General features: G+C 46.9%; 1 protein-coding gene across 3 annotated transcripts; it reads right to left on the bottom strand.

Annotated features, from left to right (window-relative positions):
* Positions 1-24437: 24437 nt before the first annotated feature.
* GJA5 (gap junction protein alpha 5) lies at positions 24438-54265 on the bottom strand. Of its 3 annotated transcripts, none has more exons than XM_084755874.1 (2): positions 54040-54265; positions 24438-27557 (listed from the first exon to the last, which is right to left on the bottom strand). In XM_084755874.1, the coding sequence occupies exon 2, from the start codon at positions 27522-27524 to the stop codon at positions 26466-26468; it is 1059 nt and encodes a 352-aa protein (XP_084612000.1). In that variant the 5' UTR covers positions 27525-27557; positions 54040-54265; the 3' UTR covers positions 24438-26465. The 3 variants fall into 3 exon arrangements, with proteins under 3 accessions (XP_084612000.1, XP_084611999.1, XP_084612001.1); XM_084755873.1 differs by lacking the exon at positions 54040-54265 and adding an exon at positions 46468-46566; XM_084755875.1 differs by lacking the exon at positions 54040-54265 and adding an exon at positions 28028-28050.
* Positions 54266-71607: the final 17342 nt, after the last annotated feature.

Here is a 71607-nt window from a genome sequence, read left to right as displayed (position 1 = left end):
TTTCTGAGTTTGTTTCATTCTTACCTGAATGTGACATACCGTTAGCGCCCGGGGACTGGGTAATACATAGACACAATAGTAGAATGGGATGGTGCTGAGAGAGGCACAGTCTTGAGGTCCCAACTCAGACAATTTCCTATTGAGTGATTTTCAGTCTGTTTCAGCTCTGTCAACACACCAGGGGCACTGGGGACAGCCACTTGACTCCTGGACCCGGGCTGAGGGTGTGGCTGCTGAGGCAGCTGCTTCCAGAGTGAGACTGGATGGGGCACAGTCTCAGCTGCAGTTGTGGTGACAGGCGACTGCTGTGGCCCCACCCACTTTCCTAGTCACTGCTCAAGCTGGCAAAAGACCCCACATTGTGTGGCCTCCTGGAGACGACGGTGAGAGAGAAGGGAGGGGTTGCGGTACTGTCACGTGTGCTCCAGTGTCCATGGCTGTCTTGGCTTGGTATTCACTGGCAGAGGCATCCATGAGGAAGATACAGGGGTCAGTGGGGGTAGAATGGTGCTGGCTGGAACCTTCCTATTAATTCTTTACATCCCCTCTGTTCTAAGTAATAAGCCCCTGAGCAGGGATCCGGTGGCGCCTCGGGGCAGTACCCCATACAGCCTACAGAGAGGATTGTGCAATCGTCAGAACTCAGCGACCATCTGTGGGCTGCTACACGCACATCGTCATCTCTGGATCAAAGGACGTGTGTCTGATCACAGTAAATGCCCCCAAGGCCTGAAACAAGAGTTAGGAGGAATTTTCCATTTTATTCACTCCAGAGCACTTATCACAGACTATGCAGTTAAGTGTGCATTTATTTTAAGTTCATTTTTGGTGAACTTCACACACAGGTCTGTTGTGCCTGATAAGTACTACTGTACCCCACATCCTTTACCTGCTAACAGTGGGACCTCAGGCATATTACCTAAATGACAGTTTCCTCACCTGTGAAGTATATAAATGGGTTGTTGAGAGAGATCGTTCCAATGTTGTGTTCAGCACTGGGCGAATTAGCTCCTCTTAGGATTTTTGCCTAAGAGAGTTTGTAACACATGATATACTTGCATGACTTTACTGTCAAAGAAGTACTCATTGTCTACGTTCTTTAAAAGTGAATATTTTGCTATTTATAATTATGTGTATCCATATGCGTCTGTGTGTGAGTATGTGAGTGCAAGCACCTGTGGAATTCAAAAAATGAGGTCAGAGTTTCTGCAGCTGGAGCCACAGGTGGCTGTGAACTGCGCAGTGTTGGTGCTGGGAACTGAACTTGGGCCCTCTGTAAGAACTGTGCCTCCTGCTCTTAGCTGCTGAGCCACCTTTCCAGCCTCCACTGTCTATATTCTTATAAAAATGATATACAGTAATGTCAAACCAACAGTAATGGGATCCTAAAGAAAACTGTCATTAAGAACTCAACAAGGTCTTTCTCCTGAGCTGTTTGCACCCAGACATAGTTCATACCAGATAGCAAAACCCAACAAGCGAGTAGAGGTAAGAGATTAAACACATCTGAAGGTGGCATCAAGTGACTTAAAAACAAATAGGTCATCAGTGACCCAGATTTTTGCCATTCCCACCAGGTATGGCTGTGCTGCAGCATAATGTTTTGCCTAATGTAATAGTGTCTTCAAGTGGGACAGCAATGTGGGCAAATAGGCTAACCAGGAAGGACAAGTGCAGCCACTGGAGGTACACAGCTTACTTCCCGAGTGCTTCCAGGATGACCCTTTGCTCTGCACAGCTTCCTATGCGTGAGGAAAATGAGCTTCCAGTTCCACTCTGACAGACACCTGAGGGCCTCCTGGTGCTGTCCCATGCAAGCAATCATCTTCCTTGAAGCTCAGAAACCCCCCCACCCCCAGGAGATTGGTTCCCCTCTTGCCTGTCCAGACATGCCACAAAAGGTAGGAAAACAGAGGATCAAGCGTCAACCCAACGTAGAGACTGTGATCAAAGACCAAGGAGGATACGAACTCTCATCCTTTCTGCTGATACGCATCGGAACTCAGTTTAAACAGTGGGAACCTCAGGAACCCTCCCAGCCACTTATACTGGTGGAGGGAACAAGGGCTTTGGTGTACTTCTGCTGTGGCAGCATCCTGTGGGGTGAAGTGGCCTCATGTCTGGGGCTGGGGCAGGTGCCCAACTTGGAGGGGATGGAATGTCACGCCACATTGGGATGCAGAATGCCTTTTCTTCCTGGAGCCTGGTTTTAAAGGCTGAGTCTTGTAAGGTCGAGGTTCTGCAGTTATGGTATTCTCTGTTGAATGGGCTTCAATGGGGCAGCCTTGCTCTCTGTCTTAGTTTCCAATCCTGCAATGAAACACCATGACCAAAAAAGCAAGTTGGAGAGGAAAGGGTTTATTCATCTCTTACCCTTCCACATTCCTGGTCATCACCAAAGGAAGTCAAGACAGGAAGTCAAACAGGGCAGGAACCTGGAGGCAGGAGTTGATGCAGAGACCAAGGAGGAGTGCTGCTTACTGGCTTGCTTCCCCTGGCTTGCTCAGCCTGCTTTCTTATATAGCCCAGGGCCACCAGCCCAGGATGGCCCCACCCACAATGGGCTGGGCCCTCCCCCAGTGATCACTGACTGAGAAAATACCTTGTAGCTGGATCTCATGGAAGCACTTCCTCAACTGAGGCTCCTTCCTCTGTGATGCCTCTAGCTCTGGCCAAGTTGACATACAAACCCAGCCAATGCACTCTTGGTTCCTCTGAAGGAGGAGTTTTAAGGTTCATCAGATGTAAGTTAAAGTGCACAAGCTTAATTAGGCTGCAGACTGTTCCACCTTGTACTTAGCCATCATTCTTAACCTTTTGATCGTATGTCTTTAGCCCAGAGGCTGGCTATAGCCATGCTCAGCCAGTGAGTGCAGGTAGCTGCTCTTCGGACTTGTTTTCATGGCTGAGCGCATGTTTCTCTGAGGTCTTCACAGGCTAAGCAGGGTCAGCCTCCAGGAACAGACCCAGCGTGGCAGCAAAGGATGTAAAGCATTGGTTGTGGTGAATTAAGTTTTGATGTTGACGCCAGGCCTTTACTCAATCTGCCAACCTGGCTCCAGTGTTAGACACAACACTGGCCGGGGAGGGGTGTGGGAGAATCTGGCTGCTCGGGGTGGTATTTCTTATCTAGTGCTGACCTCACTTATAGAACGAGGGGGAACTGTGTGGCACTTGAAAGATCAGCACACCCTGAGCTCTGGATGGCTGTTCATGGTTTTGAACATTTGCAGAACTATTTAAGGAAAAAAGGTCCATAAACTCAGCTATCAAGTGCAGGAATCTCACTATGTTCTTATTTTGTTAATTCTGTGTTTGCTTTCTGTGAGCATACAGCATGCTGGGAGAAACAGGCATTTATAAATAGCTTGTATAGTAGGCTGACAGATAATCACTAGAGGAGATACCCCGCAATACAAATGTGGCGCCTCGAGAGACAGGCTTATTGGGAGGGTCCTCAGAGCATTTTGGAAGGGGCATGAGGTTAGAACTGGGTTTTTAAAGGCATAGGTCTCCCACACAGGCTCAGAGGAAGAGGGGGAAAGAGAGCGGGCATGGGTGCAGCTGGGGTCAGCCAGAGGTGTGAGCAGTAGAAGCATTTGACCACAGCGTTCTTCATTGCTGTAGTCAAGTGCCTGACAAAAGTGACTCGACGGAGGGTTGCTTTTGGCGCATACTCTGAGAAGATGCAGTTCACCATGGCAGGGAGAATGAGGCAGTTGGCCGCTGTGCATCCTATGAGAGGAAGCAGAACATGGATTTCTCCTACTTATTCTTTCTGGGACCTCAGGGTGGGGCCATCCTGGGCTGGTGGCCCTGGGCTCTATAAGAAAGCAGGGTGAGCAAGCCAGGGGAAGCAAGCCCGTAAGCAGCACTCCTCCTGAGTCCCCAGGAGGACTCAGGCCATTGACATTCAAGGTGCATCTTCCATCATAGAAAAACCCAAGGGCTTGTCTCCTAGGTGATCTTAGATCTTGTTAAGTTGGCGATGAAGAACGGAGTTTGGGTGAAATCCATAGTGTAATGTCGGGAAAGTAAGCTTAGTCTGCCTTTCCTTCATCCCTTAGTCCTTTCTCTTTTAGACAGGCTCTCGGTACCCCAAGCTGGCCTTGACCTCCTCATGGAGCTAAGGGTGATCTTGAACTTTTGTTCGCCTTGCCTTTCCCTCCAGAGTGCAGATATACAGGAATGCGCTCCAGAGCTAGGGAGTAAACTCAGAGCTTCCTACAAGTTAGGCACAAACTGTACCAACTGAGCTACCTTCTCAGCCCCCACGGAATAAAGTCTTGATCCAGTGACGGAGTTGGAGGAGAAGGTGTCGCAGTATGGCAGGTTTGTGTTTCAAGAGGCTCACGGAGGCATCAGGGTGTTGGGTGGATTCATTTTGAATGGTGGGGGTAGGGATGCATGCAAAAGCATATTGGCACATTCTAGGCAGAGTGCTCAGGCACCAAGACTGAGATGGGAGGAAGGGAAGCGACCAGGAGCCAGCATGAAGTGCCTGCTAAAAGTTTTTATAGTTCAGACACACAGCTCCTCAGAGCAGGGTGTATATTAGCACAGGCATTAGGCTTTTGGCTGCGCTTGCAGGACAGAGTTGTAGTTTCTCCCCATGGCCTATTGGAGCACGCCCAAGCCTCCTGGGCTGTCTTTCAAGGATCCATTATCTGGCTCCTTTATGGTTGTCTCTACTGCAGTCTGCAGATGCTCACAATGGAAACATTTAGGTCTTTTTTAGGCCAAGTCAAATTTTAGGCCAAGTCTCTGGCCTTGCCTCGGTTCCTGGCCCCCAAGGCCCCTCAGCTGATGGGTCAGCCACTCACCTACTCATGTTCAAGAAAACATAGATTTGAATGCTCACCTGAGCCTCGTCCCTTTGAGTTCAATAATGTTCCATCCAGCTAGGGCTCTGTGGGCCTCACATGGCTCTGAGCTATGACAGATACTGTTACAGCACATGCAGGCTCCCAAGGGAGAGACCAAGATGAAACAAAGTGGGCGAGGCTCAGCCACACACACCTCTCTGCATCTAATTCTACCAATGTGTGCTCAGCTTCAGGGGCTCTGTCTGTGAGTTTATGGGAGAATGCATTTGAAGAATTTCAATGCTGCATAAAGGGCTTTGAACACAGTCACCTCCAGCAACTTCCTTCTGATGCAAAAATGAACAAAAGAGGAAGAAGGCATTTTCCATACATACTACTTGCTTTCTAAGCGGGAACCCTCAGGGTCACAGGGACACAGCGGCAGTGGCCTAAGTAACACATGAGGAATAGGAACTTTCCCCTAGGGCCTGGGAATTTTACTGCCTGTTCCCTGGTACAACAGTTGCTCAGTGTTATTTATTTTGAGAAACTCAGTGATCCTTGAGTCAGAAGGTGGTGGCCCTAGGAATCTGTGCTGGACAGGAAGTGGTGAAGAAAACCAAGAAAGCCACAGTGGGCATGTGCTGGGTGTGAGGGTAAGCACACTATAGGTTTGGCCGCGATGCCTTCAAGGAGCCAGGACAGGAAAGTAACCTCCGTGGCTGTCTCCCATACCCAATCTCCTCTTGAAAAAGTCTGATGGAGCTTTTGTTTTTTGTTTTTCCAGAAGTTGAACAGTGCTTCTAAGACACCAACCAAGTGTGTTCAGTCAGTTAGCTCTACCTCATGATCTCATTGCCCGAGCCACATTGTATGACCCCTCCTTCTCCCAACCCTAGGCTGGCATCATGACCGCTCAGTTTTTCCATGTGCCAACCCATAAGGGTAATGACATGAAGACTGGCTGTGGCAGAATGTCTGTCAGGGGCAACAATACAGCTTCATCGTATTCAAGTGTTTATTTGTGTCCATTCCATTGATTCATTTGGTGGGCGTTTATTTAGTGCCTTAAATTATTACTTTCTAAGTGCTGATCTCACTGGTGGGGGACAGTAATAAGAATAGTAATAAGTAAGAGTAGTAGTAGTAATAATAGCAGCAGCAGTGTAGTAATAGTAGTAGTGGTAGTAATACTAGTAATAAAACTGTCAAAACCTTTGACACCATAGGATTTATATACTAGCAGGGAGATACACAGTACATAACAATCATAGATGTTCCTTACAGTACTGCTGAGATGTCAAGGGCACAGTGCTCTGTTAATAAAGTGAAAGGTGGTGGGGACAATGAAGAAATAGGTAATATTGTGGAGTTGGAAGAATGATGACAGTTAAGATGTAAATTATATTTATGCAGTTGCAGCCTATTAGAATTTCAGCTATGGGACTGGAAAGATGGCTCAGCAGTTAAGAGCCATTGCTGCTCTTGCAGAGGGCTTGAGTTCTAGTCCCAAAGCCTACATTGGGTGGCTCACAACTCTAGCTCCAGTGTATCTGACACCTTCTTCTGGCCCCTGTTGGTACCTGAATGCATGTGTGCATGCTTAACACACACACACACACACACACACACACACACACACACACACACACACCACACCTAAAACCAAAAATAAATCTAAGAAACCAGATTCCAGTCACATGCAAAGATACCAGCTATGAAAAAGATCAACTTTAGTTATTGCTTTCACATTCAAACCTGTGGTTTCTGGTGGTCTTGGGGCAGCCTCCAGTAAGTTGAGAGGAGCATATGAGAGAGAGAGAGGGAGAGAGGGCAAGGGGGTGGGAAGGGGAGAGAAAACTGATGTCTAAGAAACCTTGTGGGCTACTGATCATGAACCAGGCATCTATTAAGCCTACATGTGAGGATCTTCACAGAGAAGGCAAATCTGTAACAAAATGGACATCTCCACTTATTAACCTATGTCCTCTGTGATAAAGGATCCAACACAAGCAGTCTGCCGGGCGCATGTTAGGAGTGGTACCTTTAGGCTATAGTACCATATTGAAGATTTAAAGTTAGTTACTGCTCCAAGGATGCTGTGTTCTCAGAGATGTGATTAGCTCAACCTGAATATAGGAATGCCCATGTCACTGAACCTGTCAGTCTTAATCCCAGTGATGCACATAATCTCATGGAGAAACTATTATGGCAGGTAGGGAAAAGGCCACAAGACACCTTGCTCACCGCTTGAGGACCACCAACACCGTGGACACTTTTAAGAGAGCATTCTCATGGAGCAAGCAGGTTTTTTACATCCTGGACCCATTATGAGTATTCATATACCATTTCCCCAAAAACCCTTTATCACAAACTCTTCAATTATTCTTTCAATTCCCAATTGTCCAAAACCACTAGCCATTGTCAACAAATTGGCTTAGCTCCAGTTCTCAAGTCATTCTCTTTCTAAATAAAATGCATTGGACAAGTCCAGTCCAAGCTCTGACAATGGAAGGATTTCCCTTCCCCATAGTCCCCCAGGGCTGCCCCTTGGGTCAGTCAGTGACAGCAGTTTGGTAACCGCTGCTGTCTGCATACTGCTCTGCTTGGTCTGCGGCCAGGGTTTTTAAGCCAGACCGAGGGCAGGAGGTCTGCACTTGAAACATCTCATTGGGTCTAGACACAATAACAGTGCATAGCCACCAGAGGCAGAGTGGGCACCGTTACCACGAAGGGCATCAGGGCCAGGGACATAACCAAGTCTGACCCTGGGGCTGGAGATATGGCTCAGTGGTTAAGAGCATTAGGTGCTCTTCTAGAGGACCTGGCTTCAATTCCTAGACATGGTACATGGCAGCTCATAAAAGTCAACGAATGGTTCAACTCACTATGGGTCCCCGCAGAACAACCTGTAAGAGTAGCTTCCCACATTGCACTCTCCACTCCCTGTCCCCTCCCTCACTGGTTCCCTTCTCCCTTCCCAAGTCTGTCTACTCTCATGTCTTATATACGGAAAGAAAACATGTAACAGTTGTCTTTCTGAGTCTGGCTTATTTCACTTAATATAGTGATTGCCAGCTCCGTCCATTTTCCTGAAAAATGACAGAATTACTCTCTTTTTAAAGGTTGAATTAAGTCTTATTATGTTTTATATCACCTTTTCTTTATCAGCTCACCTGTTAATGGCTATCTTGGCTGATTCCACGGTATCGTGAACATTGTCATAAACAGGGATGCCCCGGCATCTTCTATAGTGAGCTGACTTAGATTCCTTTAGGTATATACTCCGTTGGTAGGTACCTGGGTCACATGGTAATTCTATTTCTAGCTTTTTGAGGAACCTTTACGCTGACTTCCATGGTGAGTGCTCCAGTCGTGTTGAGACGTCTTTCTCCACATCTGCACCGGCCTCTGTATCATTTGGTTTCTCTGATGATGGCTGTATTACTCAGGGTTCTCTAAAGGAACAGAACTGATCGTGTACAGGTAGGGGTACATGCATGTGGATACTTGTGTGCGTGCATGTGTGTCTTATTGTCTGGTTGACAGGATGTGGTCCAAGTAGCCCAACAATGCCTGACTTAAGATAGGCAAGCCAAAGATCAATAACTCAACTGACACCGCATGCTTGCGAGGGTGTGGAGAAAGAGGAACACTTCTTCATTGCTGGTGGGAATGCAAACTAGTACAACCACTTTGGAAAGCTATCTGGCGCTTTCTCAGAAAAATGGGAATAGGGCTTCCTCAAGACCCAGCTATCCCACTCCTTGGAATATACCCAGAAGATGCACTACCACACAACAGGGATATATGTTCAACCATGTTCATAGCTGCCTTATTTATAATAGCCAGAACATGGAAACAACCTACGTGTCCCTCAGTAGAAGAATGGATAAAGAAACTGTGGTACATCTACACTGTGGAATACTACTCAGCTATTAAAAACAAGGAATTTCCAAAATTTGTGGACAAATGGATTGAACTGGAAATTGTCATAATGAGTGAGTTCACACAGAAGCAAAAAGAGCTAAATGGTATATACTCACTTATATCGAGACACTAGTCCAAAGTGTATGTCCCCATGAAAAACTGTACCTACCAGGAAAGTGAGTAAGAGGGGAGGACATCCTATTGAGACTTTAGGCGTGAGAAGCCTGGGAGAATGAGGAAATAGAAGGATCCAGCGGGTCCTGGAAAACTACAGGCGAGTCTGGGCCCTGGGGTCCTCCGCAAACTATGGCAACAGCCAAGGAAAATATAGGCAGTAAACCTTGAACCCCTACCCAGACTAGCTGATGGACAGGACATTCTCCACTGTTGAGTGGAGGAGATCTGACTTTCACACAAACTCTGGTGCCCCATATTTGACCATGTCCCTTGGATGGAGATGCCTGGTGACACTCAGAGGAAAGATAATAGGTCACCAAGGAGAGACTTGATACTCTATGAGCATATACAGGGGGAGGAGGTCCCCCTCAGACACAGACATAGGGGAGGGGAGTAGGGGGAAAGTGGGAGGAAGGGAGGAATGGGAAGATACAAGGGATGGGCTAACAATTGAGATATAATATGAATAAATTAATAAAAAAAGAAAATTAAAAAAAAAAAAAGATAGGCAAGCCAAAATTCTAGGAGTTGTTCAGTCCGTGGGCTGGGTGTCTGCAGCCCAGGCTGCTCCTGGAGTCTGGAAGATTCAGTCTGCATTGGAATCTTGAGAAAGTTGGCCTTAATCCTGGCTGTAGTGTCTGGATAATAGGCGAATTTGCCACTGAGAGTGAGGGCAACAGGCAAAAGTAAAGCTTCCTTCTTGCATGTCCTTCTCTGTGGGCTGCCACCAGAAGGTGCAGCCCAGACATAGGGTGGGTTTTGTGTTTCAGATAATTTCACTAAGGAAGTCCTTCACAGGAGTACTCTCACAGGAAGTTTGGGTTTTAGTTGATTTCAAAAGCACTCAAGTGGACAGCCAAGATTAGCCATTCATTGATTATATTTAAAGGGCATTTTATTTTTTGAACTCTTAATATAGTCTGCATACCAGTCCCTTGGCTAGGTTGTTGGGGAGGATGTCTTCTCCCTCTGTAGGTCATGTTTTCATTCTGAAGATCATTTCTCTCTTACGCGGATTTTGGTTAATTTTATGCAATCTCATTTGTCAGTTCTTGCTATTATTTCCTGTGCTACTGGCGCTCTGTTCAGAAAGTCCTTAGTTACGCCCTTATCTTGTAGCATTTTACCCATGTTTTCCTCTAGAAGTTGCAAATGTTTCAGTCTTACAAGTAAGGTCTCCAATCCAGTTTGAATTGATTTTTATGCAGGGTGAGAGGTAGGATCCACCGTTTAATTGCTCTACAAGTGGCTAGTCAGTTTCCCTGACACTGTTTGTTGAAGAGGCTGACTTTTCCCCCAAAGGATGCATGGTGATTTGAGGGAAAACATCCTCTATATAGCCTCCTATGTTTGAATAATTGGTCCTAGTTGGTGGAACTGTTTAGGAAGAGTAAGAAGGTGTGGCCATGTTGGAGGAGGTGTGTCATGTGGGAGAGTTTTGAGACTTCAAAAACCTCCTGTTATTCTTTGGATCAAGGTCTGAACTTTGCGCTGTTTCTGCCACCATACCTTTGTGCTGCCATTATGGATTCTAAGCCTCTGAAACCACAAGCCAAATTAATGCTTCCTTTTATAAGTTGCCTTAGCCATGGTGTTTTATCACAGCAATAGAAAAGTATTACAGTATGTCTTTGACACCTCTATCAAAGATTGTGTGGGTGTAGCTACGTGGTCTTACATTTGGGTCCCCTCTTATATTCTATTCATCTACATATTTTTAAACCTGTACCATACTGTTTTTATTACTGTGGCTTTGTAGTATAATTCAAAATCATTGCTATTCTTAATTATGATTGCTTTGGCAATTTTGGGTCTTATGTATCTATATACATTTTAAAATTAAAAGAGGCACAACAGGGGCGGGTCCACGCAGCATAAGCGGGTCTACCGGCTTCAAAAGATGAGGTCCTCAATGCATTCTGAGGATGATTGTGTTCCAGAGCTACACAGAAATGTTCACCCCCAAGAGTGGCCTGATTGGAGGAAACACTTAGCGCAATGTATTAGAAATACCCAAGCTGAGATCATCCAAGATGGTGTCGATCGCACACTATGTCTGACCTGCAGAACAGCAGTGACTGCACAACCACCCAAGGACCATATTGAGAGCTTCAAATCACACTGCTGGTGTTTCCCAGAAAGAAGGAAATCCAGCCATGTGGATCGTCCATGCCTGCCCGCCGCAGGTCTATGAGACCATGCTCCAGTGAGCCCCCAAGGACCCTGGAACACCTCCCGTGCTGCCACTGCTGCTTTTCGGGTTGTGGCCCTGTGCAGTGCAGGCCAAGGAGATGGCTTCCAGGACTGGGTACTGTCCTAGTTGAGGATGCACCGCCCACACCACAGACTTCACAGACCTTCTCGCATGGGCTGGGCGCATGTTCAGTGCCGAGAGCTGGATGTTGCAGAGGTGGATAGTAGGGGCAGCACCGAGGTGGGGGTCTCATGGTGGATGGAGGATGCGATGGGCCCAGAGACTCAGGAGGTGCGAATCAACAGAGCAACAAGTTCCCCGGGACAAGAAGCTGAGCTGGGCCAACATCAATGGTTTCTGCAAGCAACACAATGAAGACTTTGAGGGGCCTCCACTTGCCACCTGCTTGATGGCCCACAAGATCCAGTACCCACAGGAGAAGAGGCCATCCAGGCCTTGATGGCCAGCCACAATCTGGTGAATTGAATGGGAGCAGGAGAGCTGACCCTGAGGACATGGGAGCAGGTGAGTCGGCCCTGCCTTGATAACACAGGGGGAGGAGAGCGGGCCCTGCCCTGAGGACACGGGAACAGGAGAGTGGGCCCTGTCTTGAAGACAAGGGAGTGGGCCCTGATCCACGGCGCTGAGTGGACCTCACCCCAACATCTACCCCATGTATGACCTGCTGGAACACATGAAGGGGCCAGACCTGCAGATTCAAAGATTAAGACTCTCCTTGACACACAGCAACAAAGGGATATCAGACAGCAGTCCCAGTGAGGCTCCGATAATGGTAGTGTAGGCCTCAAACCAGACCCATGACCTGTAGCAATGAATATTTGAAAGTAAACATAAGTGGACAAAAGGCTGTATCGAGTGATACACTACAGCTTCTGTGACAAGATTTTTTTCTTTGTCTGTTTGTTTTACTTTACTGGGGAAAGGAGAGGGATTTTGGTGTGCATGATGTGTATTTACATAGACATTCAATAAAAGTAAAAGAAAAGAAAAGAAAAAAGATTAAAAGAAACAGATTTTTAACGTCTCTTTTCTTTTTAGATAACTTTGTTACTCTGATTTTTCTCGAGAACATTTTTTCTGTAGTTGTTTGACATGGTGGATCATGACCTCAAGACATAGGCTTTCTTCAAGTGTCTTACTAAGTTGTAGTCCTGTCTTCCAAGATACTGTTTACACCTTTATTGACAAGTAATTCATGAGCCTAACAGATTCCTTTCAGTTCTGGAAATGGAACTCCTGAAGCCATATCTCTAACTTCACCCAATGGCCTTTAAAATGCTCACATGGGTCGGAGAGATGGACCAGCCATTAAAGATGAGAATCACAACCAAAAGAAAATGTTCACATATTGGGCTGGGATATAGCTCAGTGATAGAGCACTTGCCTGACATGCAAAAGGTCCCTGGTTCCAGTCCCAGGACTACCAGAAAAAAAGAGAAGACATTCACATCATCTGTGATGCTCTCATCACAAGCTTTTGTTAGCCACTCCATCATATACTATACCTTATGTACCCCTGGAGTATTATGAGGTCATTGCACAGCTATTTTCATTGTTTTAATTCACAGCACCCAAACACATGATCTGTTTGAGATTTGCCCAAGCTTTGGCTTTAAGAATATAGGTAGAAAGCTGGGTGTGGTGATGCACACATGTAATCCTACCACTTGGGGAGGCAGAGGCAAGTGGATCTTTGTGAGTTCGAGGCCAGCCTGATCTACAAAGTGAGTCCAGGACAGCCAAGCATACACAGAGAAACCCTGTCTTGGAAAAAAGAAGAATAAGAATAAGAGGAAGAAGAAGAGGAGGAAGAGGAGGAGGAGGAGGAAGAGGAGGAGGAGGAGGAAGAGGAGGAGGAAGAGGAGGAAGAAGAGGAAGAAGAAGAAGAAGAAGAAGAAGAAGAAGAAGAAGAAGACAGACAGACAGATAGACACAGAGCTCTAACCTCATCATAAAAGTTTGTGCCTGAGTATTTTCTTCTTTGGTGGCCCACAGGTACCTTGTTTTCTGCAGTCAAGTCTAGGAGCAGTTCCCCCAGGGGCTCCCACTGGGCACTCCATGCTTGGGGCTAGCATCCTTCCCTACAGGACAGGCTCTCAGGTGGCAGGTTATGTTTGTGGTTTAGATGCAGAACCTTATTGTTGTAGAAGATCATTGGTGGCCCCTAGGTCTTATAAATAAAAACATCATGTTCTTTTAATATTTCAAAGCACAGGCCTTAGTTGGACAGACTCTTCACTAGCTCACTTAATTTAACCCATCCACCTGTTAGGCTGTCAGTAATTTTTATTATCCAATCAGGGACAATTTGGAAGGCAAGATTCATACAACATCACCCTGAATACAGGAGAATCTTCCTATTGGACAATAAGGATCCCAGGGGCCAACCAACAGATGGACACACAGTAGCTCCAGATCAACATTTTATATAGAAGCAAAGGATCAGACTTGTGTCCCCAGCACACTTGCAGGTCAGAGCCATTCCTGTGTCTTCTTCTTTGGTACCTTAAGATGTCTGTAGGGAGATGGAGACAACTTACAGCAGGCTACTGCTAATACTCATCATCAAATCCCTCCCTCTCTGTCCTGCTAAGACAGAAGAGGCAGAAAGGACCTCGCTAAAGCTGGACCCATCATAGATCAGAGCATCAGGCTAGAAACAGACAGGGCATCTAAGTGCTTCCACCCCACCAACCAACTGGCTGTAAGACTTTAGAAAAAAGCCACTTTGCCGTCTCAGCTTGTGAAGTGGGAATGAAGGAATCGCAGTTTATAGTTGCTGTCATCCCATCTGTGCAGCAAGTATGTCAGAGCGCCTGGCCTGGGCAGTGATGGGGTTTCCAATTGCAGCTCTGCTACTGACTCTGAAGCACTGGGTCACTTTGGGCTACTCATGCTGGATGGAAACTCCACGGACAAAGATTTCAACTGGGGGGAAAACTGTCAACTAAGAATTAAAATAAAATAAAAGCTAGGGGGCATTTTTTCAAAAGCTATCTGCAGATGAACAGGGAAATGACAACAAAGTCTAAGCACCCTGCTGCTGTGGAGTCAGGACAACTAAGTTTAAGCACCCTGCTGCTGAGAAGCCAGACAACTAAGTTTAAGCACCCTGCTGCTGGGAAGCCAGGACAACATAACCTGCTGCTCAGCCCCAGGGTTCTAGAAGTTTTGCTATTTTCTGGAAAATAAGAGTTCCATTTTTATTGCTAGTAGTCCCTCCCAATTACAGAAGCCTATGGTCCCTGGGCGAGAGACAGAGGGTGGCAGTAAAATATGTCAGGTGTGTTGACTCTCCGGGGTTTACTTGGTGAGTCCTGGGCGTTTAACCGAGCTGCCCATAACCCAGTGCTCTGCTGGGTGGGGAAGGAAAGCTGGTGCGTGGATGGAGAGTGACAGGAGCAAGAGCGGCTTAGATTGGCAGGGTTTAAGTAGGTGCCAGGGAGAGGAAGCAGAAAGAGCCTTGTTTGAAAAGCCAGTGGTGTTTGCCCTGGAAAGCTTAGCTGCCACCCAGAGCCGGTCTGCCTACACCCTGACAGGCCCCAGGCCAGCTGTCAGAGGCCGCCTTTCACTCTCTCTCCCCAGCTGAAGTGCCCTGCCGTCCTGGACTTAACACCTCCATGCTCCTAGTCCTATCAGAGCCACAGGGGAGAGAACAGACACCACGACCTTGGTCTCTTCCCACCTCCAGAAACCCCTCCAGGTGAAAAGCTGATGCAATGGCTCAGCAGGTAAAGAAAGGTCCTTGTCACGAAACTGACACCGGAGTTCGATCCCTGAGATCCACACAGTGGAAGGAGAGAACTGTAGAGAACCGACTCCCGTAAGTTGTCATCAGACCCCACACACACTGTGGCACAGGGGCTTTCCTTTACCAATCATATGAGCGCGCGCACACACACACACACACACACACACACACACACACACACACACAGAGAGAGAGAGAGAGAGAGAGAGAGAGAGAGAGAGAGAGAGAGAATACAATACATGCACACACATACATGCATGAACACAAATAAGTAAATACACTTTTTTTATGAATTTATTCTTGTTACATCTCAATGGTTATCCCATCCCTTGTCTCCTCCCATTCTTCCCTCCCTCCCATTTTCCCCTTATTCCCCTCCCCTATGACTGTTCCTGAGGGGGACTACCTCCCCCTGTATATGTTCATAGGGTATCAAGTCTCTTCTTGGTAACCTGCTGTCCTTCCTCTGAGTGCCACCAGGTCTCCCCCTCCAGGGGACATGGTCAAAGGTGAGGCACCAGGGTATGTGAGAAAGTCATATCCCACTCTCCACTCTACTGTGGAGAATGTTCTGACCATTGGCTAGATCTGGGTAGGGGTTTAAGGTTTACCACCTGTATTGTCCTTGGCTGGTGCCTTAGTTTGAGCGGGACCCCTGGGCCCAAATCTGCCTATCATAATGTTCTACTTGTAGGTTTCTAGGACCCTCTGGATCCTTCTATTTTGCTATTCTCCCATGTTTCTCTCATCCAGAGTCTCAATGGGATGTCCTCCCCTCTGTCCCAGTTTCCTGGTAAGTGAAGGCTTTCATGGGATATGCCCCTTGGGCTAGGAAATACACTTTTTAAATACCTAAGGCTGATATAAATATTAAGATAAGACCCCAATAAGTGGTGTGTGTGTGTGTGTGTGTGTGATTTAACTTAACTAAAATTTTGATAATAATTAGAGTTTAGCCTTTTATTAAGTGGGAAGGGGAGAACCACTTCTGTTATAACTTTCACCCCTTCCAAATAACAATCAGAGAGAAAGGCAAAAGCAGCAACTGAGGGCTGTCAGTGTAGAAGGGGAAATGAGAGTGCAGTATAGCCCACAGAGGCATAACAGCAACATGCTTAGACATCCCCAACAAGGAACCCAGGGCCACTGTTGGGAGCAGGAAGCTCTCTGCATGAATCATTGTATGATCAAAGTATCTGCTGGATAGTGACATGCTTCTGTGTTTCATGGGAGCATCCATCTGTGCTGCCTCTGTTGACATAAGCAGCAAAAGGCAGGAAGGAAATGCCACTGTTGTTGTTGTTTTAATTAATTAATTAATTAATTCAGATTACAACTCAATTGTTATCCCATCACTTGTATGCTCCAGTTCCTCCCTCCCTCCTGCTTTCACCCTATTGCCCTCCCTTAGGCCTGTGACCGAGGGGGGCCTCCTCCCCTACTATATGGTCATAGGCTATCAAGTCTCATCTTGGTAACCTGCTTATCCTTTCTCTGAGTGACACCAGGCCTCCCCACAAAGGAGAAGTGGTCAAATATGAGGTACCAGAGTTCATGTCAAAGTCATTCCCCACTCTCCACATAGCTGTGGAAAATGTCCTGTCCATTGGCTAGATCTGAGTAGGGGTTCAATGTTTACTGCATGTATTGTCCTTGGTTGGTGCTGTAGTTTGAGCCTACTGCCCTGGGCCCAGATCCACCCATCATGATGTTCTTCTTGTAGGTTTCTGGGACCCTCTGGATCCTTCTATTTCCCCATTCTCCCATACTTCTCTCAGCTAGAGTCCCAATAGGATCATATCTATCCCAATCTCCTCGTAAGTGAAGACTCTCATTGGACATCCCTTTTGGGCTAGTGTCCAATTATAAGTGAGTATATTCCATGTGAGTCTTTCTGGGTCTGGATTAACTCACTCAGTATGATCCTTTCTAGTTGTCCACAAATTTCAGGATTTCCTTATTTTTAATAGCTGAGTAGTATTCCACAGTGCAAATGTACCAACAGTTTCTTTATCCATTCTTCTACTGAGGGACACTTAGGCTGTTTCCAGGCGCTGGCTATTACAAATAAGGCTGCTATGAACATGGTTGAGCATATGTCCTTGTTGTGTGATGGAGCATCTTCTGGGTATATTCCAAAGAGTAGAATAGCTGGGTCTTGAGGTAGTGCTATTCCCAATTTTCTGAGAAAGCACCAGATAGATTTCCAAAGTGGTTATACAAGTTTGCATTCCCTCCCACCAGCAATGAAGGAGTGCTCCCCTTTTTCCACATCCTCGGCAGCATGTGTTGTCACTTGAGTTATTGATCTTAGCCATTCTGATGGGTGTAAGATGGAATCCCAGAGTCCTTTTGATTTGCATTTCTCTGATGACTAAGGACATTGAGCATTTCTTTAAGTGTTTCTCAGCCATTTGATATTCCTCTGTTGAGAATTCTGCTTAATTCTGAGCCCCATTTCTTGATTGGGTTATTTGGTTTGGTGGTGTTTAATTTCTTGAGTTCTTTATATATTTTGGATATTAGACCTTTGTCAGATGTAGGGCTGGTGAAGATCTTTTCCCAGTCTGTAGACTGTCCCTTTGTTCTGTTGACAGTGTCTCCTGTCTTACAGAAGCTTCTCACCCTCATGAGGTCCCATTTATTAATTGTTGACCTTAAGGCTGGGGCTGTTGGAGTTCTGTTCAGGAAGTTGTCTCCTGTGCCAATGTGTTCCAGGCTCTTCCCCACTTTTTCTTTTAACCGAATTAATGTCTCTGGTTTTATGTTGAGGTCTTTAATCCACTTGCACTTGAGTTTTGTGCATGGTGATAAATATGGGTCTACTTACACTTTTCTACATCTAGGCATCCAATTAGACCAGCACCATTTGTTAAAGATGATAGCCTTTTTCCATTGAATAGATTTGGCTTCTTTGTCAAAAATTGAGTGTCCATATGTGTGTGGATTCATTTCCATGGGTCAACCAGCCTATTGCTGTGCCAGTACCATGCTGTTTTAATTACTGTTGCTCTATAGTATGGCTTGAGATCAGGTAAGGAGATTCCTCCAGAGGATCTTTTATTGTACAGGATTGTTTTAGCTATTCTGGGTTTTTTGTTTTTTCATATGAAGTTGAGAATTGATCTTTCAATGTCTTTTTAAAAATTGTGTAGATATTTTGATAGGGATTGCATTGAATCTTTAAACTGCTTTTTATGAGATGGCCATTTTTACTATCTTAATTCTCCTGATCCACAAATAAGGGAGATCTTTCCATCTTCTGATGTTATCTTCAATCTCCTTCTTCAGAGATTTGAATTTTTTTTCAAACAATTCTTTCACTTGCTTGGTTAGAGCTACTCCTAGATATTTTATGTTGTTGCTTGTGGCTATCGTGAAGGGTGTAGTTTCCTTAATTTCTTCCTCTGCATGATTGTCATTTGTATATAGGAAGGCATAACTTTTTGGAGTTATTTTGTATCCAGCCAATTTGCTTGGAGTCCTGGCTTTGTCCCTAGTCCCTACCTGGCCGCTCTGCCAGCCTCTGGGTCTGAAAAGATGTCACCTTTAGTTGCTCTGAAGCATAGCTCCCCACTGCTCCCAGGGAAAGACGGTATCTGGTCTTTCAAAAGTGCGCCATCCTCCCGGCCCCATCATCTCCTTAAGTTCCTCCCAAACTCCTTCCAGATTCTGAAACGTAGCACACTACTCTGTCATTTGTTCTGCGGAGGTATGGCATGTGGTGTGGTGTGGTGTGGTGTTGTGTGTGTGGTGTGATGTGTGATGTGGTGTATGGTATATGTAGTGTGGTGTATGTGTGGTGTGGTGTGTGATGTAATGTGGTGTGGTGTTTGTGTGGTGTATGTGTGTGGTGTGATGTGGTGTGGTGTATGTGTGGTGTATGTGTGTGGTGTGATGTGGTGTGGTGTATGTGTGAGGGTGAGGCAGAGGGTTAAACCTCCCACTGGTAAGTCTCTCTTGACATAATAAAATCTTATTCCTCTTTCAAAGTTACGTCCAGCGCGACCCCCCTCTTCCGAGCTCTTCCTGAGTGTGTGTCCTTTGGAGTTCAGCCCCTTGCTCTGAGAATCTGCAGCCGCCCTTTCCCCTGTTGCTGCACTGAGTCGTTCTTCCTTGTAATGCAATGAACCCTGAATGGCTACCTTGGCTCAGGCTTCTCTCCAAATGCTGTCCTCCTGGGTGTTGGCTGCCCTAAAGCTCCGGCCTCTTGTGGAGTAGAGCGCTGTCCACACTCACCACACAGAAGGTGTGCAAGACCAAGGGGTGGAAGTCAGCCTTCCACACTCGCTCCAGCACACAGCCATTTCCAGAGTCCGCAGCTGGCCGACCATCTGCTGTCACAGTCATAGCCTGGATCCAGGCTGGCGCCTCTTGCTAACCTTATTCCATTTAAGGGCGACGGTCAAAGCTCAAGCAAAGAAAAATGTTCCCAAGTATAAGTTCCATGGAAATGAGGAGAGGCAGTTTCTGGCAGCCACCCAGGGTGGCACCAAATTTAGTCCAAAGGTTGAATATAAATATATTAAAATTTTTTATTTTAAAAATAACATGGGGACACTAAAATAGCTCACAAAAGAAAGAGAAGGAAAGCATCACATACACACACACACACACACACACACACACACACACACATACACCAGGACCTGTCACACAGGCACAGCTGTCTTCATCTGTGTTGTTCCAGAGCCTTTGTTCTTATAAGTACCTGCTTTCATATGTTGAAGCATGGTGCACGTATGATTTCTGAGCTCCACTTTTCTTCCTAGGAGTATATGATATACCCTGAAGAGACATATGACACTGACAGAGATGTGGGGTATGGTGTGTACTAGCTATGTAGCTTTGGTTCTTCCTTGAGACTCAGGTTCCTCAACTATAGGTCCCTGGAGTTATTGTAAGGATGAACTAGTAATGTGTGAAACCTCGGCCCAGTGCTTAGCGAACTACAAGACAGTTTCATTGTCCTTTTCCAAATCTAGGAGGTTTCCAAGCTGACCTTCGCCCAGCCAACCACAGCCTATACAGATTTTTCTGCTGGTTTTCAAATGTTTATCTTTAAATCAAACGCTTATAAGCGTAAGCCCCTCCAGACTGTGTCCATCCCACTTAAATGACAACTGCAGGAAGATGTAGCGTAACTTCCTACCCAGTTCTCAGTCCCCATGTGGCTTGGTAGCATCCAAGAGCCCTTGCTTGAATACAGACCGCAAGAAAACAAACACTTCCAAGGGGCCTCAAATGTGAGTCTTTGTCCCTGGGGAAACCCTTGTTATCAAGTGTTATGTCCGGGAGGTCCTTGAATCAGAGTGATGGAAAATTCAGCCAGGTTAAAGGTGAGCTTGAGCCTTGTTGCCAGGTTATGACCTCCCCAGGTGAAGAAGTGATTTCAGGGTAGCATTGGAAGCCACTATAAAAGTTATCTCCTCATTGGCCACTATGGCTTGTTGAGGGGCCTGGAACTCTCACTATTGGTACTCCCTTTAGTTCGAAGGATCAGCAGCATTCACAGGCAATTCATCTGCACCTCACTGTAATTCTGCTAACAACCCTACCTTGTGCTGCACCGAGGCTCTGAGCTGTTTCCCTGGTGAGTGACCCAGTTCTCAGGAGAAAGCTTGGCTTTGCTCACACCAATCTTTCCCCACTGAGTCTGGAGATGAACCTCCAAATCCAGATCTGGGCTGTGGTCCTGGCTGCTGAGATATGTCCCAGACATGCCAGCCTGCCTGGTGCTCTGCCTGCCTGCCTGATGCTATGCCTACCTGGTGCCATGCCTGCCTGCCTGGTGCCATGCCTGCCTGCCTGCCTGGTGCCATGCCTGCCTGCCTGCCTGGTGTCATGCCTGCCTGCCTTCCTGGTACTATGCCTGCCTGCCTGGTGCCATGCCTGCCTGCCTGCCTGGTGTCATGCCTGCCTGCCTTCCTGGTACTATGCCTGCCTGCCTGGTGCCATGCACAGCTTCCATAGCCTGGCTTCCCTGATGCGCCCACATCCCCACTGCCCACTATGTGCTGAAGTCTCACACTTTGACCTCTCTGACACCAAGGCTACTCTGGAACACATAGTAGGTTCTTTCCCATGCCCTTTCATCCGAGCAGTACTGGTATCTTTCTGGGCCTATGGCTAGGTTTGCCCTGGAGTAACCCCATCTCTCCTCCCACACCCACTCCAGGGATCAAGCCTAGCTTTGAAGACCCAATGATGTGGTAAGAGCAGACGCTGGTGGAAATAATGATCGCAGCCTTAAGTGGGACCTGTTTGTTTGACTTGATGTTAGTATTTAGTTGCTTCATTTGCTTCAGTCCCTTAAGATTTTTCCAGGAAAAGGTATGTGTGCTTTGCAACAACTGGGGCCAAACAGCTTTGTTGTAGGTGTCCCTTGAATCCTGCATCACTCAAAGATGTTAGGCCTGACGGAAATAAGGAGCAACTGTATTTTGGAGTTTCCGAGAAAGAATTTAGATTTCCTTCCTGGCTCGTCAACAGCTGGCTTTTTAGTTGTGGATTTCCACTATTTACTCAGAAAGGACATCACACTTGTCTGCCTTGGTCGGCCCCAGTTGGTTTCCTTCATCATTATTTAACATGATCTGAAATTCTGTAATCTCTCGGTTCACTTGCATTACAGGGCCTTCCCTTGTCATGAGCTGGAAAAGGCCCTGGCCACGTCTGCTTTAAAGCTGTATGCCTAAAGCCTGGTACAAGGCCTGCTTAAAGCAACTGTGTGTCCACTGTGGAGGCAGAAGCAGGGGGACCAGAAATGTAGATCCTCATCTTCAGCTTCACAGAGTTTGCAGCTAGTCTGGACTCTACAAGACCCCGCGTCCAACAAACAGACAAACACAACTGTTAATGCAAGCTTTCCAACTCCTCAGTTAAAAGAATGACATTTCTAGTTTCTTTCAATGTCTGATGACCATGAAGTGACTCACAGGAAAGACCGCCAACCCTGATCTTTCTACTTATCTACCATTTCCAACTTCTGTTTACTCCCAAGGGCCACTGTGAGGGCTGACAGCAGGGCTTCCAGAAACTCCTGAAGAGAACACTCATTTTGGCAGCTTCTCTGAGGCTCACAATTTTTCTCATGTGCAAAGCCCTGGAAGCAATTCTTCAGAGAATCTCCATAGTGCCTACAGCCTGTGTATATTTGTATCTCTGCTGTCACGTATGCTGGTTTTGTTTATTTGTTTGTTTATTTTGTTTTGAACCCTGAGACTTAGCGCACCGTGACCCATAGGAGTGATGCTAACATTTAATCACTGACCACTTTCTGGCCAGTGGAATAAAACACCAGTGCTAGGAATTATTACTTTTTGGATTTTTTAATTATTTGGTTCTGTGTGTGTGTGTGTGTGTGTGTGTGTGTGTGTGTGTGTGTGTGTGTGTGTGTGTGTGTATGCCTAAGAAAAGCAGCAGAGGACATCAGCTCCCCTGGAACTGGAGTTACAGATGGCTGAGCCAGTTGGAATGCGTGCTGGGAATCGAACTCAGCAGAAACCACTCAACTGCTGAGCCATCGCTCCAGCCCAGGTAGAAATTCTTAACTGACACTCAAGGGAGAAGCCGAGGCACGGTATCTGAAGAGCCGTGACTCAGAGTGTGCTACTGCTATTAATCGGCTTGTGCTCTTGCTGACGGACCACTGGAAGGTGAGGAGAAACGTAGAGTAGCTAACCACAAGGTTGAGATTTTACATAAATCACCTAAGCTTCCGTGTGGCCCGAGCATCATCTGAACCGTCCCATGCAGAGCCGTGATTGTAGCGCCATGAAATGTGTTATAGATCCTTTTCCATGGGAACTACTCAGGCCCTCCTGGGCTGGACCCTCACCTAACACGTGGCAGGTACCAGTGAATCCTAAGTCTCCATACACACGTGAGGAGGATATGTCCTCAAAGTCTCTGCAAAGAGCTTGTCTGCCATGAGAAACAGGGTCTGTGGGCAATGCAGACGACGGCGTCCATTGGTTTCCCCTAGCCTTTGTTTCTTTCTTTCTCAAATAGTAGCCTTTTCAGTGGCAAGGGCCAAGACAGCCTTTGACTCTTGTTTGGAGCATGAATTATTTCACCATTTTCAAAGACATGTGATCTCATTCAGAGGCTAGTGAGAAACCACCTTGGTGTTGGAGAACTTTCCTGTACTTCAGTTTCCATGACTATGAAGTGGGGGTGCTAAGACTATGTTACAAAGTTATCTTTGAGGTCCCCTTTTTCTTCTCTTTTCCTCCTCTGTGGTATGTGTGTGTGTATGTGTGTGTGTGTGTGTGTGTGTGTGTGCACATGCACATGTCTGTAGAGAGGACAACCTCAGCAGTCATCTCAACTTGTTTTTTGAGATGTGGTCTTGCTCACTGGCCTGGAGCTTGCCAGGTAGGCTAGGCTGGCTGGCTCACTGGTGAGCCCCGAGGATCTGCTTATTTTCACCTCTTCAGTGCATGGACTACAAGCACATGCCCCCACACTCCATTTTATATTTTTCTTTACAATATAGGATCTTGGCTACAACTCAGGGCCTCATGCTTGCAAGGCAAGCACTTTACCTAAGCCGAATCATCTCCTCGGCCCAGGCCTCTGAGTCTGGTCTCTCCCATGGACATTTGTTTGTTTGTATCACTTTCTGGAGATGTATGGTTCTTAGAATTAATATGCTAAATGTATCAGTGAGTGTGTGGTACATGTTTGAGTGGGGCGTGGTGTGAGTGGGTATGTGTATATTTGGTATGTGTATGAGTGAGTGAGTGAGTGTATACGTGCATGCGTGTGTGTGTGTGTGTGTGTGTGTGTGTGTGTGTGTGTGTGTGTGTGTATGTGTTTTGGTATATGTACATGAATGGCATGTGAGAGTATGTATGTTATATGTGATATACATGTGTGTGTTGTATGTATTGTGTGTGTGTGGTGTATATGTTGTATGTGAGTGCTGTATGTTTGGGTATGTTTGTGACTATGTGGTAGGTATATGTGTGAAAGCGTGACGCACAGTGAGTATTCAGGGCACACACGCATATACACAGGCCAGAGGAGAATATGAGGTGTCCTGCCCTATTGCTGTCAGTTCCCTAGACCCAGAGCTAGGCTGGTGTCGAGCAAGCCTCAGGGTCCGGGTTTCTGCCCCACACTGCTGGGTTTACCGGCCAATGGCCACCCCTTGTGTTTTATGCAGGTGCTGGGGACTGAGCTCAAGTCCCCATGCTTGCAAACCACGTGTTCAAAAGAGGAAGTTCTAGAATCATCCCTTAACCCTTCAGGTGCTGGACCACTCTCTATTGAAGATACTAACAATTGCCACCTCATTGCAAACTATTGTGCCTTAACTAATTGGCTTCTTTCTTCCGGAGCCATTTCTCATTTCACAGCCTGTTAGGGTAGATGTCACTAGATCCAATTTACAGGTGGGAAACAAAGCTTCAGAAGCGAAGCAGCTCACAGAGGGCCAGGTGTAAACCAGCAGCTTCGATTTCAACCCTTGTAAGCCTGACTTGACGTTCTCCCTTCCCGTCAAGTCTGTCACCCTCTTAAGGCCACAGCCTGAAGGAGACACGAACCCGAGTTAACATGTAGAGACATATTTTATTTAAAGTAAGTCACTCCACACCAACATTGTTTCCTTTTTCTCTTCTGAAAGCCTCACCATCAAAGGCTGGCCTCAGATTTTCTAATTCAAAAGCACCCGTTTCAGAAAACAAACACACATCCTACCACTAGAAGGACAGAGAATCTTAATGCTAGTGGTGGGCAGTGGATGAAATGTGCCGGGGACTGGAACAGCCAGTCAGTCTTCCTCGTCATTTCTTTCTTTCTATCCCTCAGAAGCACCCAAATATCAGCAGAGCAACCCAAAGGTGGGTCACTGGGGTAGAGACTGACCTTTGAACCTTCACCCTCCTCTACTGACTTCTCATGCCTGTCCCTTAGGCTGATAAACATGTAAGCTCAGCCTTCCTGCCAGCCAACTGAAAAGGAGGCAGGAAGACCCAAGTTTCTCTACAAGTTTGCTAATGGTTCTTCAGGACTTTCCTTCACCAATTCTATCAGCATTATCAGTAAGCACGTGCACACACACACACACACACACACACACACACACACACACACACACACGCACACACACGCACACACTTGAACAAGCATGCCCACACATATATACACACACAGGTGGATGAGCATGCACACACACACACAGATGGATGAGCATGCACACATACAGACACACACACAATCGAACAAGCATGCATACATACACACAGCTGGATGAGCATGCACACACACACACATTTACACACAGAGATTAATTTTAATGTAGCAATGTATTTATAAGTCTTGGTATCTGATTCTGAGCATCTTTCATCTGCATAAGAAGTGGAAAATACCTATTATGGATCCACTCAGTAGAGACCCCAGGCTAGACCCTGAGGAAAAGAGAGCTTTTCTACAGTCTTCCTCCTGGTACCAAGGAAACATAGGAATCCCTGCACTGAATAAGGGTCTTGCCCAAACCGACTGGAGCTCCCCCTTGCTACCATATCCCCTTGACGCCGCTCAGAGAGAGATCTGGGCTTCGGTTGCTATCACCACACCACCCCTTTCTTTCTCTGTCATTTTTTATCTTCACAGCAAAATTGTGTTTTCCACTCCCTGCCACCCACACCCCCACACCCCAAGAACCTGAGGAGTACAATGCTCTCTTTGTTTCATTACATCCCAGGAAAATTCTACAAACTTGGTGGCTGGTAAACTGGCCAGGATCTGAGATGATTGGTGGCTTCAGACATTGCTGTCAACGAAGACTTTAGAACAGTGGGCAGACAGGCAAGGATGGGTTTATCATTAGGTTGAGCTGTAAAGGACTGCAGGGTGACAGGCGGAGGCAATTCCAATAGTACTAGAGGTCTTGGCACCCTTATGAGCCAGGTGTCCAGCCTGACAGAAAGGCGGCATCATCATCAATATGAGATGTTTGCCAAGGGCACATACCAAGGCACTTGTAAAGCGGATGCTGGCCAAGGTCCAAGGATATTTAAGACTGGGGGGAGGGAGATGCCGGCAAGGGCAGTCGGTTACCTCACCAGCACTCCAAGGCATAGCCCATAGAAACAGCAGATTCAAATGAAGGATACAATGTAAATTATTTTATGAATATTCTCAACCTTGGTCCCGTCCTTAAAAACAAAACAAAACAAAACACTAAACCAAAACAAAAAGGATGGGCATAGTACCAGAGAAGCCAAGGCTTGGGGCAGGGGTCGGGGTATGTTGCTGGTGTTATACCCTCATGTCTGTCCTTCCCAAGCCAGACTTTGCCATGGTTCCTGTCCCTGCCCATGCCCTATTCACTAAATCATATGACCTTTCACCTTCTTCACTGTGCGTACTGGTATAGGATGTGGAGGGACGGGACCTGAGGAGTAGTAGCCCTGTCTTTGAGAACATCTTTGGAACTGTAATTGTGAGGGTTTATGAGCAACATCATCCAGAGCCAGGATAGGAGGAGCACAGCCGTGCTGAGGAGGGTACAGTCGCAAAAGACTGCTTCTTTCCTGCCTCAACCTCCTTAGATCCCTTCTGGGACTGACTGGGGTCACACTGACAGGTCATCTGACCTCGCTTTGCTGCTGGCCTTGCTAGCGCGTCGCTTGTCGCTATGGTAGCCCTGAGGAAGACGGCCGGGAGAGGCTCCATTGGGCTCCTCCGGGTTCTGGCTATACTGCATACGGATGAAGCCCTCTCCAAGAATCTGCTCCTGGCCTGGCCCTTTCTCCGCGGCCAGAGTGTCTGGATTCTTCCGGGAGCCCATATTACCGAAGTCACTGAAGTATTTCTCGCCGGGGCTGTTCTTCAGGCACTGATTGAAGTCAGGAGGAGGAGTGAGGCTCGCGGAGGGGCCAAGAAGCTGGTGCTTGTCCCCACCCTGCCGCGACTTGGCAAAGCGCTGTCGGAGCTTCTTCCAGCCCAAGTGGTAGAGTTCAGCCAGGCTGAGAAAGAGAGACAGTCCAGCCACGGCCATCATAAAGACAATAAAGACGTTCTTTTCTGTGGGCCTCGAGACATAGCAGTTGACTGGGTGAGGGCAGGGACTCCTGCGGCACACATGCAGGGTGTCCAGGAAGATCCCGTAGAGGAGGTACTGGCCCACGATGAAGGCCACCTCCATGGTGGTGCGGATCAGAATTGTGCAGACATAGGTGTTGAGCAGAGTGCCCCGGAGGACAATCTTTCCATTCCCTTCATTCCAGCAGGACAGCTCAGCCTTCTCGGCCACCGGGTACTCATAGGCACCAGCACCACGAGCCTCTTTGGCTTTCTCAGCATCCCGCAGCTTCTGCTTTTCCTGCATGCGCACTGTGTGCATGGCGTGGCCCATGTACACCAGAGACGGCGTGGACACAAAGATGATTTGCAGTACCCAATAGCGAATGTGGGAGATGGGGAAGGCTTGGTCGTAGCAGACGTTCTGGCAACCAGGCTGAATAGTATCGCACCGGAAGTCAGCCTGCTCATCTCCCCAGGAGGACTCCGCAGCAGTGCCCAGGACCAGCATGCGGAAAATGAACAGGACCGTGAGCCACACCTTGCCTACGACTGTGGAGTGCTTGTGGACCTCCTCCAGGAAATCCCCCAGGAAGCTCCAGTCACCCATCTTGCCAAGTTTAGGAGACCGATGCCGAACCTTCTGCAAACAAGAACAGAGAGAAAAAGATGTCTGTGAGGGATGTTTCGAGAAGTTTAGAAGGTCCCATGGTGCTCTGGGTCATTGATCCAAACCAATATGTTCTTTAAGAAAGTGTAACTTTGAGCCAGATGTGGTGGCATGCCCCTGTAATCCCTGCTTTAAGGGAGGCAGAGGCAGGAGGATCTCTGTGAGTTCGAGGCCAGCCTGGTCTACAAAGAGAGTCCAGGACAGCCAAGGCTACACAGAGAAACCCTGTCTGGAAAACAACAACAATAACAAAGAAAGTGTAACCTTTTCTGGGTCTGGTGGTGCCCATCTGTAATCTCGGCACTTGAGAAGGGATGCAGTGGGATCAGAAGTTGAAGCTTCCTGGAGGCTCACAGGGGGTTAGTGGGAGGCGAGCTGGGCTGCATGTTACCCTGGCTCAGACGTTGTGGATAGTTTAAAGTATATATGTTTTTTAAAAGTACCTTCTAGTTACGGAAGATCTCACCCACATCTGTGCACAGGAGAGGACAGAGGCTGTGATTGCAGGCACAAGCCAGACCAAGTCCAGGCTCGGGTGGGGATGAGAGCCCTGAAGTCCCGCCCCTAGCTTAGGTGCTACTGGTTGCTGATGGCTTCTGCGTAAGAAACAATTTGCTTCAGAGATTTGCAAATGGGCTCAGCCAAAAGAAGAGCACAGGGGGTTGGGAGGTAACAGTGGTGGGGAGGAAAAGAAGGATTGCAGGGAAGGGAATGAGAGTGAATGAGGACCCGGGCTGGACAGATGGCCCAGCAGGTAAGGACACCTGCCGCTCTTGCAGAGAGAGGACTCAGGTTTGGTTTCTAGCACCCACATAACAGCTCAATGCATCCTGCAGCTCCAGTTCCAGGGAATCCAATGTCCTGTCCTGGCCTCCTGGGCTGCTGTATGCTGTGTACATAAACTCACACAAACACACATGGGCACACATGTGCACCTACACACACACACACACCAAACAAATAACTTCTAAAAATGAGGACAGTGCAATTTTTTTAAAAGGCCAAAATGTACTGAAAAGTACCTCCCCATTCAAAAACTGGAGAGGACATTCTAAGCCAAGTCAAAGCGTGACATCCACAGGAAGGGTGTAGAAATCATTTAGGTGTCCGTGTCCTATCCCCAGAAGGTGAAGTGTGTTAGACCATATCCTGCCTCTTTGAGATATCAGTCTCGCTAAGAGGCCCAGATCCCACCCCAACCCAAATCCCTGGGACAGAGACTTAAGCAGACCTGTGATTAGGCCTAAAAACAGCTCCTAACTAAAGGTCTTATCTAGTACCTGGCTCCTCCATACTCTTTGTCATGTATATTATTCTGAACCAAATCATGTAATGTGAGCGGTCCCACCTGCTTCGTGATTCCTCCGAGGGCTTTCTCTTCTGGGTCTCCCTCACTCTCATCCTACCATAATGGCTACCTCACAGCCATTTCTTTAAAAAGAAACAAACACTTGTTTTATGCCTATGTGTGCTTTGCCTGCATGTATGTATGTTCACCATATGTGCTCATGGCGCCCTGGGAGGCAAGAAGAGGCCACTGGATCATCTGGAGCTGGAGCTATGGGTGGTCATAAGCTTCCATGTATGCTGGGACCAGAACCTGGATCCTTTGCAAGAACAGCAAGTGCTCTTAGCCACTGAGATGGCCCTCCAGCCCCTCTCTCCTGTCTGTTTGTCTGTCTGTCTGTCTGTCCTTCTTTCTATCCTGTTTGCTTTTTTATGGTGAGAAAGTGTATACTTAGAATTTCTCAGTAGGGCTCAGTCTAGATGATCCCAATCTTGCTGGCATCATCCAGAGCATCACAGTCAGGAGGCAGCCGAGCGTACACCTTCCTCTCTCCATCAGGCCTTATCAGGGTATTGACTTTGGCCACATCAGTGTCAGTTTCTTCACAGCCTGCTTGTTGGCCTTGACATCCACAATGAACACAATTTGTTGCTGTCCTCTCTCTTCTTCATGGCTGACTCAGGGCTTGGGGGATTTGATGATGGTATAGTGGTCAAGCCTGTTTCTCCTAGGTGCACTTTTTTGAGGGTGTTTTGGGGCCTCTGGAGCCCCAGGGTCTTGGACAGATGGAAGGTGGCTGATGTGCAGATCTTTTTTTTGTGTCCGTGGACACCTTTCAGCACTGCTGTCTGAGCTTTCCAGGCCTTCGCTTTAGCTTCGGCTTTAGGAGGGCCAGGAGCCTCCTTCTGCACTTCAGAAAGGCCCCCTCTTCTCTCTTTAAACTAAGCCTCTTAGCAGAGCTCTTATTTGGTCTGTACCCTTTCAGACTTTGTTATGTCATTGTAGATATGATTGTCCTGTTCTTTCCCTTCCTTCCTTCCTTCCTTCCTTCCTTCCTTCCTTCCTTCCTTCCTTCGTGTATGGGCGTTTTGCCTACATGTCTGTGCACCATGTGTATGGAAAGCCTGCAGAGGCCAGAAGCTGGTATCATAGCCCCTGGTAGGAAGGTCCCAGATCATTGTGAGACACTCCATGGGTGCTGGGAATTGCACCTGGGCCCTATAAAAGAGAAGCAGATGCTCTTACCTGTTGAGCAATCTCCCCAGCCCTGTACTTGTTTCCTTGTAACGCCCAACCACGGTTTTGAGAAACTTTCCCCTAATAAAACCAACTCCTGGAAATTAATCCTATATCGGTGGCTTCTTTTCTAAATTAACCACTTCTTTTCCCTTCTTATATCTGATGGGGTGGCCTCCTAGGACTCTGGAGTTGCAGCAAGCAGTTCAGAGGATTCTGGTGCCAGAGCAGTCTAGATACTATGCCTGGAGTTGGGAAACTAAGCTTGGAGTTTGCAGTGTGCCTCTGAGTACTTACTGCACTGGCTCTGTTTCTGTTCACTCAGAGGCCTGATCCACAGGCAGAGGAGAGAGAGAGAGAGAGAGAGAGAGAGAGAGAGGCAGAGACAGAGAGACAGAGACAGAGACAGAAAGAGACAGAGCAAGACTAGGTAGGTCTGGTGTAGGATTTTGAAGCCACAAAGCCTGCTCTCAGTGATATACCTCCTGTGGTAAGGCCACACCTCCTCTAACAAGGCCACACCTCCTCCAACAAGGCCACACCTCCTCCAACAAGGGCACACCTCCTCCAACAAGGGCACACCTCGTCCAACAAGGCCACATCTCCTCCAAGTGGACTCAAGTGGAACCAGGAAAAGCTATACCAGTGGACCTGGAGGGTTAGATGAGGGGAAGAATGTGACATGCTGGAATTCACACCATAGTAAAAAAAAAATTAATTAAAAGAAAAAAAAAAAAAGAAATTCACACCATAAATGGTCCATAAGTTTTGAATGGCTGCTAGGCAGAAAATAAATTTTTTAAAGACTCCCAAAGTCAAGCTGAGGTGGAGAAAGGTATAAAGAGCGAGGGTGGGAATAGCAAGCTGGGCTTCTCCAGAGGTCATTCCTACTGGCCAGAACCATCTGGAATGCACCAGCTGTGTGGAAAGACAGCAAACAAAAGCACATATTGGCCATCACTCCGAAGGCCCCAACTTTCAGTGCCCATAAGCTTCAAGCAATATGGCGATGCTGATTTTCATGTCAGCGCTGTGGTACAGCCCTTAACTGTGGCTCCATTTGCTAAGTTCCACCAGATTCCCAGATGCTCTGTGGTGGTTTAAAAGAGGATGAACCCCATAGGCTCATATGTTTGAATGCTCCTCCCCAGTTAGTAGAACCATTTAGGGAAGATTAGGATGTGTGGCCTTGTTGGAGGATGTGTGGCCTTGTTGGAGGATGTGTGGCCTTGTTGGAGGATGTGTGGCCTTGTTGGAGGAGGTGTGGCCTTGTTGGAGGAGGTGTGGCCTTGTTGGAGGAGGTGTGGCCTTGTTGGAGGAGGTGTGGCCTTGTTGGAGGAGGTGTGGCCTTGTTGGAGGAGGTGTGGCCTTGTTGGAGGAGTGTGGCCTTGTTGGAGGAGGTGTGGTCTTGTTGGAGGAGGTGTGGCCTTGTTAGAGGAGGTGTGGCCTTGTTGGAGGAGGTGTGGCCTTGTTGGAGGAAATGTGCCCTTGTTGGAGGAGGTGTGGCCTTGTTGGAGGAGGTGTGGCCTTGTTGGAGGAGGTGTGCCCTTGTTGGACGAGGTGTGCCCTTGTTGGAGGAGGTGTGGCCTTGTTGGAGGAGGTGTGGCCTTGTTGGAGGAGGTGTGGCCTTGTTGGAGGAGGTGTGGCCTTGTTGGAGGAGGTGTGGCCTTGTTGGAGGAGTGTGGCCTTGTTGGAGGAGGTGTGGCCTTGTTGGAGGAGGTGTGGCCTTGTTAGAGGAGGTGTGGCCTTACCACAGGAGGTATATCACTGAGAGCAGGCTTTGTGGCTTCAAAATCCTACACCAGACCTACCTAGTCTTGCTCTGTCTCTTTCTGTCTCTGTCTCTGTCTCTGTCTCTGTGTCTCTGCCTCTCTCTCTCTCTCTTTCTCTCCTCTGCCTGATGCCTGTAGATCAGGCCTCTGAAACTACAAGCAAGCCCCCACTTAAATGCTTTCTTTGTAAGAATTGCCTTGCAGGGTGTCTCTTCACAGCAGTAGAACAGTGACTAAGACACTCTCCTCCCAGCTACTTCTTACACACTCCTGCACCCAACACTGAATCCTATTTTACCCTGTCAGTGCTTTCTCTAGGCCCCTCCACTCCCCCCTTAGCTGCCTTAGTGATGCTCAGCACACTCATTTCCCACCCAGCACTTGTTATCTTCTCCCCTGCAGGGAGATTTTAAGAAGAGGTAGCATCTTTTATTTTGTTAGCCAGAGATCGGCCCAAAGTAGGTGCTTAACAGATTCTAGCTGAACAAAAAAAGGAATGGGGCCTGGTGTTCCCGTCCAAGGGAAAGCCAATTGCTTATTCCTTGCCTGTGTCCTATTAACACGCCGAACAACGCAGACAGACGGAGGCAGAGCAGTGGCTCGGTGGTTAAGAGCACTTGTTGCTTCTACAGAGGGCCCAGGTTCAGTTTCTAGGCCCCACGTGGTGCCTCACAACCATCTGTCAGTCTCAAGGGATCTGGGACTCTCTTTTGACCTCTGTCAGCACCAGGCACCAGGCAATTATATGGCGCCATACATGCAAGCAAAACAACTCACACACAAAATAAAATAAATAATAAATCATTAAAAAAAAAGCCAGATGGCATTTTCTCAGCCTCTACCAAAGTGGGTGCAGGCCACTGAGGCACGGGGACAGCCACATGGGGAAGGAATGCTCTAGAAAATAATTTTTCAGCCCCCTCACAGAACTCTGTGTCTTTGCCATGTCCTGCCTGTGGATGTGAGTCAGAAGCTGCCCAGAGAATCTCAGAAATGGCACCCAGCGCGCTGAAGTCTCTGAATCAACCCTTTTCTACCTCCAGGGTTCTTCTATGGATGACAGTTGCCCTTATAGGTGAAACCCCCAACCACTCCTAAACAAGCAGACAGAAGGCGAGGGAGGAAACAATGTACGCTTAGGGTAATAAGACAACGTGGAGAGAGACCATAGAGGTTTCACAACTTTGATCTTCATGTTTTGCAACCAAGACACTTCTGGTTCACGTACAACATTCTTTTTGTTTTAGTCGTGTGTGTGTGTGTGTGTGTGTGTCTGTCTGTCTGTCTGTCTGTCTGTCTGTCTGTCTGTCTGTCTCTGCGTGTGTGTGCCTGTCTGTCTCTGCGTGTGTGTGCCTGTGTCTCTGTGTGTGTGTTTCTGTGTGTATCTGTGTACCTGTGTGTATGACACATGTATGTGGGTACCTGTGGAAGCCAAAGGCATCAGATCCCCTGGAGCCGGGGGTATAGGCAGTTCTGAATCACCTGATGTGGGGGCTGGGAATTGAACTCAGGTCTTTATGGAAGAGTGATACACGCTCTTAGCCATGGAGTCATCTTTCCAGCCCCAACAGGACATTCTTTGAGCTGCAATTCCTGGTCCTGGCTTCCCTGACTACAGACTGATGCCTTGGTGATGACCAGCCATGGCTCTGCCTCCTCCCACTTTTGTCCCTAAATTGGAATGAAAAGCAGCTCAGCTCAGCTCCTCGCTACATCACACACCAGTTGTTTTGAGCCCTTCCTTCTGGTTTGCACTTAGACATCTGCCCCTCAAGTGGCAAAGGGCCTGCTCCTTTAGCCTCCAAGCACAGGAAATTGTAGAGCATTCTCCCAAAAGGAAAAGGTCTGATTAGGTAAGAGTTTGCATAATGTGTCATCTCTTCTGGACATAGTATGTGGTGCTGTGCACCTTTGGTGGCAGCCATAGGTGTGTACCAATTAGACATGGTGAGTGGAGGAAAGAGGGAGGATGGCAGTACAGTTGGACAGAAACTGAGAGGATGGGAAAATGATAATGAAGGACTGGAGAGATGGTCAGCAGTTAAGAGCATGTCCTGCTCTTGAAGAGGGCTGGAGGTTGGTACCCAGCACTCAGAACTGTCAGCAACTCCAGCTCCATGAGATCCAATGCTTTCTTCAGCTGCTGTGGGCATCTACATTCACACGCACGCATAGTTAAAATGAAAATAATCTGTAAGAAATGAAAATGAGAAGGGGAAACTGGAAACGGAAAGAAAGAAATCATATAATTACTAGTTAAGAAAATGCAGAAATAGGATCATTCAGACTTCAAATTCCTGTTGTTACATGCTGAGCATGAACAAACGATTCAGTCTGTGTTCCACAAGCCTTGTCTGCCAAGTGGATGGAGAGATGGGACTAATAGAGTGCTTCCGGGTGACATAGGAACAAAACCCAAAGCCATTACTAACTAGAATCTAATAAGGAAAAAGAAAAGAGAAAAAAGAGAAAAGTGTGTTACCACAGAGAGAAAGGAAAAGTGGAAGGAAGAACAGAAATGGAGGAGACGTGAGAAGAAAACAGACATTCAAGGGAAATAAAATAAATGACATATTCTTCCAGGATTTGGGACAGGCATCCCACACTTAATCCTGGAGGAATTTTCTCTTGATCTTTTCCCTCTGTCACTCATTCCATGCAAGTCCCCAAGGAAGTATAAAAATAGTTCCAGACAACCACTGTGACAAGCTGGTCGGCTCTGTCAGGATGTTTGACCGCTGGGTCCCTAGCTGCGGTTAAACGGGTGACACCTAGAAGAAGCAATGCCCAGGTTCAAACAAGATATTAGAAAGGACATCTCGCTAGGAGGGAATAATGGGAGTTTTCTAGGGAGGTGAGGGAATAAGGCAGACCCCTAGGTCCCTAGCTGAGGAGAAATGAGGCATAGAACCTTTTGCTTATGACTTCCTTCTGACCTTCAGACTGTGTGCCAGAACAACTTTAAATTGCCGCCGTGTCCCAGCCACTCAGGTTTGAATGTGGAGTGCTCATGGTTGGAGCCAATTTTGTAGCTACACTGAGTCCCTTCAGGGCCCAGACAACCTTGGCCAAAGAAGCTTGTAGATTAGCTGCTAAGTGAGTTGCCTGGGCATACAGCACTTGAAATGCTTTCCAGATATTATCTGTTTCTTGACAGGGAGCCTTCGGGGGCGTCTGGAAGGAAGTTGCCCATGCTGTGAAAAAAATCCATTGAATACAACAGTAACTTCCCTCACTGACCTCCGACCACTTTGAAGTTCAGTCTCAAATCTGTGAGACCCTTGACAGCGCTGTCTGATCCTATCTCCCTACCGCCTTCCCCCCATTTTCCTCACATGCTCACTATCTAAGACACCCAGTTCTCCAAGTGTATTCATAGACCGCATTTTCTCATATCTTTGTCTCAGCCCCTCTTGTTTCTGCCACCTAGAATATCCTCCGCTTCACTCGTTCGTTTAATGTTGGGAGAGGTGGTGCTTGCAAGCGCCATGTCGCCTAGGCACTGAGAATTCAGCATGAAGGAGAGTTAAGCAAAGATTCTGATTTTTGCTGAGCTTAATTGCCTTTATCTCCCTTACGGAGAGAAGTTAAATGCGTACTTAGAGCAAAACATGTTGTACTTCACCATGTTAACACATCAGTGTTAATGTTAGTGCATTAAGGAAGGGCAAGAAGATATTGGTACATTTGATGGGAGCCTGAATCTGGTTTACTGGGTTTGTACAGGGTCTTGTTGGACCAGGACCACTCAAAGAGCCCTGGATAACTAACTGTTCCATAGCCCTCTGCAACTGATCAAATTCTGGTGCCCCTTTTCTGACAACGTCCCCAGGATGGGGAGGCCTGGCGGCACTCAGAGGAAAGATAGCAAGTTACCAAGAAGAGACTCGATATTCTAAGAGCATATATAGGGGGAGGAGGTCTCCCTCAATCACAGACATAAGAGAGGGGAGAAGGGGGGAAGTGGGAGGGAGGGAAGAATAGGAGGAAACAGGGGAAGGGCTAACAATTGAGATGTAATATGAATAAATTAATAAAAAATGTAATAAAAATATTAAAAAAAGAAGAAAAAAGAAAAAAATTGTCAGCTCTTTAAGCTAAAAGAGGTGATTTCTAGGACCATGAAGAAAATGTACCCCTCCCAGAGTAAAGTTTCTCACTATAAAAATCTCAACAGCATGTTCCAATATTCATATCTTAGGGCAAAGTAAATTTTAAAAGGGTCACAAATGTTTGTGTATAGTCATTTCTTCTAAGACAGGACCTCCCATCTTGTAAGGAGACTCTTTAAGACACAGGATGTTCTAAAATATTCTATCCTGCACAGAAGCTCAATAATACACAGGAAATTAAACAACTCAAAGTCTTCAGGAAGTCCCTTAAACTGACAAGAGATGCTAGGTGCCTCTCTCTCCAAGCGCACATAAGCAGGAAGAACTGCCACGAGACACTCTCAGACTATATAAGATGTCCATAAGGCTCTCAGACCATTCTAGCTGCCTGGAAGAGGCAGAGACCAGAGGAGCTGCATGGAAGAGCTTCAAAACCACCTGTTTCTCAAAAGAGACATTTTTCTAAGCTGTTACACTGCCTACAAATTGTTTAGTGAGATCCAGGTTTGCAGCTTTTATGAGCTGTCATCCATGCTGGCATGAGCTTTTGGCGATGGAGCTGTGTTTGAGTCATTTCTACTCCTGTAAGTAACTAACTCCTCACCATATTCCTGTAACCCAATAACATTCACCAGTTTATCAAGTTGGACTCTGGTGGTATCTACCTTTACTTTGGTCTGCCCTTGGTCGGGTCCCTAGGTGAGGTGAGTGGACTTCTGTTCATGTGCCCCCAGGAATAGTGTCACGCAACAGTGTTAGGATTTGGATATAAAGTGTCTTCCTCCCAAAACTCATGGTTTACTGAAGTCCTGATCCCCAACTGGTGAGGTTGCTGGGAGGTGCTTGGATCATGAGGGTGTTAACCTATCAATGGTTTAGTCCATTGATGAGATCATAATGGAAGTTGGATTAGTTGGAGGAAATAGGCCACTTTGAGTGTGACATTAAAGGATATATTTTATTCTCAGATGCTGCCTGCACAGTTCCTCCTTCCTTCTTTATCTTCCTCCCTCCCTGGCTGCCACAAAGTGAGCAAGTTTCCTGTACCATGCCCTTACACCCAGTGTCCCAATCTTGTCATAGATCTGAAAGCAATGAAGCCAAGCATGGACTGAACTCTCTGAAACTGTGAGCCAAAATAAACTCCCCTACCCCCAGCCCCCAGTTGTTTAACTCAGGTATCTTGTCATAGCAATACAAAGTTACTAACATTTGACTGGAAGTGAAAGGGCCAAGGATTTTATGTAGAGCAAGAGTGAATCATGGCACGTCTTGACTTCATGATGACATGACTAGAAATGAAGCTCAGGCATCTGCTCTGGTCTAACCCAGGGTTTCTCCAGATGCTACATTATTGCATCCTATACAGATAATGGTTTTACTAAAAGAAAACTCAAAACAACAATCAGATAAGTCATCAACCGTTTTAGACACAAACTAGAGTCACCTTGGCAAAGGAAACACCAATTCAGAAATTACCTTCATCAGACTGGTCATTGGGCATGTCTGTGTGGGGTATTTTCTTGACCACTGTGGGTGGTGCCAGGCCTGGGCAGGTGGTCCTGGATTGTCTAAGAAAGCTAGCTGAGGGCTGGAGAGATGGCTCAGAGGTTAGGAGCACTGTCTGTTTTTCCAGAGGTCCTGAGTTCAGTTCCCAGCAACCATGCATGGTGGCTCTCAACCATCTGTAATGTGATCTGATGCCCTCTTCTGGGCTGCAGGGGTACAAGTAGGCAGAGCACTGCATATGTAATGAGTAAATACATCTTAAAAAAAGAAAAGAAAGAAAGAAAGAAATCCGAGGGAGCTTCGGTGTTGGGGGATGGGTTTGTGCACTGTGTGTTCAGATGCTGATTTATGTGCTCAGGGATCTGGTTGCACTGGCATTGTCATTCCTATGAAGAATCTCCTTTCAATGTTGTGCAAAAATCATTCTCTGTCATCTCTGATTGGTCAGTAAAGAGCTGAACAGCCAGTAGCTAGGCAGGGGAGTTAGGGCTGGACTTCTGATCTCTGGCAGGGGGTCCCAGGTAAGAAAGAGAGGAGGAGAGGGTCAAGGAGCCTTGAGGAGGCCATCATGGGGAGTTCTCAGGAGAGCAGACAGATGGAGCAGAAGCAGCCAAGGTGAGACTAAGATGGCAGTTAACACGGGGCACGGGGTGGGGAAGTATCCAGGCTACTGTAGATGGGTTAGAATGGATCAATATCTGCCCCGCTGTATTTAATGGCTCAAAAGGTGCTTCTCTGAAGGCTCCTGGCAGCTCAGTGAGCAGGGACCATGTTTTGTCTGTCGAAGACTGAACTTCACCTTCGGGATCACAGACATGCCGTCCTTGCTGTGGAATGGAGGAGTCTTTGTGAACACGCTGTTCAGCGGCTACTATTGGCCATTTTGCAGGGCGGGGAAGCAAAGATGAGTTGATCAAAGAAACAAAGACTAGTTAAAGAACTGACCCAGGGCTTCAGTTCCTGATCAATCGATCCCAGCAGTGCTCAAGCCTCCTAGCGACCCTTTAATACAGTTCCTCATATTGTGGAGACACCCCCCCACCATAAAATTATTTCATTGCCATTCATAATTGTAATTGTAATTTTAAATATCTGCTATGCAGGATAGCTGATAAAGGTTGCGACCACAACCCACAGGTTGGGAACCACCTCTAGTGCAGTACCCATAATCTTCTTCTATCTTCCCTGAAAGCATGGAACTCATCAATGCTCAGGTCTCTGCACTTGGAACTTGACAAACTCCCATGAATATTGGAGTGATTTCAGACATGCATCTGCTGCTTAGTGATAACACTCAGGGTCAGCTTTTATGCAATCAAGCAAATACTTACTATGCTCCCTTGACGTAACCTATGCTATATATAGTGCTGGCGAAAGTACTAGGAAAGCATAGCTCATTTCATCTTAATAAACATTTACTGAATGTCTCTTATGCTAGCCCAGTGCTAGAACTCAGAGACCCAAAGGTCAGTACGTCTCTATGTTAAAAAATAAAACAAAACACTGTCCTGTGGAGGAATACAAATAAAGCCAGAGACAGAGTAGAAGGCAAGTGTGATGTGTTGTGCAAATGATGAAAATAGCATTGCCCTTAGTTAGAAGGGAGAGTAGGAGTACATGGGTGAGTAAGAGGACGTCCTAGATGAGACAACTTAAGTAGGCATGGTGTTTATTGGGGCACAGAGTCAGCGAAGGAGAGGCAGGAGAGATGAGGGCATTTTACACAAAGAGAACTTCAGGAAGGAACTTGGTGGGATGAAAACTGGCATGGCTTTGGAGTTCGAAGAAAACAAAAGGAGGGAGTCTGCCTGGGAGGCAGGGGTCAGATCATGGAAGACTTAAGAGTCTTCGGAGTCCAGAGAAATTCTAAATCCAGTGTCCTCTGAACCTGGTATATGCCTTGCCTCTGAAGGCAGACCCGGAGGAGATGGTCCTCCAAGAGAGCTTGTGATGTTAAGGTCTGCAGCATTTGTAATCTGCACTCCTCCTTTCCTAATGGCTGAGGTTTAAACCATGCGTGACACCAAGGCAGATGCCCCTCAACATGCTTCCTAGAATTGCACCCTCATCTCTCCTCCTCAAGTGTGCATACTGGGAGTGGACAGCAGCTTCCAAAGGGATGGTTGAAGCTGTGTAAATTCTTGGGTAACAATTTTATTCTTTGGGGTCATATGTAGCAAACTTCCTGACAACAATTTCTGTGTGTTCAAGTCAGCAGATGAGCCTTAGGGTGCACTGGAAAGTCTTTGGGGTCTCACAAACACACTGAGAGCTACTTGCTCCACTGGCCACTGTAGCCTCCTTGAGGAATTCCCCTCCCATGTTGTGCCGTGCACCTGGTGGTACATATGCAATAAACAAGACAAAACAACAAAACAAAACGCCAGCAATGGATGAGGGATAGCATTCAAGAGACTCAAAACACCAAATACTAAATGAGTTGGGTACCAAGTGATCCTTCTCAGCTACTGAAGAAAAGGACCCAAATGAAGGTGAGGGTTAGCGCCACTCTGGAGTCACTTTGAGTGCCCGTAAGCCAGCCTCTTGGGAAGCTGACTTAGGGACTCCTGTCCCATGATGTAACGCCAAGGAGATGGGAGCCTCTAACATTTTCTTCTGCCTGCGAGAGAGACCTCTGCTTGGATAATTGGGACTGATTATGTTTACGGTAGATGCTGTCACAGTGGACTATTCCTCCTTGCCTCCTCCCCTCAGATTACTGGGAGACTTTTCCAACTTTGTCAAAATTAGATTATAAAGCCACTCCACAGAAGCTAATTCTGGATAGTGACACATGTTCTGGACAGTATCTTATAGATCTCTGTTTCTCAATAAAGGCTGTTATTCATAGTAATAATAACAGTCCCCTGGGGCTCTGCTCCGAATTCCACTCGCCATACAGTGGAATGCAGCACGGGGAAGGGTTGACTTGCTTCCCAATTAAGAGAATTCTGCTGCAAAGGGACCCAAGGGGCCTCCTCAAAGAATGCCTCAGGCAGAGTGCCGTGCCAGTTCAGCTTAGTGCATAGAGTGTTTACTGAGTGACTGTGCTGTGGCGGACAGTAAAGGTGGCTGTGAAGAGCAAGGAGAAACATCATCTGACAGCTCTCGTGTACTTATTCACTCGTGTACAGTTTTCTGACTTCTCTTTTCTTAGTACTTTCCCCCTTGGACACGTGGGAAGAATTACATGTGAAACTGGTCTAAGCACTCAGCTATCTCAGTCATCTTTATGATCCTTGACATTCTCAACTATGCCTTCTAGTTTAGCTGGCGCTTTACAGCGCACACGTACGCACACTGAATGTGGATCATGAGGGTGACGATGGCGGCGACATGATACTTACTGAGTTATTTCTGTGAGCTGAACACCCCATAAACATTAAAGACTGTTTTCAGTTGGTCTCACAACAAGCTAAGGGAACAGAAACCATCTTCCTTCCTGTTTAGAGCTCCGAGTGAGATCACACTACTAGTAAAAGGTGTGGAGTTAGAGTCAAACACGGAGCCTGGAACACCTGAAGCAAAGCCCTGTCTTAACAGCTGTGCTAATTTCCACCAAAACCACCTGTCCTTCCTTTCTTTGGCTAAATCTCACCAGGAGAAGCTGGCCACTTGTGTATGAGATGCCCGGATGCTCATGGGGCAATTGCTACATTGCCAGTTTATTGAAGTAGTTGGAGTAATTCTCACAGTTCAGAAATCCTCAAGGGAACGGCCAGGCACCTGACAAAGCTGCCGCTACTGAGTGTGCTGTGAGCTACTGTCTCTGCATTAGAAGTTGACTAGGGGCCATCATCCCTGAACTTTGGTCACTATATAAGGGAGAGGACGATAGAGGTGAGAGAGAGAGGAGGAGAGAGACAGATGGATGATACAGCACGCAAAACATTTTTCCTCCTACTCAAGCTGGTGGCAGATAATTGACTCTCTTTAAAATCTAATTATTTTATTCTGGCAAGGACAGATTGGCCAATTCAGAGACACCTGCTGGCACATTGTTGTTTTGAAGCCAAGAGGGTGAAAGGAGCAGGCAAAGTGAAGAAAGAATTATGTGTGGAAAAAATAGCATTTCCTTCTTGAGATGTTGAAAGAAGTAGTTCGAAGTGGGTAGTGTAGAGAAACAGTAACTTACAACAAAGTATCCGGAGTTCCTATGCAATCAGAGATGGAAACTCTATTTATGCTAGTACTCAAATTAGGTTATTGTTCTGATGGCCTTGGAATAGATTCATAGGGCCTTACAGCTGCAAGACAGACATTGCTCGTACCGACCCTTAGTTTTATACGAAAGGATGGTAGAACAGGGGCCTTAAGAACATATAGCACCATTGAGAGTACAATGTATTTCTATGTGCACACCTCCTTACAAAGCATAATTTAAAACCCACCCATTAACTCTCTTAGGGAAGTCACATTGTTCCACTTCACAGAAGAGAAAATGGAGGCCCAAGGGCTTGGTAACTGGTCACAAGTCCCACGATTAGCAAATGCTGCAAACAGACCTGGATCTTCTTGCTCTGATTTCACATTCCCCTTCCGTCTCTAAAAAAAATGAGAACAACAAAAGCTCCTAGGACCAGGTGAACGTGTGTCCAGAACTCCAGCCTCAACCTGTGAGTGGGACTTTGCTCATTTGATCCAGTCCCACAAGAAGCCGGGGATTTCTTCTGTTACGATCTGTTTTACTGGCAGATAAGCCATTGCTCATCCTGATCCTAGCCTTAGTGGCTGCATTAGGGATGTCAGCCCACAGTGGTCAGGACCTTAGACTCTTTGGCATCTGCCACCATTTGTCCGGAATTCACATATAGAAAGTTATTTCCTTTTTTAGCCAACAAGTGCTCTTGGCTGTGGCAGTGTCTACTGCGGGTCTTCTAGCTAGCCAAACAACAGGCTCTGAGGGTTCTCGGATGTCATATCATAAGGACAACAGGAACAGTCATAGCTAGGTGATAGACTCACGGCTTCTAAGAAATAGCAGGGCTAGGCCTAGGCCTCTGGTTTCATTGCTGGTTGAGTGATCTCAGTTTCCAGTTTAAAAACAAATGGGAATGCTTAATCACAGCACTGAAGAATATATGAATCCGTAGAAACATCTAGAACACTATTTGGAACACTGGAGCATTTGCTAGTACCTCCCCCAACCTCCCAGTGTTTCCAGTAAGAACTTTCGACCATGACCCAATTACCCAACTTGATAGTGAACTTGAAAGTACAAGAAACAGGTTAGTCTGCCAGGCGTGGTGGCACACACCTTTAATCCCAGCACTCGGGAGGCAGAGGCAGGTGGATCGCTGTGAGTTCGAGGCCAGCCTGGACTACAAAGCGAGTCCAGGACAGCCAAGGCTACGTAGAGAGACCTTGTCTCAAAAAACAAAAAACAAACAACAACAACAACAACAACAAAGAAACAGGTTAGTGACACTGCAAGGCTCTTGTGGTGCTAAGTACTGGAAGGCAACTATCAGGGAGAAGGAAAACATGGGTGATTGAAAGGATGCTGATGAATCTGTAAGATGTGTATTTTGCAAGGCTTCAAGACGTTCTGGGCAAGACCAAGGAAGCACAGAGAGGTACAGAGGCTCTGACTAGGCCCCTTTGTTTCCTGAGGCATGCCCAGCCTGCCCCATGTACATCTTCAGCACCTGAGTATGCTCCATGGGATTGAGGAACCATAGCCTTTCAAATGTGTTCAAAGCTGAAAGCAAAGAAGAATCCAAGTGGACTAGGTCACCTGGAAAGAGAAAGGGGAACTTATTGTTGTAAGTTGGGGCCCGAGACATCTTGGCTGGCCACTCCTGCCTTCTCCTAAAGGATCTTTGCAGGTGGGATTCTGGAAGTTCTTTGTGGACACTCAGTGTTACCATCTCATGAAGGAGGCTCTTTCTGGCTCCTGTTTTTTTTTTTTTTTTTTTTTGTGGTGGCCTTAGACAGATGCACTCCTTTCCTTAAGCCACAAAAGCAGTTGGGTGGAATGGTTGCCAAGGCCCGACAGCCCCAAGTTGGTGCATCCAGGAAGCCTGGAATTTTCCCAGTTGTGAGAGGTCGGGAACTGAGTGGCAAAGTCAAGAGACAAACCAGATGTTCTAACCCTTAGCATAGAGGTCAGCATGAGTGTGGTCACGGCAAGATGAATCTGTGGTCATATAAAGCAAGCAGTACCTTCTCAGAATCAGATGCCATGGCTGGTCACTGGGTGTGGGGCTGGGTGGGTGGGTGGGGGTTTTGTGGGTGGGTGGGTGGGGGAAAGGCTTTTGTATCAAGTGAGGTGTAATTTGAAAAGCCTGGGGCTGAGAGCCAGGTCTGCTGTTCTGTTGTGGTTTGAACAGCAGGCATGTGAGAGTCATTTAAGACACCACCCCGGGCTGTAGCTCAGCAGTTGGGTGCCTGAATTCATGTACCTGGACCCCAGTGGTCAATGTGCAACAGTAAACAGGCCTTGTGCAATGCTAACTAAGCCTTACAGAAGACTTCCTCCTCCTCCTCCTGAAGCTGAGGATCAAGAGACATTAAGTAATTTGCCTGAAGTCACACAGCTCATTTCTGAACCCATACCCACAGCCTCTTCTTTTCACCCTACATCTGAATTAGGCAGTCATGTCCGTCCATGCGATTTCAATCCCACTGATTCTGAAAGCTCAAAGCTCCATTTGTTTATCCAAGTGGATGGGTTGCTGGATTTTTCTTGCCCACTATTTGCTAATACGGCAGGAGCAATTGACTCAGCAAGTGTCAGTAAGCTGTCATTCACAAGTCAACGTCTCCTGACAATAGGAAGGACGAAGGACGACAGCCCTTCTAGGAAAATGGGCATCTCTCCTCTCTGGCTAACTCATTCTTTGAGCCCAGAGCCAGGCCTGAGGGCACTGGTCCACACAGAGAGCTGCTGAAATCCCCCAGGGAGAGTCTATCCTTGGAAGGTGGAGAGCTGGACCTCTCAGAGCCCCCACCAGCTCAGGGGGCTACAGATCTCCCACTTGCAGTCTTGAGTGACAGATAGGTCACCCATCCCCCTTTAATTGGCAATCCCCAGAGATTTGGCTAGCCAGTGCTTGAGAGGTTGGGTAGCGCTGTGACAGCCTTGGTAACTGCTGGATCCCATGGCTCTCTACTCCTTGTACCCCCAGCAGCCAGGGCAGGTGAGGAAGGACAGGCAGGCCTGCAGGCAGGGAAGTGGGTGGAGCAGGATTTGGTAGCTACTTAAATGGAAGCATCAGGGAAGGATGAAGGAAGATGAACTGAACAGAGCTAAGAAAGGGGCAGAGCAGGGTGCTAATTTCCCGCAAGTCGCATCCCCTTCCTAGGTCTTGGTCTCCTTGTCAAAAGAGGAGTTTCATTGGCCACTCTGAGACCTCTTCCAGTTTTAATGACCTAAGATGTTAGGCCAGTAGTAGGAGAGGGCCCTGCAGTGGCCCAGAACAGCAACCAGTGTCAGGAACTCAGAGAGACACCGCCGGAGTTCTAAGACAAGGCAAGGCAGAGCAACTTGACTTGGTGAGCACCATGGTTCTGTGAACATCACATGCATAGGAAAAACAGGACCCAGAAAACATTTTGGCTCTGTACTATGGACTGCTCAATGGCAGCTGCTTAGTGAGGAAAGGGCCATGAGGGGTGGTCAGGGATTGCAGGTTCTAAATAGCTCTGCTGCCCCCAGGGCTCAGGGTGGAGACGTGATGAGAAGGTAGAAAGTCCAGAGCTGGCAGGCTCTGGCCTGGGCTGTGACTCTGGGGACAATAGGTAGAGAAGATGGAGGCCACTTAAGCTGCTACTGGGAAAGCCAGGCTGGTATGCCTGCTAGCCACAGTGTGAGGCCAGCAGAGAGGAGGCTGCCTGCACCCGGTCTCTGCCTCCACTCTGCCGAGCATCTCTAGGTCTCAGATCTCTTGGCTCTCTGTCCAGTGCTCTTCCACTGCCCTTCCTTCTCTCAGGCCAGTCTGACCATGCCAGCTCTAACCATTGGCCGGGTTTAGAGATGAGCTGAGGAGTGGCCAGGGGTCCTTAAGATGGATGACGTGATGATGGGCACTAGGAAGCAGGTACAGGAACCAATTGAACAAAGGATGTAAATCGTTGTGTCAAGTGGTGCTTTTTTAAGTGGTTCCGAGTTGCACTGGAGCCTATGGAGTTAGAGTTTTGCATGGTGCTGGACCAGAGAGGGTATCTCCTGGGGAGAACAATGAGAACCAGAAGGAGGAAGTGGCACGCCCGAGGTCACATGGCTCCTCAGGGGACCAGCCCCAGGTTTCCCACCCCTAAGTCCGGGTTGTCTTGCCACGTGATCAGAAGAGAGGTAAGGGGCTCACACTGCTGTCAGGTAGGCTGGAGCCCTACAGGCCTCCTCCCTCGGGCTATCTCTCTGAGCCTCCTTTACCTGACCTCAGGGGCAGCTGGCATTCTTGTACGTGGTCATTGCACAGTGGGGACATGATACGCAGTAGGAAGCTAAGTAGAGAATATTTTTAAACCGTCCAACATGCCTTGTGAAGGGGGAAAAAAAAACCAAACAAACCAAAAAAACTAAAAGCACTCTACAAATGCTGTGGAAAGCATTTCAAAAGAAATTCCACGCCTAGCGGATCGTAAAACACTGTTGGTTTTTGGTTTTTAAAGGGACAATTCCCACTTAGCAAAAGTTCTTGGAAATGGACTAGTGACCCACTTCTTAAGATGCCCCCAGGGCACTGCTATTCCACAGGGGCAGACTGTGACCCAGAGGGCTCCCGTCAGCATTCACATGCCTATAGCTCTTAGGGATCAAGGCAGGAATCCTTAGGTTTATCAACCTTCCTGCTTAATTCAGCCAGGCGACACTGTGGCAGGAATAGAGCCGGGTAGAGAACCCGTTCACAGGTACAGAGGGAGATTTGCTTACCCAGCCTCTGGACAGGCAAGTCTCTCTCTTTCTGAGCTACTTCCCACTGACGTGTAGTTTTAGCTCTTAAAGTTCAAGGCTGCCTTACCTGCTTCTTCCTCCTCCTGCCTGGAGTTGGCTTCTTCAGACTCTGGCTGCTGTGCAGCTGCCCACTGTTATTTGCTCTTGAGCCTGTCAGTTGCTCCCCTCCCACCCTCTTTTTAATCGGTATCCCATAGCCCTCCCACTTCTTCCTTCTCTTTCTCTCTCCACCCCTTTCCAGATCTGGGTCCCTCCCCCCCCACCCCTTTTGTGCTCTTAGAATTTTGCATTCATTTTAAAAGTCATCCCTCCCCTCCCTCTCCTCATCAGCCACCCTCACCCCAAGAAAGACACCTCCCACTCCCCTAAGCCCGACACTGCTCACTCGCTGGCTGTCCTGGTGGCTGTCCTTGTCGGGCAGCCCAGCAGTCTGTGCACTTGCTCTCTTTGGCTGGCTCAGGCACAGCCTCCCTGGGTCTTTTCCTGCACACCCCTCTACTGCTGAGCCTTCATAATTCTGCATTCCTGAAGCACCCTGAGGAACATCCCTCTTCCCCATCCTTTTTCTGTTACTAGAAAAGAAGGTTCCCCCCCACACACACAGCAAGCCCTCAGAGATCCCAGGAAAATGCAATTCTCCCAAGCCATAGCCATTGGAACTCAGATAAGGTGGAGCCCAAATGAACCTCTCCCTGGAGTTCCAGATGGTGGCGCTGTGCTCCCCACCACGCCAAGTGTCCTGCTCCCTCTTTCCCCTCCCACTCCTCCTCTAACGAGAAGATGAGAAGACAACATCTCCTGTGAGCGCCTGGGCACTGGTGTAGGGCCTTCACATGTGCGTCCTGTTTTATTCCACTTCTTCATTCCAGTCTCTGATTTCACTTTCTGCAATGCCTCTGAGGAAATAGAGGCCAAAGGAGTTGAGTAACAAGATCGTGGGGACTCAGTTGCATGGGGTGGTGTTGGTGTTAAGTTTTAACTAACGCCAAAATTCATCTTCTTGGGTGATCTAAAGATGTACATGGATGTCCCTGGTGTAGAGGATCCAGGGAAAGTTCTTACTATATTCTTTATCCCAGGAGAGCAAACTCAGAAATTGTGGTGCAGCCATCACCTCAGACCACCTCTTTCGTCTTGTACCAATCCCTCTTTTTAAACATTAAGCCATGGGCCCTGTGGGGGTGTGACAAATGTCGGAAGTTGGGGTTACTGAAGCCAGAAAAAAAAACAATGACTAAGAGCCCACACAGATATGACAGCTGAGGAAAAGAATCTCAGAAGTCATCTGCGACAGTCAGGGAAACTGAGGGACAGTCTAGCCTCCTTGACAGTGTCACACACCACAATGGGTGACAGGTGCTAGCCCAGCACACAGCTCTGCCTCTTCCTCCACGTAGTCATCAGCTTGGCGCCATCCTCATCCAGAGCTAGTAACAAACAGACTCCGTTTTCTATTCATGAATAAGCTGAGGACCAGCAAGAAGGGGCAGAAAGTGGGGCTTCATGTGCTAGATCAGGAGAAGGGAATTGGCTCTGATGAAAACAAACGCAGTAACCCTAATGCCTTAGCCACAGGTTCCTTAGCAGGATGCTCTATGCCGGCCTACCTGGGTTTGCATCCTGGCTCTGCCTCTTGATAGCTGAGAGCAACAGTAGGCGGGCCACCGTCCTTGAAGCTTGGCTTCTTCAGCTGCACACTGGGAGTAATAATGTCTGCTTTTCTCAGTGTAGTCACCAGAACTGATGAAGAAATGTAAGGGCTAGTAGAGGGCAGTGCAGTGGGCATGACTACAGAATACACAGAGTAGTGAGGCACCGGGCTTGCTCCCTCCCGGCCTCTGCTGACTATGTCCCCCTACTGTGACATTGTCTCTTCTTCCCAGCCAATCTACAAAACAAGGTACTTGGAGACAAGTTATCTCTAGCCAGAGCCAGGCAGTTAAGATTCCCTGAAGCCTCACCTGGGGGTGATCTGAAAGTGGGGGAGGGATTAATGGAATATTAATTCATTGGTCGTGGGGCTGCCAAAGGGGAAACTAAATGCCAGCCATTCAACGCGGAGATCATCAGGGATACAGAGAGAGTACCATTTCCCTTTGGGTGCCTAGGGAAGACATGCCTAGATGTAGGCACAGCCATGAAGCTGGACAGTCCGGGGCATAGCACGAAAATACTGCCATCCTACCTGGAGAATACAGAATTAATCAGCAGAGAAAGTGGGTGGGGCCACTGGAGACTCTCCAGGAAGCCGCGTCCTCGAAGCCCTGGACATGGCTCGGCATGGCATCTCCTCTAGACAGAGAATATTTTGATGTATGCAAACTAAGTGGTTTTGGAAGGACTTTGGAAGAGTGGATTATTTCTTGCCAGAATCTCTCTGGGAGTAAGACAAGACTCTAACTACAGTAAGGAACATGTCATTCAGGTTGTTGGCCTAGAGTGATTTTTCTGAAGGGACTCAGTACGGTGGTCACCACAAACCAAAGGAGAACATTATAAGCTGATGTGTAATGCCCTAGAAAGAAGTCAGGCCTTGGGCTGGGGATAGAACAGAAATTCTGCTGTGTTCTCTCTTTCTTCCTCACAGCCAGTGTAAGAAAGAGTCCTAGAAAGAGGCACTGAGGTGGACTCCACACATTAAAAATGGTGCTGCCAAGCAAATGCTATTCAGAAGCATGCTAGAGGCACATTTCACATTTTTTCCAGTTTGAAATGAAAAGATAGAAAAATGACCTAAGAGTTGTTTTTGTTGTTGTTGTTGTTGTTGCTACTGCTGCTGCTGGTGATGGTGGTGGTGGGTTTTTTTTCTCTATTTTTGTTTGTTGTTGTTTTTTGAGACAGGGTTTCTCTGTGTAGCCTTGGCTGTCCTGGACTCACTTTGTAAACCAGGCTGGTCTCGAACTCACAGTGATCCACTTGCCACTGTCTCCTGGGTATGTGCTGGGATTAAAGGTATGTACCACCATGCCAGGCTGCTGGTGGTTTTTTAAAAAAAGATTTACTTTCTTTCTAATTATTTGTATATGTGTGTGTATCTGTGAATAGATATATGCACATAAGTGTAGTGTCCATGGAGGCCAGAAGAGGGTGCCAGATCCCCCTGGATCTGGAGTTACAGGCAGTTATAGCTGACAGTCCTGAGTGCTGGGAACCCAACTCAATCCTCTGCAAGACCAGCAAGTGTTTGCAACCACCGAGCCATTTCTCCAGCTCGCAGAAAAACAGTCTCATGAAAACAATCTGCAGTGACAAAGACTCATTGGCCATGTCTATGGGCTTGGTCAATGCTGAGAAGCAGAGGCCACAAAGAACTACTGTTTTAGTTACAAAATAGAGTTTTGTTGGTTGGTTGGTTAGTTTTTTGAGAAAGGGTTTCTCTGTGTAGCCTTGGCTGTCATGGACTCTATTTTTGACCAGGCTGACCTTGAACTCAGAGATCCACCTGGCTCTGCCTCCCAAGTACAGGGATTACAGGAACTCACTACCACGCCTGGCTAAAAAGAGTTCTTAATTGTGAAGCAATTAATATAAACACAGTAATGTATGTACAATAAATTGCTAAATTATGTGAGGAGAGATCATTTGTGTGATTGTTTTGTTGTGTTGTAGCAAAGTGGAAAGAGCTGGCCGGTGTTCACCTCACAGTTCTGCAGGACAAACAATCCGTTGTTATTCCCATTCTGCTATAAAGTAAGTTCAGATGCAGAGAAGTTGAGTAACTCACTCAAGGTTACTTAGGACACGGAGAAAAGTTCTCCCCGATACAAAGTGCCATCTCTTTGTCTCACAGCTATAAAGAAAATATAAACTGCACTGGACTAGTGAAAAAGGGGCAGAGGGCACCCCAGGTTAGAGCATGAGATGTGTGGTCTCCATCTCTGGCAAGAAACTGAGCTTCCTATAGGTTACTGCAGAGGTGTCTCAGCACAGTCTATTTCCCCTTCTCCGAAGTCCTTTAATGGTGGCCCCCCCCAAAACATGCTTCTTTTCTTCCCTTGTCTTTAGAAGCAAGGGGGGAAGCAAGGAGACAAACTTTCCATGTCTCCTTCACCCAGTGCATCTCTGGCTCTTCAGGTTTCCCTCCCAAGACACTGTGGTCCAGATATTTTAACAGCTACCTCCTTTACAGCCTACATATGTGTGCCCCCGTGCGCTTGCACGCCAGTAATTTCTGTCAACAGCTAATTGCAAGAGCAATGAGTCCCCAGTGCCTAATTGGAGGGTGGAAATGGGTAATTGGAGCTGTGGTTAGTGAGCTGAGGTCACGCTTTTCTGCTGGTTGAGATGCAAACTCGGCAGGCTTAAGTCATTCCCTTTAAGGATTCTCACTTTCCGGATTTGGGGGTGAGGTAGGGTGGGTGGAGAACACTTTGTTCCAAGAAGCAGAAACACAGACTTTTTTTGCTCCTGTGCTTTGTTCTCTATTCTCATCACATTTCAAGTTTTGCTCCCCGAAGACAAGGTTAAAATCTTATCCATACCTGGGATCCCAGACCTCAGAACCTTCTCTGTGCTGAGCTGAGCCAAAGAAGAGGAGGAAGAGGAAGAGGAAGAAGAATTGCCATCGTCACCCTCACAGTCATCATCACTGCCGTCTAATACCAGGCAAACCTGATTCTGTCCCCACTGAAGACAGAGAATGGGAACAAATACTAGGCCCCTCGGTTCAGGACTGGAGATTTCAGCTTACAACAAAAATGTGGATCTTTGCCTGGGACATCTTGAGATGACATTTGCTTTCCAAGTCTAGGAAATCCTTGAAACTAAGCTGTGGAGAGTCTTAAATGTTGGTCCTGTTACAGACAGGTCTAGTTATTGCAGGTAAGTTCCTTCCTTCCTTCCTTCCTTCCTTCCTTCCTTCCTTCCTTCCTTCCTTCCTTCCTTCCTTCCTTGTAACAGGGATGCATCCTTGTTTACCCTGTACCTCACAAGGTCTAAAAGGACTAGTTTCTCCTTGGAGTGTAAGTTCTGGTACTAGGTGGTCATACTGGTTAGTTTTGGTGAACTTGATACAAGACAGAATTATCTGGGAAGAAGAACCTCAATTGTGAGAATGCCTCATCAGACTGGCCTGTGGGCAAAGCTGTGGACTCATTTTCTCCACTAATGATTGACATGGGCGGGCCCAGCCCATCATGGGTGGTACTTCCCCTGGGTTGGTGGTCCCGACTTATGTAGGGAAATCAAGCTGAGCAAGCCGTGGGGAGTAAGCCAGGAAGCAGCAGCCTTCCATAGCCTCTGTGTCAATTCCCAGGAAGCAGCAGCCCTCCATGGATGCCCTCTGTGTCAACTCCCACGAAGCAGCAACCCTCCATGGCCTCTGTGTCAATTCCCAGGAAGCAGCAGCCCTCCATGGCCTCTGTGTCAGTTCCCATCTCACTGACAAAATCTGAAGGTACAATCAAGATTGAAGAGCTTTCTGCCAGATATGTTGTGTACACAGACAGCCTCAGAGAAGTCACTCCCGAGATAGAGGCAGACCCGTGTGTGTAAATGAAGGCACAATACCTTTAGCCCATCTTGAAGATTTAGCCACAGATGCTCAAACCCTAGTTGGAGGAAGGGAGTCTTCTCTCTCCATGTCAATCCCTAGGTTGAACTTGGGCTCCCAGGGTCAAATTATTACAGGGAAAGAGAAGCGCTTACAGAGTTTAGGTTTTCCCTGCTTTTTCAAAGGTTAGTCTCACATCCAGTCAGCTAACCTTAAGCAGGGGATGGGGGCTAATAGCTTGCAATTAAGAGTACTGTCTTTGTCAGTTGTGGGGACAGACACTAGTAGGATATACCGAAAAGTGCTGGATTCCAGGGGATTTTGGGGGAGATGGCTCCATCAGTAAAGTGCCTGCTGTGCAAGCCTGAGGACCCAAGGTCAGACCCCAGGTACCATGAAAAAACTCTGGGCATGATGGCGTGCCTGTAATCCTAGGGAGACAGACACAAGACATCCTAGAGACAGTAGCTGCCTAGACTTGCCGAGTCAGCAAGGTCCAGGAACAATGAGAGATCCTGTGCCCCACAAAAATAAGGTGGAGAGAAATAGGGAAAGACACTGACTTTGCTGTCTGGCCTCAACACACATGTACACACACATACATGTGCACACAAATCACCACAACACACACAAGCACAAAGAGACTACTGGCTTCCAAGCAGATGTCTAATTCAGTGGTAGACCAGTTGCCTAGCATGCCCAGGGCCTCTGGGTTCAAACATCAGTAACACAAAAAGGAGTGGCTTGGGATCAGGTTTTGGCTGTACCTCTCAGCTTCTATGGGACTCTTTTTCACTTTTAAAATGAGGATAATGCTAATCACCATCAAACATATGGGCTGCCTATTGGATGAGATTTCTCTTATTTAAAATGTTTGAGACCGACTTGAATATTCTCTTTTGTGTATAATATGTAAATATTCTCTATACATAATCCATATACACATACAGCATATAATGAATTAATACTAAAGAATTAAAATCTCCTTATACTCTGCTTTTTAAAAAGTAAGAAAATAAGTCAATGTGGTTCAGTCTACTTGCAGAGAAAGCTTGGGAGATCTTTTCTAGCGGAGAGGGACTGGGCCACCCAGCTGAGACTGTCACCTATGCACCTGTGGCGGAAGGAAGACTCAAAGATGGCTTCTCCATGGGCCAGATGTGGTGACTCACGTAATCTCCAGCCTTAGGGAAGTGACACAAGAGAATCAGGAGGAGCTCAAGGCCATCCTTGGTCTAGCCTGGGCTGTGAAAGATTGTCTCTAGGGGGAAAACATCCCCAGCCTGAGACCTGACCCTACCCCAGCTTGGGAAGATGAGGGGAGGCTGGGGATCCTACACGGCAGCGTCACAGCCAGCGAAATTAAAGTGCACGCTCTTACCCAGGAGGAAGACTTGATTCTCAGGGGGCAGACAGTCTCTCAGCTACAGCAGAGGCTGCTTGAAACAGGTCCTAGCTTGCTGTCAGATCTGAGAGAGAATTCCACCCCTGTCCCTTGTGTACTGGGTGGTTTCAGGCAAGTCATCAGGCCTCAGTGTTTACATCTATAAAATGGTCATAACATACAAGCCCTCCTCACATATTTGTTCTTTGGACACTCTACACCTTAATGTCTCTTAGGCTCTTGGGTGAGGGTGAGATTTCAAGAGACAGGCAGAGTCACACAAAGGTCTTTTCCATTCACAGAGTCTTGCCTTTTCGGGTGCCTTTAAAGTCCTTAAGAAAGGGGCCTTGTGACCCAGGGTATTGTGTTCTGGAGCTGGCGAGCTCAGCCCTGCCCTGGCTCAGGCACCCTAGTTTGTAAAGAAGGAATTTGGAGGCTATCTAAAGGAAGTCAAATTGTTTTCGGAAAACAATAGGCAAGTAACTACAAGTCATTAGCTTCCTCCCAGGGGCCTAAGTCAAGCTTGTCTGGGTAGCTGAAAGGGCTGTTAGCACTGTTTACTTAAAGGCCTCTGGACTGGACCCATAAATTAATTCCTGTGCCTGGCTTTCTGGAAGAGGGGGAGGTGAGTCATGGAAGCGGGAGGGTGCCCAAGACTCAATGATTCCTGTTTCCTTAGCCACAGTGGAGTCCCTGAGGCTGGACCTATCTTTTCTGGTCTGTCTGTCTCTCCCCCACCCCCCAACCACCACCTCTGTACGTACCCTGAAGACAGCAGCACTGTGACTGGTTCTTGATGAGTTTCTTTCAAAGGAAGAAAAAAGACAAAAATTCTGGTTTCCAGCAGGCCAAATGCTTCTCAAAGACACAATTGCCCTAAAAAATTCCTCCCTGAGCAGAAATCTTGATGGTGACAAGTGTGGGACTGGCAGTCTTCTCTGAGTGATCGCTCAGTGCCACACAGATGGATGTCAGGGAACCACGGAGGCTGGGACACTGGGAGCGAAGAAGAGTTGGGCAGCCCAGAACACTGAAGCCCTGACAGGCTGAGCGATTTGTCTAGGAATGGAAGCCAGCTCCCTCAAGGGATCTAAGAAATCTGAGGACGTCCCTAGGGCCTAGCAGGGCTAGTAATTGCTACTAGAGCCTCCTACATCTGTGAGAGGACTTAGCTGAGATTCCCTGCCCTTAACCTACCAGTACTAGAGAAAAGAGGTTGTTTCTTGAGCTCGGGATTCCAGTGTAGAAGAGGCAGACAAGTTTGGGGGCTTGCTGGCCACCCAGCCTAGTCTAATCAGAGATTTCCAAGTGTCAGGGAGATCCTCTGTCTTAAAAAAAGAAAAGAAAAATAAACGAAGATGAACAGTACCTAAGACGTGACCTCTGGCCTCCATGTGTACATGCACAGAAAATCAGAAGACTCTGCTGCATGCAAGACTTGGTGTGTAGGTCAGAGAAGCTTCCCGTTAAGATACTGTCTTTGCTGTCTTTGTAGGCATCATGGAGTACAAAATTCTATATAAATCAAAATGTTCCTGACCCCGGAAAGGCTCACTGCTTAGAGTCTAACCAATCAAGGTTATTTCCCTCAAACCTCCAGTTAGGGACATGGCTGCACAATCTACACGATAAATCCAGCAGAGGCCAGCTAAGTCTCTTCCTTGACCAAGGGACCTCTTAGCAAACAGGTTGAAACCATCACCTGCCAGACACAGAGAGGCCACCTCAGACTGCATATTGATTCCTCGGGGGGAACTTTCCTAAACTCATACAACTCATCAAGACCAGCACCCAGCTCTCATCACACCTTTCTAGATGATTCTGACGCTGTGTCAGATGCTAGGGAGTGACAAGATCCTGGCCCTGGGCATGACCTCCATAAATCTATGTGTTGGGTCATTGCATAAATATCTGGTGCACTCTGCACAGGTCTACGGACTGACCTTAATTGGAGCAGCAACAGACTGAAGAAAGGACAGACTCATGGGCACAGAAGAGCTGAGGTTCGGTGGTCTGGGCTTTCTCTTGGAGAGCTTCACGAGTCCCACAGGCCTAAGGCATTGGGGTCCTTGACATGGCTGTGCTCATGTCAACAGCACACACTCACTCAGGACTCCACTTACTCCTATGTACCCCTGAAACAAAAACTTCTTTCCTCAAACTTGCTTCCAACAACACAAAGGAAAGGAAAGTGAGACTTAGGAGCTGTGGCAAAGAAGATACAAACCAACCAGTAAGAGGCACTAGGTACCAATTTCTAAGACCCCAGCATCCCTGAAAACCCTTGGACTATGTGATGGAGTGACAGATGAAGTACAAGCCAGAGAGCTTACCCTTACATTTACAATATGCTACAAAACACTACAGATGTTTTTAAAAGTAGCTAATGAATAAAGTTTGAACCAGGGACATCTCCAAACAAAAAAATGGCCATATCCTAAAAGCTCTAGTATAAGTTGGTGTTGTGAAATTCAGAGCATTTTTCTCCCATAGAAATAATGTCAGGGAAGATAATTAGCTTCCTGGAATAGCCCACAAAAACTTATTTAGGGGATAATATTATTTAACAGTAGGGATGAGAGTACTAGAGGCCCCAGCAGCTAATGCACATTGGTTCAGAAAGTACCACCATGCTGATTGACAGCTCTCTCAAAAATGCATCAGCCTCTAGTGCACTCCTGCAACAAGGATGCCCTCTTCCTGCCTTTCTCTCTTTCTAGAAAAGAGACCATACATCTATTACCACCTGAATGTCTTAAGGCTCAGCCTGACCCTCTCAGCAGCATCTTTTTCATACAGTAGTATCCAAACGTAGTCACAGCTGAGTTGCTGTCACTGTTTGGAACTCAGAGCATTTCCCCAAATAGAAAAATAGCTGTGGGAGGCTGTGGCTCAGTGGGTAAAGTGCCTGGTGTGCAAGCATGAGGACCTGGGTCTGGATCCTGAGCACCCACAGGAAGGGAAGAAGGAAGGAGGAAAGGAAGGAAGGAAGGAAAGGAAGGAAGGAAAGGAAGGAAGGAGGAAAGAGAGAGGGGGAAGGAAGGAAGGAGTGAGAGAGAGGAGAGAGAGAGAGAGAGAGAGAGAGAGAGAGAGAGAGAGAGAGAGAGAACAAGAATTAAGGGCAGCCAGGCTCCAGATGCATTAAGAGACCCTGTCTCCAAAAAAAAATGCCTAATAACAGAGGAAAACCACTGGCATACACAAGTATACACATACATACTTGCACATACAGAGAGAGAGAGAGAGACAGAGAGAGAGAGAGAGAGAGAGAGAGAGAGAGAGAGAGAGAGAGAGAGAGAGAGAGAACAAGAATTAAGGGCAGCCAGGCTCCAGATGCATTAAGAGACCCTGTCTCCAAAAAAAAAATGCCTAATAACAGAGGAAAACCACTGGCATACACAAGTATACACATACATACTTGCACATACAGAGAGAGAGAGAGAGACAGAGACAGAGAGAGAGAGAGAGAGAGAGAGAGCTCATACTACTATAAACAAAACTTAGGTAATACAGAAAAACCCAAGTAACAGATATAGACCATCCATTGTCATAGTTAAAAATATTGTTAGATATCCTTCCACCATACGCTCATGCTTATAACATTGTTGTTACATACTTAGAACTATATTATGAGAACTTTTTTGTGCTCTGCATTTGGCTTTGGTTAGCAAGCCTCAGGGACATTTTCTGTGTCACTAGTGGCATCCCTTTTGCTTAAAAATGATGACCATGGGCATATCCAGAGGAGCTAATATCCAAAGGCAAGGTCACATGTCTGTGCCTTTTTTATCTGCAGGGATGTTACCACTGCACTGGAAAGCCCACACAGGAGATATGCCACACACACACCCTTTTCTAAGACCTTGGGTGACATAGTTTAATGTTTATGGACTTATCAAAATTCCTTTAATGGCCTTTAAAAATTATTTTCATTTTTACTTAGCCAAACAAACAATTTTGGAGACAAGTCATGCCCTCTTACTTTCTACTACAAAAGATTTCTCTCTCTGCCCCAAGGAAGTTATCCTATAGAGTCTGTGCCCTCCTTAAAAGCCTTGCCAACAGCCTGTGGGAAAAAATCAGTTTCTGAACAAAACCATTCAAAACAAAACAAAAATATTAGCTTCCTCTATTCTGCAAACCCCTTCCCCATCACACATGCAAGACGTAAAAGGAAGTAGGCTGGGTGAGAGGTGAAATTCTGGGAGAGATAAGAGTGGCCTTGGCAGACCCTGGGAAAGCACTTCATGGGTCTGGGGGATGGGTGCCTATGGGTAAGCAGAGTGCGGGAAAGTTCAGTGTTGCCATGGAGCCTGCAGGCCAGAACTGCTTCTACTGTGCCACATGCCTCCAGTCCTGCCCAGGTTTCCGTGAGCTCCCACAGGACCCTGAGGTTGAAACACTAGCTCTCCACATGATGGCCAGGCCATGTGTAAGAGAACCATGCTTGGTGTGGCAGTATGAGGCCAGGAGGAAATGCATGCATGGACCCAGGAGACCAGAGCTCAGTGTCTAATTGACACGTAGTCAAATGACTTTGACAGCCACTCTTTGGCCCTTAGTTTCCATCTTGGTGAAAGGAAGAGTTTGGGTTAAATTCCACTGACTGCTCATTGCAATCCTGATAGTGCACAAGTCTGTGATTCTAGATACTGAGATTCAGTATCCCGATGCTGAGCCAAATCTTGGGTGGGGGCGAAATCCAGGTTCATTTTAGGTACCCATCCATATTTGCCTTTGTTCTGGGGAGAATAATGGTTGTGTCCAGGCTACTTTTATTCCAGACAGTACATGAGGTCAGCATTAAGTCCACGAGGATACTCAGAAGAGGAGAACACAAATGAACCAACATCTGGAGCCATGTTTCTTTATCTTTTTTTAAAAAAATTAATTTATTTAGATTACAACTCAATTGTTATCCCATCACTTTGTATCCTCCCTTTCTTCCCTCCCTTCCGCTTTCACCCTATTCCCCTCCCCTAGGTCTATGACCAAGGGGACCTCCTCCCCCACTATATGGTCATAGGCTATCAATTCTCATCTTGGTAGCCTGTTTATTCTTTCTTTGAGTGGCACCAGGCCTCGGTTGCTCTCTGCTGTCAGTAAAGAAAACCAACCACTCTGACCATATACAAGGTGTGTTCAAGTTAATGGTATTATATAGCCCACTTAATTTTCATTAACTTGCCAAGTCAGGTCTTGAACTTATTTTGTTGACCAGGCAGGGCCTCAAACTTGTGATCCTCCTGACTCAGCCTCCTATGTAGCCAGAATTAGAGGCTTGTGCCACTAGGTTCACCTAGTGATTTGTTACCTTATGGATTGATTTTTTTCAGCTAGCCCTCCATTTTATTTTATTTATTTTATTTTAAATATATTTTATTAATTTATTCATATTACATCTCAATTGTTATCCCCTCCCTTGTATCCTCTCATTCCTTCCTCCCTCCCTCCCTCCCATTTTCCCCTTACTCCCTTCCCCTATGACTGTGACTGAGGGGACCTCTTCCCCCTGTATATGCTCATAGAGTATCAAGTCTCTTCTTGGTAGCCTGCTATCCTTCCTCTGGGACAGAAGGGAGGACATCCTATTGGGACTCTAGGTCAGAGAAGCATGGGAGAATGGGGAAATAGAAGGATCCAGAGGTCCGAGAAACCTACAAGAAGAACATTATGATGGGCGGATCTGGGCCCAGGGGTCCTGCTCAAACTATGGCACCAGCCAAGGACAATACATGCAGTAAACTTCAAACCCCTACCCAGATCTACCCAATGGACAGGACATTCTCCACAGTTGAGTGTAAAGTGGGGTCTGACTTTCACAAGAACTCTGGTGCCCCATATTAGCCCTTCATTTTAAATAGTATTGTTCTGTGCAGTAGATATGCTTCTGGCTCAGGCGTGGCATCCTAATTAAAAGACCCAACCCTGAGGTGTCCTCAGCCTTCTGCTTAGACTTCTGTGAAAGCCAGCTAAATGGTACCATAAGCCTCTTATGAGCATCCCATAAGACAGGCTAGACAGCTAGTAAGATTAAGAAACTCTGTCTTGGTTTAAATCGCCGTGTCTACAAGAGCTTTTGTCTGGATTTGGGGGACTGACCAGTTCATGCTGCCAGGAACCGTAAAGACATCAGTGTAGAGCTGTGCGCTCAGGGGAACATAGAATGGCAACTCTGCATCTGCTCACGAGATCTGTACATAAGGGGCTGTGGGAACTCTCATCCACTTGCAGATCCAGCTTATTGACTGTGGATTACAATTGGCCTAACCATGGTGGCTGAGGCACAGATGGACCCAATCAGGCAAAGATGTGAATGCTAATGACAAATGGATAATGATCTTAATAATAATGGCTATGTGCCGGGCAGTAGCCTGAGCACCTGACATGCTAGCCCATTTAACCCTTTCAAAACCTTATGACGTAGATATTCCAAGTGCTGTTTTACATAGGAGGAACCTGGGAATGGAAACCTTGTCCAAGGGCACACAGCTGGTTAGTGGTATAGCTGGGATTTGAACCCACGCAGTCTCGTTTCAGTGTGTGTGCATTTAACCTCTAAATAAGCAGCACAGCGGTGTGATAACTACTGTAGTAAGACAAGATCGGAGTCTGGAGCAACCGAAGAAGAAACCTGGCAGGAAGTGCCAGGATAGGCCCCACAGAGAAAATGATATCTGTAGTGTGCCTTGAAGAACGAGCAGGAGTTGTCGAGGCGGGAACAGGGGAGTGCCAGCTAAGTTCTACAGGACAGCGGAAGCAGAAGCCTGAAGACCAGAGAGCATTGCTACACAGATGGACCCACAGGCTCGTGGGAGCATGGCGCACAGAGAAAGGGGAGCTGGGGTGACTGTGAAGAGCTCTGTGAGCCATAAAGCCTCCTTGCAGGCAACAGGGGCCCAAAGAAGAGGTTGTGACGGGACCTTCCTTCACTCTCCAGGGTGAGTCTCACTTGGCCTGTCCTGGATCACATCCAATACAGCATCATTTTTATGACCAACTTGCTTTGAATCCCTCCAGCAACACTGCAAGAGCTCAGGACTGGGGAACTCCACTTCTCTCTACTTGGATGGTGACAGATGCACAGGTGGTTCACAAAGACAGAACAGGGTCAGGCACCCCTGCAGTGTCCCCCCACTTAGCATGCTTGCCCTCCAAGGTGAAAATGTATAGGTAAGGGTCAGTATCCATGTAGTATTGTAGGACTCCGTGACTCAGACCCAATCAATCCAAACCAAAGTGAAACATACTCAGGCCAATGCCTCAGCCTATTGCTGTGAGGACCCTGCACCACAGCTCAGATCCTAAAAGAGGAACAGGAGCCACGTTCTGAGAAGAGGTCATCCTGCACCCCCTGTCCAGACCAGCTCTTCATCCTGTTCTAGAACCTCTTGTCCTGACACAGCTCAGCTTTATAGCTTTCTTTTCTTTCTTTCTTTCTTTTTTCTTTCTTTCTTCCTTTCTTCCTTCTTCCTTCCTTCCTTTCTTTCTTTCTTTCTTTCATTCTAAGACAGGGTTTCTCTGTGTAGTCCTGGCTGTCCTGGACTCACTTTGTAGGCCAGGCTGGCTTCAAACTCACAGAGATTCAGCTGCCTCTGCTTCCCCCAAGTGATGGGATTACAGGCGTGCATCACTGTTCTCAGCTAAGATGGGGCTTTTATTACTAAGTTACAGCAAAAGAACATCATTCCATAAGCAGTATTTGGCTTTAAGCCAAAGGGACATCCGCTACCCCCATCCAAAAGAGTCACAAACAATAGCTATCACTCTTTCCACCCCGGTTAAAGGACTATTTAAAAGCTTTCATGGTGAACGGTGCACAGCACCAATAAGTCACTAGAGGTGAGAGGAGATACATGATAATAAAACCCTCATAGACACACTTCATTTAAGCCTGGAAAATTCTAAAGTTAGTAGTTATACAGGAGGCTGCAGAGCAAACAGACGTGCCTCCTTTAGTCAATAAATGCTGGGAACACTAGGCAGAAACAGCTTTACATGGTGTGGAGCAGGGAAAATGTTGCCTTGACAACCTAAGTTGGTGGCCGACTTGCTTTTGTTCCCAAGTGTGAGAGTTCTCTTGAAGAGTTGTGTAGTCGCCATGACAGGGAGCTTGATAAAGAAGTTTTGACAAGTTGGAGTTGTGGAGTGGTCCCAGGTCCCAGGAAGGTCACTTTAGTCTGGCGTCCATGATGCTGAGGTTCCACTGCCAAGCTGCACGCCCACATTCTCTTATTCTACCAATGTGAGCAGATGACAGAATCCCAGGGCCAGAGAGAGCAAGTGCTCTATCATCTTGAGCCGATGCTTGATGTCATGGAACATTGCCACTGGGTCTGGATTAGGTAGCACAGCATATGCAACTATTGTAGGGCCAAAGACTCGAGCTGGACTGGCAACATCCACGTTAGCTGGACCTCCCTGTGCAACCTCATTCACACAGCTGACGGCGATAACGGGGATCACTGAAGAAGTCTGGGATCTGACATCCACCAGCATTCCCTCTTCAGTCTCGATAGGCTTTCCCACCAGGTGAGAAGTGAAGGAAGAGGACATTGATCCCAACCTTCTTGAGAGTCCAAGTGACAATCTTGACACCTTAGAGACGCTTTCAGAATGTTGTCCACTTCCCACAGGGAACACAAAGGTAGCAGCTTTGAAACAGAGTCACACAGGTTATTTTGTTATTCTGCCTCCATTATTCTGAGGTGTGCCAGAATTATCTGTCTCAGTTCATGATTTCCTTTGACTCCTGGCTCAGGGTGGCAATGTCTCAATAGGTGACACAGTATCAATGGGCCCACCATCACTGGGAACAGCCAATGTAGTTTTTGCCACTAGTGATTCATTTACCTGTTCCTCTGTCAAGCCAATGGGACAGGTTTTCTTTACAGGCCCAGGAGGACTATCAGTGAACTGTCAGCCACTGGAGTGCCTCTTTTCTCATTTCTTCATTTTGAAATTCTTCACCAAAGATGCCTCCTAGGCCAGTGATTCATCAGCCTTGTCAAAGCTGCTATCTGATAAAATGGAAGCAGATTCATCAATGGCTGACAGTCTGTCGTTGCCAGAATTGCTGCTGAATGAATGCGTGGCCTCAGTTGAGAAAAGCCAGTGCTGATTTTTGTTCCTCGCTTGGCTGAAAGCTGCCAGATGTGCCGCATATGAGTCTATCTCGAAACAGCTGAATCTGCAGGTCCAGCTTTGCACAGTCAGCCTCAGCTCCCTGTCTTCATTTGAACTTTGCATCCGCTTGGTTACACTTAAGATCCAGAGGGCTGCACCCAGTCTCTGAATTCATCATTCACCGACAGAGTTTTGCATTTCCTCGGCCTCTGGTTGGTTCTTAACATACCTGCTGGGAATCCTCAAAGTTCTTCTTCACCTGGACAAAGTCAACACTTTCCATTTTTCTTCACTGATCATATCTAACCAGCGCAGAAGCTGCTCAGACAGAGTCCACAAATTCACTATTGTAGTATCCATTTCTCGGGGTTGCCTGGTCCCTAGCACACACAGCTCCATTGGTCTGAGGCACTTCCTCTCCCACTACTGCACTCCATAAAGACTACTGTCCGCTGGCTGTACCTCAAAAGTTTATTTTACAATCTCTGGATGGAAGCTCTGGTTGTTTTTTGTTTGTTTGTTTGGTTGGTTCTCTAGTTGGTTTGTTTAGTTTTGGTTTTTTGTTTGTTGGTTTGTTTTGCCAACTTGACACAAGCGAGAGTTCTTTGGGAAGAGAGAATGTCAATTAAGGAATTGCCTCCTGTAGGTAAGTCTTTGGGAGCATTGTCTTGACTAATGATCAATACGGGAGGGCTGAGCTTATTATGGGCTGTGCCACCCGGGGCAGGTGGATCTGGCTTGTATAACAAAGCAAGCTGGGCAAGCCACAGGAGCAATCCAGTAGGCAGCACCCACCACCCCAGCCCCTGCTTCAGTTCCTGCCTCTCGGTTCCTGCCTTGAGCTCTTTCCTGACTTTCCTTCATGATGACTTTGACCAGGACATGTAAATCAAATAAACCCTTTCCTCCCCAGGTTGATTGTGGTTACAGTGTTATATGTAAGCAATAGAAATTTATTTAAGACAAAATATCCTAAGAAAAAGGCCTTTGGTTTGAAGGTCTCTTGGACTTGCTGATGGAAAGACAGGTAAACAATGCAACTTGGCAGAATCTTCTGCCTCTCCTATCCATCTAGGACAAACCCGAGGCCTTACCAAGTATGAATCTGTATCTCTACACCCAAAGTTCCCAGCCTGGTAGTAGAAAACCTATAAGCCCTGGGGTGTCAGTGATCGCTGTGAAGGGGCCACCTCAAAAACCAAAGTGTTGAAACTCCGAGCCTTCAGGACAAAGCATTTAAAGACCCAAGGACTGGAATGCAAGCTATGCCATGAGGTGCCTGTGTGGCTTGGGCCAAGTTCCTTAGCTCCAAGTTTTAATGTCCTCATTTGTAAGAACAGTGCCTTTTTGGTTTTGGGGCTAGGGCTGGGGGCTCTTCTGCCTGTGACAGATCTGTTAGGCTACTGTCACCAGTGCCTTGGGGACCATTCAGGCTTGCTAGTAGGCCACCAACAACCAGAAATATCTCAACACAGAGCCATGCCATGCCTGGGGCAGGACCAACAGAGAACAGGAAGTAGTTTGTCAGCTGATGGGTGCATCATCAGCTGGGTGTTGTCTTGGGGTGTCTTTACACCTTTAAGTGCCTCCCAACTCCAGTCTCTACCCTCAGATAGGTAGTGTCATAGGCTCTGAGGCTCCAAGGCTTCCCATAGACCCTCTCAGGGACTGGGAGGAAGTGGGTCAATTTTAAGACGAGGCCTTATTAAATGCTCAGGTTTTGGAGGGCAAAATGAGCCACAACGATGATGATTTTAAAGTCTTAGATCTTTCCAGTTTGGCCAATGGAGGCTACAAAGAGCATGGCCTGACAAGGAAGAGCTATGCAAGTGGGTAGAGGGGAAGCAGAGCACAGAGGGGACACCCTAAAGGAATGACATGGACTTGGTACCTCAGCTTTAAGAAGGTTGGCATGGGAAGGGCCAGGATCTGAATGAGGAGAAGGGAAAGAGCTGGTAGCTCGCTCTTCTCTGGCATCATTCAAAGCGCCCTGTGAAGACTCTAGCTTCAGCCCTCCCAATCCCCAGGAAGCAGTTACTATTGTCATCATGTTTGACAGATGAGGGAACTGCGGTACTGTGGCTAATCAGCTGGTCTCAGGCACATGGCAAAGAAATGATGGAGCCAGGTACCACACCCAAGCACCGAGCCCCATGGAGATAGTTTAGCCTGATATGAGCTGTGCCTGAGACAAGAGTCTATCGGTTCACAAAAGGAGGCTGTTTTATGACATACTTAACCCACGGCTGAGGGGCCACTTTCAGGGGACTTTGACTTAATAAATGTTCGTTGGCAGCAAGTATCAGAAACCAATGCTCACGACTTTAAGCTGAAAAAGAAGACGAGTGTGTGTGTGTGTGTGTGTGTGTGTGTGTGTGTGTGTGTGTGTGTAGTGGGACAGCAGAAAGAAGTGGGGTACAGATTTTAAAATATAGCTGGAATTCCAGATTCAGCAAGAACCAGGTCAAAGGACTGCCCTGGATCAGGAAACAGAAACCGACGGACCATTTCTGCAGAGCCAAATACGTCAGCTCAGATGGGCTCCTGTCTCTTTGACACTCTGCTCAAGATCCAAGTTCCATGGGGAGAACATTCCCTTGGCCCAGCCCTGGGGAAGAGTGATAATAAAAATCACTGATATTTACAGCGTGTGTATTCTCCACCAGGCACTGTTTAAGTACTGTGTGCATGCGTTTTTCTTCTTGAAGCAACCCTACAAGGATGATACTGAGGGAATTAAGAAACAGAATCAGAGAGTTTGAAATGTCTATCTAACCTCACCCACACTGTCTGGACACAGAGCTAGAAATCAAGGCAAAGCTATGTGGTATCACAGGTGACACACCATTTAATATCAAAAGGGAAGGGACTCAAGACATGGATGAAGGGATGCTAAAGAGATGAAGTCCATGGATGCTCCCTCGAGGCTCAGTCTTCTGAAAGGGTCTTCTCAGCTGAGAATTCTACATTCAAGCTTACAGTATTACCTTTTGGCCATGGGGGGGGGCAGAGAGAGAAGACAGACAGACAGACAGACCACCGTCAGAGAGACAAAGAACAAGAAGATTGGATGAAATGGGATGGAAGGGGGAAGAAAAAGCCTGCAAGGTATGATCTGAAGCCAAGCACGGTAAGACACACCTCATCCCTGTCTCAAGAGGCTAAAATAGGAGCACTCCAAGTCTGAAATAGCCTAGGCTGTGGTTCCAGACCATACTGAGACCTTTTCTGTTTGTTTGTTTGTTTTTCTTTAAAAAATTACTTAAAGAACAACAGAGAACACAAATAGTACAAATCGTTTGAGAGCTTGTAGTTAATTGAACAAAAGTAGAAAAGTCACCTCTCCGAAATGGCGTTGGTGGGAAGGAAGTGCTAGGCTCTTCAAGGACCCATCATAGTTCAGGGCGAGTTTGTAGTCAGACTGAGACCTCACCATTCAGAGCTGTGCTGTTTTCTGAAAAGTACTTGACATTTCAGAGACTCAGTGTCCTTGTCTGTAGTTTTTATAATGTCTATGTCAGAGGTGTGTTGAGCAGATAAACTAGTGGGCGAGAGGTGTTAAAACCTGTACAGGCACACAGCAGATGCTTATTACACGCTGGGCAGTTGTCTGTTAGCTTCTACAAACCCAGCATGGTCTCGGGGCAGACATACAGGCCCCTCTCAGTCCTGGGTGCCTAGAACATGCCCTTCTGGGAGTGATAAGCAGAGTCCACAGGACAGCAGAAATCTCGCTGCTGCCTAGGAGGTCAGGAAAGGGTGCTGCCGACAGATGAAGGCCCTCAGCAGACAATGAGCAGGTGAGGGACGGAAAAGCACCCGGAGCCCCAGAGTCTGGGGAATGGAATGCTAGAAACGAGGCTCTGGAAAAAACACTCTTCCTAAAATATAATCGTAAGAATTCCTTTTCGTATGGCTCTCAGAACGTCTCTTTGAAGTCTCTGAGGAAGGCGTGAACAGGGCTCTAGGCAGGGGGCTGAGAGCCCGGCTTCTGGCTTCTGGCTTCTGGCCTCTGGTGATACCCAGGAGGCTCTGTGGCCTTGGGCAAGTCAGTGAAATTTTCAAGGTCTTAGCTTCTTTGTCTAGAAGTGGTAGGGCTACAATACCCACCTCTGATTATTAGAGGAAAGGATAAAAGAGACATCTATAAAGCACCCAGCCGACAGTGCACACTGAACAAATGAACACTTTTCTCCCTTCCACCACTGATGTGAAAGATCAACTGAGCAATCAGCGAGTCACCCAAGGGTGGGAGAGACAGTTGGATACTTTGAGATCCTCCGATCCCAGAAGGCCTTATGTGTTTCTGGAGTCTGGAGTGACCCCTCCATTTCACCCTGATCAAAGCCATGTCTAGCAGAGATTGTTTCTCCTGCAAGACAGAGTTGAAATATCACGACCTCAAGGAATTGCTTCCAGCGTTCCTTTAGTGTGGGATTTGCTCTTCAATTTTGAGCTGATTTCCCTCTTGCTTTGGGTTGTAATTAGCTTACCTCGGCGTTTCATTCCATCTAGACTAGTCTCGCACAATTCTTTCTAGTACTTTACTTTGGTGGAGAATAGGGAGTATTCTGTCCCCCAAACTCATATCTCTCCATCTGGGGCAACACCTACTTCCTTCTTTGGGGTCATTCAATGCTTTCCCTACAGAAGGAGGAGGTTGATTGTCTAGTCGGGAAATCTTGGAGCAAGACTGATCACAAATGAACTGTTTATCCACTAGGTACAATAGACAGAGTCCCAGGTATTTTTTAAAGCACACAGAAAATGTTTTAATTTATTTAAAGTATATAGAAAAGATCCTTTTAAGGTCAACAACAATGTCTTAAATATAGTTTTAATAACATTCACCTATGGAAGAGGAAGCCCATAAAAGCAATAGCAGCTATGAACACAACTGTTGCCCTACAGGCAAGTGAAGGGCAGTCGGCTTCCTGCTCTTTCGCCCCAGGAAGTGCCTGTCTGAGAAGCAAGCATTTAACTTGCTCTACCTTACTCGGCACTGGGCAAGAACACAGCCATTTCCAGTGCTGCAAGGTGGCTGAGATGAAAGACCCAATGATGCTGCACGCCCTGAGCCAGGCCTTTAAACTTAGTCCCATCAGTAAGCGAGGTAATATAACACACTGACCTCCTTCTGCCTGGCTCCCCCGCCCATCCTTCTCACTTCTTCCTAACTTGGGCAGGAAATGGGGATGCCACTTATCGAGCCCATGAAATCACAGTGTTGATCCTTTAATGATTCTTGTTCATTGAGCATGACCTTTATTTGACAGAAAAAGACATTGACGAACAGGCAGTTTAAAGAACTCAGGGTTGGCGCAGCTAACGAGCGGGCTTTGAACCCACTTTTGGAGTCCGAGAGGAGCTGCCTCCCATATTGCACTGTACACGAAAGGCTCAGCAAAAGTGTGTTGGTATGAATCAAAACGGCAAGAGAGCCTTGCCAACCAGCACAACTCTCTGGGAAAACTTCCCAAGCTTTTTGACCTGGCAATTATAAACTTAAGATGAGTGATTCGGCATTTGTTATTCCTGGAGCAAGCTCTTTATAAAACTTTAAATGCATTTTCCTTTGTTGAAGAATTGCCGTCGGTTGGAATATATTTTTACACAATCTTTTGCCATCTTTATAGGAACAGCCATGGCAGTGGGGAGTCCTTTCCCTACCAAAGCACTTAGAATAAAAGGAAGATGTTTGACTTTCATGGAGACAGACTAAAATATGAATAATCATGTACTTTTTGAAGTTAATTTCTATCCCAGAAAGCTGAGACTCAAGAGTGGTCCTTTCTGCCCTCTCTAGCCTGCCAACCTCCTCACTAAGATGAGAAAAGTAAAGTGCTGCTCCTGCAGACCAGCTCCGGGCAGCGTGAAGAGGAGAAAGGAGTTTGGATCCACAGTAGGGAGAATTGAGCAGGCAGTAAACAATTGGTTAAGGGAAACCAACCGTTGGTTGAACAACTAGCTAGAGGAGCCAGTTGTTGAGAAGAAGTTGAGGAACAGAGGAAAAAAGAAATACTTGGAGATTCAGACAAATGTGGTACAAAACTGAAGTTCTCAAAGCCCAGGAGAACTTTATTTTCTGTCTCTCTGTCTCTGTCTTGCTTGTTGTTACCCATCTTTCTATCTCTCTTCTCTCTTGCCGTCATTCATCTTTCTATCTCTCGTGCCTGCTGTTCACCATCTGTGTATCTCTGTTGCCCTTCCATCTCACCTAGCTTACTCTCTTGTGTCTGTCACTTGCTTGCCATTGTCCTTTGGCCAACCCCAAGGAGGATCTTCATTTTATTAAAATAAAGTTCAATTGTTTCATTACAGTTTACATCATGATTTTTCTCATCTTTTACAATTAATAGGGCATTAAAAATCAACAAAGTGAAAGAACAGTCTATCAAGGAAAAAGTTCTGTATAACCTACAATAAAGCATCCAGCAAAAACCAATCCATTTCTAAGCAATGGTCAGAATAACCTGATTATTATCTCTTCAACAATACTCAAGCACATTTAATCATAGATTTCCCCGGGCTAAGGCCGTTGTGTTTACAAGATTGTCATAGCAACATAGCTTGAGGTAAATGTTCTCTAATATAGGAAAAAACTTGACTTACTCCCAGACCCAAACCAACAGGTGTGCTATCCAAGTCTAGGCTAACTACCAAGGGGTCCTTTGTTGTAAAATATCCACAAAACATGATGTTCCAAGCCCACCTTCTATTGCTCTCAAAGCAAATTTTAAAGAAACATTTCTATAGGTAATGGCATCTAGCCAGGTACTATTATGTCAAGGTCTTAACATTCTTCCATGCAGTTTCTGCTTGGGTGCTCACAGTCAGAGCGAAAAACTCTATCATTGTCTCAAACCTTTAGCCAGATGCACTGTTTCAACATTCTCAGTGGGAAAAAGTTTTCCTTGTGTAAATAAAGAGAAAAAGACAGTTTTAGGAGAAAACACAAATTTTTAAACAAAATTACACCTGGACACATACATAATATTTAAGGGCAGTAGTGATCAGCTGGAGATCTCTGGAACTTTGTCAAGCAAAGCCTCAACAGCTGTTCTGGATGTCTAGAGATCGTGTTGGACAGTTGGAAGTCTCTGGAACTTTGTCAAGCAAAGCCTCTATGACTTGTCCTTATGCCGGTGACAGTAAAGATGCTTTAGGGGATGGGCCTGATGAATGGACATGTTTGTCCTGTCAGTCAGGAAGGTCCAGTAGGTTGCTGTCCATATTTAGAACCTTCAATTACCTGCCAGGAGAAATGACTTGGAAGGAAAAGACTCTTACTCTCCTTCCCAGATGGAGATTCAAGATTATTGGGCAAGATGAATTAAATGTTCTTTGGGTTAAGAAAGGCCGTCCTCCATATTGAATTTACACATGTTTCTATACTGCCCTTAACTAATGTTAAACTTTGAATGCTCTATATACCCACAGTACCTTCACTGCCATGATTCAAAGATTAGATAAGCAAGCTCACATTTCTGGCCTAGACTGACATTCCTAAAATATTCTAGAGTACACTTTCAGGCTCTCAGATGAGCCAGCTGGGCAGCTGAGGTTGGCTGCCCTGGTTCTGGCTGCCATCCATCTTACATTCTCATTGGTCAACCATTGTTCCACACATGGAATTTCCTCTTCTTTATTTCTTAATACAGCAGAAGGTCCTTACAGGCAGGGACCATGTCTGTCAGGGTCATAGATCTGAGCACTCACATGCAGCTCTGAAGAGCCCTAAGCTCGAAGGAGAGATGGACCTGGATTATTTAATTCTACAGAACTATTTGCTAATTAAGCACATTTTAAGTCTTTCACCTATAGAATGGCGGTGGCAGTATTTTTCCCTCTTAAAACTATGGTGAAAATTAAATGAACATGGAAAGCGTTTAGCTTGACCCCCGGCATGTCGGAAGTACGAGGTGCGGGGATTTCAGTCAGAAAGGTGGCCCCTAGGCGCAGATTGGGAGAAGTCAGTCTGTCACTGGGGGTAGGTGCTGGGAGGTCTAGTTTGCTCTCTCTGCTTCCTCTGTGTGGTGTCCTGCTCCTGCTGCCTCACCACTTATGGCCACAATGGACTCTTATCCCTCAGGACCCATAAAGCCAAATTAATTCTACCATTTCTCTACGTTGCTTTCACTCAGGATATTTTATCACAGCAGCTGAAAGCAAACCAGAACACCTGGTAACATTCATTCATTGCTACTGTTGGAGTAAGTACTAAATGAGTATTTTGGTAATTTTTTTTTGTGAGGAGTGAACTCAAGTAAAAGTAGTGAATGGAGCTGACCCAACTGAGAATTCTGAACCTATGAGCAGGCCACTTGCTCTGTTCTGTCTGCTGTTTCCTTGGTGGAATTTGGTTTCTAATCTGAGCAAATGAAAACTTTCCTGGAGGTGAGGCACACCTCTTTCTTGTTATTTCTTTAATGAGGACCTGTGCAAATCACTGGTCAACCCTTTGATCGCAGTGTACAAAGCCCTGGTTCTGGCTAAGGATTGAGGCCCTGTTATTGCCCAACATATATACAGGGCCCTAATGAAGTGGTTTTAGGAGTGGGCTACCCTGTGAACAGCGTGTCCAAATGGAGTCTATGACTTTAGCTGCTGTAATTACTCCTGCAGCATCAGTAGTACATTCATTGCACTGACCTACTTGCAACTAAGATCAAGTATATCTCAAGAAACCTGACTGTACCATCTGGGATGGTCTGTCCCATGTTCTGCAAGTCAGTATCCTCTTTTCTGTGAGCAAGCTGAAACAGAGGAGATTTCCCTGGCAATCCTGATCGGTAATAGACATGAGACAGCTGCTGCTGCAGAGACACAACCTTCCAACAGCCACGGAAGACCACCAGCTCTCCAGGCAGCTCCAGCCACAGGAGACCACTAGCTCTCCAGGCAGCTCCAGCCACGCAAGACCACCAGCTCTCTAGGCAGCTCCAGCCACGGAAGACCACCAGCTCTCCAGGCAGCTCCAGCCACGGAAGACCACCAGCTCTCTAGGCAGCTCAAGCCACGGAAGACCACCTGTTCTCCAGATGTCTCCAGCCACGGAAGACTATCTGCTTTCCAGGTGGCTCCAGCCACGTAAGACCACCAGCTCTCCAGGTGGCTCCAAGGGTCCAGAAGCATCCCAGGCTTGCTGAGCACCTAGCTTCATGATCAGCAGTTATCAGTTCTATTTTTCTCCAGAATGATAGACA

The sequence above is a fragment of the Acomys minous genome (assembly GCF_964271855.1).
Source record: "Acomys minous genome assembly, chromosome: 14".
Taxonomy (NCBI): domain Eukaryota; kingdom Metazoa; phylum Chordata; class Mammalia; order Rodentia; family Muridae; genus Acomys; species Acomys minous.
Note: the sequence above shows the minus strand (reverse complement) of the source record. Positions and strands in the feature narration are given on the sequence as shown.

Bases quoted from the DNA above. Each gene is read 5' to 3' on its own strand.
- GJA5 (XM_084755874.1), bottom strand. From the start codon at position 27,524: ATGGGTGACTGGAGCTTCCTGGGGGATTTCCTGGAGGAGGTCCACAAG.